Source organism: Vigna angularis, chromosome 2, assembly GCF_016808095.1.
Source record: "Vigna angularis cultivar LongXiaoDou No.4 chromosome 2, ASM1680809v1, whole genome shotgun sequence".
Taxonomy (NCBI): domain Eukaryota; kingdom Viridiplantae; phylum Streptophyta; class Magnoliopsida; order Fabales; family Fabaceae; genus Vigna; species Vigna angularis.
In genome coordinates this window covers 6099243-6171117 of record NC_068971.1, presented here as the reverse complement: position 1 = coordinate 6171117, position 71875 = coordinate 6099243, and the positions used below count along the sequence as shown (strand labels likewise).

Genomic DNA, 71875 nt, shown 5'->3' with positions numbered 1-71875 from the left:
CAACTAAATTATTTTTTCTGTTTTTGTTGCATTTCATTACTCCACAAAAATTACCATATTTTTCTAGAAGAAGAACAATATCTTTCGAATCTCTCAAATTTAGAAGATTCAATGAAAGTATATTTTTTTTACAATAGAATGATACGGTAATTTATGGAAAACACTGAAAAGCAACAAAATAGAAGAACAAATTTATTTTAGGTCAAGAATAATAATGAAACATTATTATTATAAAATTAAAAGATTAAGAAAAGGAGAGATTGAAAAAGAAGATAAGAACAAGAATACAATATTAAGTTGATTTGTGACATCATTTCTTTTAATTATGAGAAGACAACAACTTTAATACTTTCAATAACATGGTTTTGCAAGATGAAAATATTTAGAACTTTATGAAGATCACATTAGTCGACTTTAAGCTTAACTTAAGCATACATAATTAACATTACAAACTAGTGTAAGTTAAACTTAACACTTTTTCAAAGATACATTGTGTGATGTTTAAAATGTTTTTCCATTATGTAACACCATGTCATTCAAATTATTAAACATGTTAGTCTTCTAATTGTATGAACAATTGATGTCTCACATTAACCTCATTTTTGTTCAATATTCTTATTCTTATTCTCTTCTTCAATTTGTTTCATTATTGATACTTTAGTTTTATAATAACAATGTTCTATTATGATTCCTAACATAAACTAAATTATCTTTTTTGTTTTGTTGCATTTATCTGTGTTCCAAAAACCACCATATTTCTTTGGAAGAAGAACCATGTCTCTTCAATATCTTAAAGTTGGAAGATTCAAGGAACATAATTCTTTTTACAAGAGAATAAAATGGTGATTTTTGGAAAATAGTGAAATACAAAAAAAATAAAGGTACCAATTTACTTTAGGTTAGGAATAATAATAAAACATTGTTATTATAAAATTGAAGTATAAAGAAAGAGAGAAATCGAAAAAAGGATAAAAGTAATAATACAAGATCATGTTAATTTATGGCAGCACTTGTTCCTATCGTGAGAAGAAAATAACTTTAATACTTTTAATCATATGGTGTTGCATGATGAAATTATTTAGAACTTTATGAAAATCACATAATGTGTTTATGAAAAAATATTTTAATATTATATTAAGAAGTTGACTTTCAATCTAACTCAACTGTATGAAATCAACCTTAATAATTAGTTTATATGAGTTAAACTTAACACTTTTTCAAAGACACATTGGATGATGTTTATAATGTTTTTCATCATGTAACATTATGTCGCTAACAGTATTAAACATGTTGTCTTCTAATTTTAGGAATAAGTGATGCCTCACATCAACCTCATCTTGTTCAATATTCTTATTCTTATTTGTCTCATTCTTGATATTTTAGTCTTATAATAACAACATTATACTATTGCTCCTATCCTAAACTAAATTACCTTTTTTCAAAAAAAGGTATAAAATTGAAGTATAAAGAAAGAGAGAAATTGAAAAAGAGGATAAAAGTAAGAATACAAGATCATGTTAATTTGTGGCATCACTTGTTCCTACCGTGAGAAGAAAATAACTTTAATATTTTCAATAAAATGGTAATGCACGATGAAATTATTTAGAACTTTATGAAAATCACACAATATGTCTATGAAAAACTATTTTAATATCATATTAAGAAGTTGACTTTCAACTTAACTCAATGGTATGAAATCAACCTTAAAAACTAGTTTTATATGAGTTAAACTTAACACTTTTTCAGACACATTGTGTGATGTTTATAACATTTTTCATCATGTAACACTATGCTATTGAAAGTATTAAACATGTCTTCTAATTTTAAGAACAAGGGATGCCTTACATCAACCTTATCTTGTTCAATATTCTTATTCATATTCTCTTCTTCAATTTGTCCCATTCTTAATACTTTAGTCTTAATAACAATGTTCTACTATTGCTCTTATCCTATACTAACTTACCATTTTTTTGTTCCATTTTAATGGTCTCCAAAACCATTATATTTCCTTGGAAGAAGAATCATGTCTCTCGAATCTCTCAAATTTGGAAGATTAGAATGACATAATTCTTTTTATAAGAGAATGACATGGTGATTTTTGAAAAACAGTGAAATGCAACAAAATAGAAAAGCTAATTTACTTTAGGTTAGGAATAATAATGGAACATTTTTATTATAAAATTGAAGTATAAAGAAAGAGACATTGAAAGAAAGGATAAGAATAAGAATACAAGATCAATTCATTTGTGGCATCACTTGTACCTACAATGAGAAGACAACAACTTTAATACTTTCAATGATATGGTGTTACACGATGAAAATATTTAGAAGTTTATGGAGATCACACAATGTGTCTATAAAAAAAATGTTTTGATATTATATTAAGAAGTTGACTTTCAACCTAACTCAATTATATGAAATCAACCTTAAAAATTAGTTTTATGAGTTGAACTTAACATTTTTTCAGAGGCACATTTCGTGATGTTTATAACGTTTTTTATCATGTAACACTATGCCATTGAAAATATTAAACATGTTGTCTTCTAAATTAGGAATAAGTGATGCCTTACATCAACCTTATATTGTTCAATATTCTTATTCTTATCTCTTCTTCAATTTGTCTCATTCTTGATACTTTAGTCTTATAATCACAACGTTCCACTACTGTTTCTAACCTAAACTAAATTACTTTATTTTTTGTTTTGTTGCATTTTAATGCTCTCCAAAAACCATTATATTTTCATGGAAGAAGAACCACATCTCTCGAATCTCTCAAATTTGGAAGATTAGAGAGACAATTCTTTTTATAAGGGAACGATGATTTTTGAGAAACAGTGAAATGCAACAAAATAGAGAAACCAATTTCCTTTAGGTTAGGATTAATAATGAAACTTTTTTATTATAAAATTGAAATATAGAGAAAAAGAGACATTGAAAAAAAGGATAAAAATAAGAATACAAGATCAAGTTATTAGTGGCATCACTTGTACCTATAATGAGAAGACAACAACTTTAATATTTTCAATTATATGATATTACACGATGAAAATATTTAGAAGTTTATGGAGATCACACAATGTGTCTATGAAAAAATATTTTGATATCATATTAAGAAGTTGACTTTCAACCTAACTCAATTGTATGAAATCAACCTTAAAAACTAATTTTATGAGTTAAACTTAACACTTTTTCAGAGACACATTGCGTAATGATTATAACGTTTTTCATCATGTAACACTATGTCTTTGAAAGTATTAAACATGTTGTCTTCCAATTTTAGGAATAAGTAATGTCTCACATCAACCTCATATTGTTTAATATTCTTATTTTTATTCTCTTCTTCAATTTGTCCCATTCTTGATACTTTAGTCTTAATAACAATGTTATACTATTGCTCTTATCTTATACTAACTTACCATTTTTTTGTTCCATTTTAATGGTCTCCAAAAATCATTATATTTCCCTGGAAGAAGAACCATGTCTCTCGAATCTCTCAAATTTGGAAGATCAGAGTGACATAATTCTTTTTATAAGAGAATGACATGGTGATTTTTGAAAAACAGTGAAATGCAACAAAATAAAAAAGTTAATTTACTTTAGGTTAGGAATAATAATGGAACATTTTTATTATAAAATTGAAGTATAAAGAAAAAGAAACATTGAAAAAAAGGATAAGAATAAGAATACAAGATCAAGTCATTTGTGGCATCACTTGTACCTATAATGAGAAGACAACAACTTTAATACTTTCAATGATATGATATTACATAATGAAAATATTTAGAACTTTATGGATATCACACAATGTGTTTATAAAAAAATGTTTTGATATCATATTAAGAAGATGACTTTCAACCTAACTCAATTATATGAAATCAACCTTAAAAACTAGTTTTATGAGTTGAACTTAACATTTTTTTCAGAGACACATTGCGTGATGTTTATAACGTTTTTCATCATGTAACACTATGCTATTGAAAGTATTAAACATGTTGTCTTCTAAATTTAGGAACAAGTGATGCCTCACATCAACCTCATATTGTTCAATATTCTTATTCTTATCTCTTCTTCAATTTGTCTCATTCTTGATACTTTACTCTTATAATCACAACATTCCACTACTGTTGCTAACCTAAACTAAATTATCTTTGTTTGTTTTGTTTCATTTTAATGCTCTCCAAAAACCATTATATTTTTCCTGGAAAAAGAACCACATCTCTCGAATCTCTCAAATTTGGAAGATTAAAGTGACACAATTCTTTTTATAAGGGAATGGTGATTTTTGAAAAACATTGAAATGCAACAAAATAGAAAAACCAATTTCCTTTATGTTAGGAATAATAATGGAACATTTTTATTATAAAATTGAAGTATAGAGAAAAAGAGACATTGAAAGAAAGGATAAGAATAAGAATACAAGATCAAGTTATTAGTGGCATTTCTTATACCTATAATGAGAAGACAACAAATTTAATACTTTCAATTATATGGTGTTACACAATGAAAATATTTAAAAGTTTATGGAGATCACACAATGTGTCTATGAAAAAATGTTTTGATATCATATTAAAAAGTTGACTTTCAACCTAACTCAATTGTATGAAATCAACCTTAAAAATTAGTTTTATGAGTTAAACTTAACACTTTTTTAGAGATACATCGTGTGATGTTTATAACGTTTTTCATCATGTAACACTGCTATTGAAAGGATTAAACATGTTATCTTCTATATTTCGAAATAAATGATGCCTCACATCAACCTCATATTGTTCAATATTCTTATTCTTATCTCTTCTTCAATTTGTCTCATTCTTGATACTTTACTCTTATAATCACAACATTCCACTACTGTTGCTAACCTAAACTAAATTATCTTTGTTTGTTTTGTTTCATTTTAATGCTCTCCAAAAACCATTATATTTTTCCTGGAAAAAGAACCACATCTCTCGAATCTCTCAAATTTGGAAGATTAAAGTGACACAATTCTTTTTATAAGGGAATGGTGATTTTTGAAAAACATTGAAATGCAACAAAATAGAAAAACCAATTTCCTTTATGTTAGGAATAATAATGGAACATTTTTATTATAAAATTGAAGTATAGAGAAAAAGAGACATTGAAAGAAAGGATAAGAATAAGAATACAAGATCAAGTTATTAGTGGCATTTCTTATACCTATAATGAGAAGACAACAAATTTAATACTTTCAATTATATGGTGTTACACAATGAAAATATTTAAAAGTTTATGGAGATCACACAATGTGTCTATGAAAAAATGTTTTGATATCATATTAAAAAGTTGACTTTCAACCTAACTCAATTGTATGAAATCAACCTTAAAAATTAGTTTTATGAGTTAAACTTAACACTTTTTTAGAGATACATCGTGTGATGTTTATAACGTTTTTCATCATGTAACACTGCTATTGAAAGGATTAAACATGTTATCTTCTATATTTAGAAATAAATGATGCCTCACATCAACCTCATATTGTTCAATATTCTTATTCTTATCTCTTCTTCAATTTGTCTCATTCCTGATACTTTAGTCTTATAATCACAACGTTCCGCTATTCCTAACCTAAAATAAATTACCTTTTTTTTGTTGCATTTTAATGCTCTCCAAAAACCATTATATTTTCCTAGAAGAAGAACCAAATCTCTCGAATCTCTCAAATTTGGAAGATCAGAGTGATAGTTCTTTTTATAGGGGAATGACATGGTGATTTTTGGAAAACAATGAAATGCAACAAAATAAAAAAGGCAATTTACTTTAGATTAGGAATAATAATTGAATGTTTTTATTATAAAATTGAAGTATAAAGAAAAAGAAACATTGAAAAAGGGGATAAGAATAAGAATACAAGATCAAGTTATTTGTGGCATCACTTGTACCTACAATGAGAAGACAACAACTTTAATACTTTCAATATATGGTGTTGCACGATGAAAATATTTAGAACTTTATGGAGATCGCACAATGTGTCAATGAAAAAATGTTTTGATATCATATTAAGAAGTTGACTTTAAGTCTAACTCAATGTACAAAATCAACCTTACGAACTAGTTTTACGCAAATTAAACTTAACACTTTTTTAGAGACACATTGCGTGATGTTTATAATGTTTTTCAATTTTCGTCATATAGCACTATGTCATTGAAAGTATGAAACATGTTGTCTTCTAATTGTAGGAATAAGTGATGCCTCGCATCAACCTAATCGTGTTCAATATTTTTATTCTTGTTCTCTTCTTAAATTTGTCTCATTCTTGATCTTTTAGTCTTATAATAACAATGTTCTATTATTGTTTGTAACATAAATTGAATTATTTTTTATTTTGTTGTGTTTCACTTCTCTCCAAAAAACCAACATATTTCTCTAGAAGAAGAACCATTTCCAAGTTTGAAGATTTGAGGGACAATTCCTTTTACAAGGGATTGCATGGTGATTTTTGGAAAATAGTGAATGGAACAAAATAGAAGAGCCAATTTACTTTAGGTTATGAATAATAATGAAACATTATTATTATAAAATTGAAGTATAAAGAAGTAGAGAAATAGAAAAAGATGATAAGAACCAGAATACAAGATCAAGTTGATTTGTGGCATCACTTGTTCCTATAGTGAGAAGAAAACAAATTTAATACTTTCATTGATATGGTGTTGCTGTTACCAATGACGAACATTGAAATCTTGAAGCACTTAGAAGTTTTCCATTTTAGAGAAACCTTATGCAGATAATCGATTATTTGGTGTAATAATTGATTATCACGAGCCAAAGTAGAAAAGATTGCTCGTGCAAATAATTGATTATTTCACTGAATAATCAATTATCAAGTCTTGTGAATAGGAGAAGTTTGCCCTTACGTCGAAATAGTTTTCTTCAAGTTGATTGAGTAGGTTCTTTCGTCGTTTCTCAAAGGAAGGTGTTCTCTGTCTTTAATCTTTATTTGATTTGATTGTAATATGTGAACTATATTTTAGTGGAAAAGGTTAATCATGGTTTATAGTGATTAATGACTGGACGTAGAATCTTTTGATTCGAACCAGGATAAAATACTTTGTGTGATTTTTTTTAGTTTACCAATTGTTTTATACAAGTTTTAAAAGAAAATCACAATTTTTAAAAGAACCAATTCACCCCTCCCCTCTTGGTTATTGACCGTAATACGCTCTTTTAAAGCCATTCCGCTCGCGATACCAGTTTTTAACAGTCGTACGATGAAAATATTTAGAACTTTATGGAGATCACAAAATGTGTCTATGAAAAAATGTTTTGATATCATATTAAAAAGTTAACTTTAAACCTAACTCAATCATACAAAATTAACCTTACAAACAAGTTTTAAACGAGTTAAACTTAACACTTTTTCAAAGATACATTGTGTGATGTTTATAATGTTTTTCACCTTTCATCATGTAACACCATTGAAAGAATTAAACATGTTGTCCTGTAATTTTAGGAACAAGTGATGCCTTACATTAACCACATCTTATTCAATATTCTCTTCTTTTCTTGATACTTTAGTCTTATAATAAAAATGTTTAATTATTGTTCCTAACCTAAACTAAATTATTTATTTTGTTTGTATTTAACTGTTTTCAAAAAATCACCATATTTTCAAAATAGAAGAACCATTTCTCTCGAATTTCTCAAATTTGGAAGATTAGGGAGACATATTTCTTTTACCGAGGAATGACATGGTGAATTTTCAAAAACAATGAAATGCAACAAAATAGGAGAGACAATTACTTTAGATTAGTTATAATAATGGAACATTGTTATTATAAAATTGAAGTATTAAAAAGGGGGAGAAATTGAAAAAGAGGATAAGAATAAAAATAGAGGATCAGGTTGATTTGTGGCATCACTTATTCCCACGCTCAAAAGACAACAACTTCAATACTATATGGTGTGCACGATGAAAATATTTAGAACTTAATTCAGATCAAACATTGTGTCTATTAAATTTTTTTTTATATTATATTAAGAAATTAAATTAATCCTAACTCAATCTTATAAAATCAACTTTACAAAATAGTTTTATAAGAATTAAACTTAACACACTGCGTTATGTTTATAATTTTTTCATCTTTCACCGGGTAATACAAAACCTCATTAGGGACCACTCTCAACTCTGGTTTATTGCCAAGAGTTCACTACAAGGCATCTCAGGGTTCTAACTCCACTCATAATGACCCATTCAATGACGCACTCAAACCTTACTCACAAACCCTTAGTCCTATCAAAAATCAAGCATAAATTATCCAAACAAAACTACTAACAACACAACCAGCCAATAATAGTGTATTGAAGCGTTAAATTGAGATATCATCGATCCATACATACAAGACAACAACATAAGTTATTTCATCCAAGGATAATGCCAAAACAACAACGGTAGATGCTCAACTCAAATGATCATGAATACAAAACAACAGTTTAAGTAGGAATCAAACTCAAATATGGTAGTGCAACAACACTCGGTAACCACCCAGTAATACAACAATTCAGATGCAAACCAATCCAAAATCACCCCAATACAACATCATAAATTAACTAATATTTCTTGGCAGATTTAGTGCAGCAACGAAGAGTTTTAACGTAGATATAACAGTCCATGTATTGCATAACATCAAGAGTTTCAAGCATGCAGAGCGGAGTAATAATTTAATACAGTCAGGCAACAATATAACTATTAAACAGGCAGCAAACCACTCGCATGCAAGCTCAATATTTTCTTTTGACTCAAACATCAATTTCAGCCTACATTGATGCATGTAAACATCATGGCAGTAGAGTCAATCATCTCCAAATATTACAGTTCATTCAATTACAGGATATATCATCAATACAATGAAGCATTAGAATCATACAATAATAACCAACCAACATTCAAATGCATTAACTTACCTCTACATCAAGTTTAACATAGATGAAATTATAAAATGTAGATTAAGATATCATTTTTTGGTCAATTTAGAATATATTCATGCCTAAACATGATAACGAAAAAGACAATACCTAAAATCCAATACCACCGAGACAGGGCCTGATTCCAATTCATAACAGAATACCAAATAATAGAAAACTTGTTCATCAGCTGCACATAATAGTATCATAACAGTAATCAAATAAACAATATTTTTACCCATGTCAACGACAGGAATCAAATCATGCATCAAAGCAAAATTAAACATACGAAATTAGCTCCCCCAAACCTTGATTGGTTCTAGCTCCTCCCACGGCCAAACCCTCAACACCTAAGGCTCTCCATCTTCTATCGCTCTTGCAGTGAAACGCTTGCCCACTACGCTTTCTCTTTTCTCACAACCCTCTTCACGGTAACTCTTCTTTCTTCTCCTCTCTTTCATTCTACCTCACTCTCAAGGAATCGTGCCCCCCACGCCTACCACCAAAACCTCTATCTCTCTTTCCTATTACGGCTCTCAATCACTGTTGTTTCCCCCTCCCAAATCGCGCACGAGGGAATTGGCGTTGAAGGCTCTCTTCTTCTCTCTCTTGTGCCATGCTCACTCCCTATCGTCCCCAAACTCTAATCCCGCGAAAGAGAAAAATAAAAAAGAAAAGAGATGTGCGCAGTCCAAAAAGAGAAAATAGAATTAGGGATGACAACGGGTCGGGTCGGGTACGGGTAGTACCCGCAACCCGACCCGCCGAATAAAATCGTATCCGCTACTTGTCGGGTATCCGTTTAAAAAATACCCGCAGGTATTTTAAAACCTGCGCGTATCCGCGGATACCCGAAAAAAAAAATATTTAATACATTTTAAAAATAAAATTTAAATAAAAATACAAATATATATAATATAAATTAAATTAAATGTAAATTAAAATTTAATTTTAATAAAATTTAAACTAATAAAATATAATTTTATTTTATTTTTAATTAAATTTAATTAAAAATATATATAAATTATTTATTTTTTAATTTTTTGCGGGTAACGGGTATCCGCGGGGCGGATAGTATACTACCCGTACCTGACCCGTTTAGAAGCGGGTATTAAAATAACCGCTACCGTTACCCACGGGTAGTAAATATCCGCGGATAGTTACTACCCGCCACGGATTTTACCCGTGGGTACCCATGCTCGCGGGTAAAATTGCCATCCCTAAATAGAATAAGGCTTCTCTCGATCCAGCAAAAGATAATAAAAAAAATAAAATAAATCCCATTTAAACCACATGGTACTTGTGAAAACTAAGGACTATGTTAATCAAACTCACAGTACATATCATCGCTATTAACAACTTAATCCATTTTTTAAGAAATCATAAGAGAGTTTTTTTATACTTTATATATCTTTCTCCTTTATCTATCAATAATAGCATCCATCTCATTATCGTTATTTTCATTGCACCATTTGAAATAACTGCATCTTTTAAACTATTTATTTCTATTCTATTAAAAAAATCCAACCAAAAAAAAAATATTAACAAGAAACATTCATTATCAGAAAAATAATATACCTCAAATGAAAATTAAAACTATAGATCAAACATTGTAATTAAGGCTTTTCACCATTCTTCACTGTTTTAGTCATTCTCAATTCAAGCACCCTCTCTCGTAATAACAAGTTAGTATTCTATCCAAATCCCTAAACCAACCACTCTGAAATGAAACAATGTAGTTTTATGTCTCCCACAAACAAAATGAATAATCGTGATGGTGAAACATTACACACTTCATCAACCATCCGTTGTTCAAAAGCACACTTCATCACCTAATTACAAAAGAGAAAAAGACACTAGAGATTCCAAATCACTCATTAGAGCAAACTTCAATATTTGCCATTAAAAGGAAAAACTTCACGCATAAACAATCATATTTTCCATGTACTATTAAAATGGTTTAAACTCTCATTTGGTCCTCGTATTTATGTGCCAATCTTAAGTGGGTCATCGTTTTTTTTTTCGGTCTCAATCGGGTCCATAAACTTGTTAAAATGAGTCAATTAAGCCATCTCCGTTAATTTATCAGTAACGTTGTTTGTTTGTGATTACGTGGTGCACAAGTAATGAGCTCAATTTAAATGATTTAAATACGTGGAAATTAGTTTAATCAAAAAAGCTATATACGTGGCATGGAATCACAGAAGTAGTGATTTTGATTGGGTTTTTTTAAGTTAAACAAAAAAACTTAAAAGGGAATTAGGGATTTCATGAGTTAGGTATTTTGCTGTGGTGAGTGAGTGTGAGAATTAGGGCTGGGAAGAATTTGCGAAGACGAAGACAATCACGTGGTGGTGGAGGAACGAAATTGAAAGTGGAGGCCAATTAAGGTTAGTTTCGTTTGTTTTTCGCTTTTCGCCTTTCCGAATATGTAGTTATTATGCTTTGTTTATGTGTTGTTGTGGTCCCGATTTTGTTGCGCTGTGGTCCCGATAGTCCTATCTTTTTGCATTTATGTTATAGTTTATTTGGTAGTGTTATTCTGTGATGGGTCCCGAGAGTGGTATGTTACTGTATGTTGAAATGTTTACACTGTTGTGGTCCCAAAAGTGCCTTTATCAATTGTTTAGAAGTTATGTTGACCTTTTCTGTCTGAGTGTTGCCTTAGTGGGGATGTTAGTTTGTTCCCATGTCTGGGTGATGTCTGACGGTTTGCTTAGTTAGTAAAGAGTGAGAAATCATAATATCCCCCCTCAATGTATAGGTGTTAAAAGCTTGTGGTTCAATTATAATATTGCATGGCTGAACATATTAAAGTTCTGGTCCATCATTGTGGGCATTTTGTTAGTGATGAGAATGGAAAATTAAAATTTGATGGCGAGATAGCAGAATGGTCTTGTGATCTAGACTTGTGAAGCTATTTTGGAATATTAGCTTCAGTGAAAGACTTAGGTTATATAGACATAAAAGAACTTTGGTACAATTTAGGAGGTCAGTCAGTGGTGCCAGATAGGTTAGAATTATTGACTGATGATAGGGGTGCTATGCATATGCTGAATATAGCAAGGTTAAATGATGAAGTTCATTTGTACGTGGTTCATAATACCATGGAACCACAGATAATAGAAATGATTGATTGAGTTGATGGTGATGGGGTTGATGGTGATGTTAATGTTGCAAGAGAAGTGAAGGGTGAGGTTGAAGTTGGAACAGAAATGGAGGAGGGTCACTGTGAGGGTGAGGTTGAGGGTGAGGGTGAGGCTGAAGTTGGAACAGAAATGGAGGGTAAGGGTGAGGGTGAGGCTGAGGCTGAGGTTCAGGCTCAAGTTGGAACAAAAATGGAGGAGGGTGAGAGTGATGTTGGTAAACAGATTGAACATGTTAAGGATGGTGAAGTACATGATGTAGAGGAGGTTGAGGTACATGATGTAAATGATTTTTAGCTAGAAGATGTGGAAGAGAATGAGATTGAGGATGATCATGAGGTTGAGGATGAGGCTGGAGAGGATGGTCAGCATGAAGAGGTTGGAGATGATGGTGAGGATGAAGATGTAGATGAGTCTGTGAGTGAAGAAAGTCTAGTTGATGTCACCATTGAGTGTGACATTGGTAGTTAGAAAGGAAATGTGAGGGAAGAACAACCTTGCAGTCCAGTAGGTGAGTCATCAAGGAAAATTGATAATGATTCCATGCATGATGTTCGTGGCTTGTTTGACATTGAGTGGGTGTCAGATGAGTTGGATAGTGGTTCAGATAGTGAGGAGGAGGATGATTCCATTAAGAGAACTTTGTTTCCCACATTTAGCATGCCTAAAAGTTTGACGGATTATAAATGGGAAGTAGGAACGTATTTCACTGAAAAAAAAGGAATTTACAGAGGCCATTAGGACTTATGCACTAAGTAATGGAAGAAATTTGAAATTCATGAAGAATGACAAGAAGAGGATTGTTATAAAATGTTTGGGGGGCCAGGGGAAATGCAAATGGTATGCTTATTGTGCCTATAGGGCTGGTGCCAAGTCATGGCAGCTAAGAAAAGTGATTGATGATCACAGCTATAGTACATTTTGTAATGTGAAGTTGATGACTTCTAAGTGGTTAAGTCAAAGGATGAAAAAATCTGTCAGAAAGAACCCTAATATGAAGGTCATGGACATTAGGGACAAATTAAGTAGGAAATGGAATGTAGGAATCTCTAGAAATATGGCTTTTAGGGCAAGAGCCATGGCAAAAGATAATATTGAGGGGTCATTCAAGGAACAATATAGAAGAATCTATGATTATGGTCATGAACTTCTTAGAGCAAATCCAGGTTCAACAGTCAAAATAAAGGTTGAAAATAGTAATGAGGAGTGTATATTCAATAGAATTTATGTATGCTTGAAAGCATGCAAAGATAGCTTCATTAGTTGTAGACCCATCATTGGATTGGATGGATGCTTTTTGAAAGGCAAGTATGGAGGGGAGTTACTAACAGCAGTTGGAAGAGATGGAAATGAACAAATTCTGCCCATTGCATATGCTGTTGTTGAGGTAGAAAACAAAGACTCATGGACTTGGTTCTTGGAGCTTTTCATTGCAAACCTTGGTGGGGAAGCTGTTTGTGGAGCATGTACATTTATTTCAGACCAACAAAAGGTCAGTCACTGATAACAAATGTTAATTACAACCTACATCAGAAATAACTCAGCTAACTTGAGTATTTGAAATTGTAGGGACTTTTGCCAGCAATTCAAGATCTTTTACCTGGGGTAGACCAAAGATTTTGTGTTAGACATTTGTATTCCAACTTCAGAAAGAAATTCCCTGGAAAAGACCTTAAACGTCTGATGTGGAGGGCAACAACAACCACATATCCACAACTATGAGAGGCTGAAATGAGGAAAATTAAAGAGATAAATGTAGAGACATTTAAATACTTGATTGCAATTCCACCTAGGTATGTATTCACTTTTCTCCAAACCTTATTATGCTTTTACTGTTATATTTGCTTTGACAGTTATATTTACTGACATTTAAATCTCCCAGGTTTGGTCAAGATCTAGATTCACTCCTAGATCACAATCTGACATTCTTGTGAACAACATGTGTGAGGGCTTCAACAGTGTGCTAGTCAGTAGTAGGTGTAAGCCACTTATTAGTATGTTAAAAGACATTAGGGTTTACATCATGAAGAGATGGGCTACGAACAGGACAAAAATGACATTATATCAAGGTTTTGTGTGCCCTAAGGTTCTCAACAGATTTCAAAAGCAGTCATGGTTAACCAGATATTGGTTACCAAGGTAACTTCACACCTACAATTAATTTTTGTTCATCATTAAGAAGATGTTGTTGCTAACTGTGTTGTCCTCTTTGTTCTCATCACAGATGGTCATCACATCAATTATTTGAAGTCTTATATATTTCACAATTTGGGGAGCAATTTGTTGTGAATCTTGAAAACAAGGACTGCAGCTGTTGAAAGTGGTTAATTACTGGCATTCCTTGCACTCATGCCATAACCGCAATGAAATTCTTGAATTTAAATGCAGAAGACTACATTGGCCATTGGTTTAGGAAGTCTACTTATGAAGAGACCTACAACACCATCATTTATCTTATTAATGGTCAACTTGTGTGGGACATAACTTCATATCCAGATGTATTACCCCCAAAGAAGAGGACAATGTCAGGAAGACCCAAGAAGAAACGAAGACTAGATCCTTGGGAGTTGAAGAAGAATGACACTGAATTAAGAAAGGGTGGGAGCAAAAAAGCCTGTGCTGTCTACAAACAACTTGGACACAACAAAAAATCATGTCCACAACGACCTACAACACCAGATGTGCCTCCACCAGATGTGCCTGCTGACCAACCTACTCAACAAACACTAGACACAATACCTTCACCAACAGATGTGCCTATTTCTCAGGAGTCTGCTGAATGTCCTTGTCATGAATGAAGCCTATTTCATTCCATTCTGAACACAGTCTTTTAATTTGTACTGATGAAGGAACAATGTAATATGACCTTTTTTTTGGTGTAATGTGTATTGCTCAAGACATATTTAGTGATGAAGACAATGTAGTATAACTTTTTTTTGGTCTAAGTGTACTTGATAAAGGCATATTTGGTGTATTTTGTACTGATCAAGTAATACCAGGTTTCTTTTCTTATGTTATTGATTGAGTAAGATTGATGAAGTAATATCAGGTTTCTTTTATTGATGTCGTTGTCATATGTTTATGATGTTTATTGACCATTGCTTTATGATGTTACCTTTGCACTTCCTTTAACAACAACAACCCATATGAAATTTCATTAGAAGTCAACTTTATAATTAAAACAAAAAACATTCCAAAAAGCAAATTACATTCATATCAACCTACTTTCATCAACCTAGTTTCATCAACATTGATATCACAATTACATTACAAACACATGTAACACACACCATCCCCATTAAAACATTTATCCTTTTCTCCAAAATAACTACACTTTTCTCCAAACAAGCCAATTTTCAGCTTTTCAACATCTCTTTCTTCCATCTTCATCAAACTTCTACCAATTTCTTCATTTCTTACACTAGCACTATTGTCTTCTACATTCACCACATTTCGAGAATCAATTACTTCTTCAGTGCACCACTCAAAGAAGTTGCATCCAATGAAATCTTCACTCCCAACCTGTGGAAGAACAAAACACACTCCCTCGTCAACGAAATCAAAACTCCCACCCTGTGCAAAATCAAAACCACACAATAACTCACATTTGTGCTTCCATTAAACTCACCTTGAAGTTAGGGCAACCCTAAAATCTTTTGCCCTTGTTTTTAGGGATTATGGCAACGCGGAACACTGTAGGCCGACCACAAAAGCAACTAGGTTTTACACCCAACCTGCTCCCACTACCAGAACTATGTTCAAAGCCCCAACCTGGCATTTGCAAGAAGAAGAAAACCAGACATTTCCTCACTTCAACGGTGCTTCCACAACTCTTCGTAACGAAAACGGAAATGTTCAACACTTTCTGTTACCAATAAGGAGTATTGGTAAATCTTGAAGAAAATTGTTTTGATGATGCTGCAAGAAGTTTTAGTTGAAGAAGATATTAGAATTATTTAAAAGCAATTTGTAGAAATTAAATATAGTAGGAAAGTCTTGTAAACTTTGTAAAACTTGCATTTTTAACTGCAATAATCGATTATGGAATGGCAATAATCGATTATCACAAAGTCATTCAGGAATAATCGATTATCACCTCATATAATCAATTATCACATTTTTGAAAAACCTATAACGGACTTGAATAATCGATTATCACTTACAATAATCAATTATTCGTGGCAGTTGGGACTTAACCTTAGATATTCAGAACAGCTGGCTATATATTGGGTTTCTGTGAAGTTCAAAAAGAGATAGTCGTTGAACAGAAGCTCTTGCAGAATACTGTTTGTCAGAGGAAGTTCTCAGAAGCTATAGTTCAAGTTCCCTTGCTTGGTCTCGTGAACAGGAGAGGCTCGCGTTTCGTGTGTCGATAGTCGGAGCAAGTTCTCTTCGAGTTAGCAAGGTGCTCTGCTTGGTCTCGTGAATAGGAGAAGCTCGCGTTTCGTTTGTCGATAGTCGGAGCGGTTCTCTTCGAGTTGGTAGAGTGTTCTTCTTCCGGTTCGTTCGTCGAAGGAAGGTTTATTTATCTGTTTTATTCACTATTTGTTGTAATCTGTGAAACATCTTTTTAGTGGAACTGTTAATCACTTTTTATAGTGATTAACGACTAGACGTAGATTCTGTTGAATCGAACCAGTATAAAAATTACTCGTGTGATTTTCTATTACCTACATTTTTTATCTTTTACGCATATCAACTGTTCGATAAATTTTCTGAAAGAAAATTGATTTTCTAAAAATAGACCAATTTATTTTAAAAAAGTGACCGAACACGCTTTCTGCTACTCTAAGCTTTATTCCGCTGCGTTACACTCTGTCTGGTACCAATCAACAATTGGTATCAGAGCTTGCTTTGATAGTTTTTCAAAATTTGCGAAAATGGCCGGTCACAACCAACACCTTGTATATGCCGAGGGTGCTTCTATTAACAGACCACCACTTTTTACTGGTGATAACTATGCGTTCTGGAAAGTCAGAATGGAAATTTTTATGGGGTCTGTTGACAGAGGCATCTGGGAAGCTGTACAAAATGGTCCTTATATTCCTAAAAACAGAGTTGAAGGTGTAGAAGTAGAAAAACCATTTTTTGAGTGGACTAATGAAGAAAATAGACGAGCCCAATTTGATATTAAAGCTCGTAATATTATTTCATCTGCTGTTGTGCTTGATGAATTTTATAGAATTTCAGTGTGTAAGACAGCACAGGAAATGTGGGAAGTTGTCAGAGTCACACATGAAGGAACAGAGGACGTGAAACGTGCAAGGAAGAACACTCTCATTCAAGAGTATGAGATGTTCAGAATGCAACCTGGAGAAACAATTTCTGATGTCCAAAAGCGTTTCACTCACATAGTGAACCACTTGACAGGGTTGGGTAAGACTTTTGATACTGATGTATTGAATGTAAAAATTTTGAAATCATTGGACAGGTCGTGGCAACCAAAGGTGACTGCCATCTTTGAGTCTCAAAATCTCACTCAAATGTCGATGCCAATTTTGTTTGGGAAACTCCGTGAGCATGAGCTTGAGTTGAGAAGATTGACGGCTGAAGAAGATCAAGGCAAAAGAAAGACACTAGCCTTCAAGTCCGAGATCTCCAAAGGAAAGAACTCTAAAAGGATTGAAGATGATGATTATGATGATGAGGAGAACATGAGCCTCATGATAAAGAAATTTGCCAAGTTTATGAAGGCAAAAGGAAAGGACAAATTTCGTAAAGAAAGGAGAGAAAATCAAGAATCTCCTTCAAGTGTTAAATGCTATGGATGTGGAGAAAGAGGGCACATGAAAACTAACTGAATGTCCAAAGAACAAGAAAAGTGAAGAAAAGAAAGAAAGGAAATTCCCAAAGAAGAAGAAAGCTTACATAGCTTGGGAAGACAATGCATCTAGCTCAACAAGCTCAAGTGATTCAGATGAAGAAGCCAATATTTGTCTAATGGCTGACTCAGAAGATACTGGAAGCCAAGTAAGTGATTCCAGCTTTGAATCTAGTGAATTAGACTTGCAAAAGGCCTTCTTTGAATTGTTGATTGAATCTAAAAAACTTGATGTTGCACATAAAAAACTTAAGAAAGAGCACAATGAATTAAAATTGAATTATGAAAAGTTGCTTGATGATGAAGTTGTCTTAAGAAATAAAGTTAGTACTTTAGAAACAAAATTATCTGATGCAAATGCTACTGTTGAACCTGTTGAATGCTTGTCTTGTAAGAGTCATATGTTTGATATTGACATACTTGAAAACTTACTTGCAAAGGCAACCAAGACAAATTCACATGCTAAGACAAACCTTAATAGAAGCAATGTTGAAAATAGAAATATGCATCAAATAAATAAGTCCAAAGTAAGAAAAACTCGTAGAGTTTGGGTTGAAAAAGGGACTTTTGTTAAAAACAAAGTAAGTAATGCTTGTTGTTTTTACTGTATGAAGCATGGACACACATCAAACAAATGCAACATTAAACATTTTGGTGTTCCAAATGGTAAATATGCATGGGTTAAAGTTGTGAAATGATTTATACTTGCATGAACTAACCCCAAGGACCCATAATTAGATTGGGGACCTAAAACTCTTGCTAATTTGTTTTTTAGGAATCTACTAAGTCAAAGAAGTCATTGTGGTATCTTGACAGTGGATGTTCAAGACACATGACCGGTGACAAGAAAAGATTAATCTCTTTTGAGAAGAAAAAGCAAGGATTTGTGACTTATGGGGATAACAACAAAGGTAGAATCATGGGTACCGGAGACATTGGAGGAGGAAATACATTGACTATAAGAGATGTGCTATATGTTGAAGGCCTCAAGCATAACCTCTTAAGCATAAGTCAATTATGCGACAAAGGTCTCAAGGTAACTTTTGAAAGTGATAAATGCACTGTTTACTTTAAAGATTCTGCTGATATTGCTTTGCAAGGTGTTAGGCATAACAATATTTATTTGATTGATATTGAAAGTGCATCTAATCATAGTATAACATGCTTAGTTGCTAAAGAAGAAAATCCTTGGCTATGGCATAAAAGAGCTGCACATATTCATATGCAACATTTGAATAAATTGATTTCAAAAGATCTTGTGATTGGTTTGCCTAAACTGAAATGTGAGAAAGACAAATTATGCACTGCATGTCAAAAAGGTAAACAAACCAAATCTTCATTTTCATCCAAAAGCATGATTTCAACAAAACCTTTAGAACTTTTGCATATGGACTTATTTGGTCCATCTAGAATTAAAAGTTTTGGTGGAAATTACTATGCTCTTGTAATTGTTGATGATTACACAAGATTCACTTGGACCTTCTTTTTAAATTTGAAAAGTGAAGCTTTCAAAGCCTTTAAATCTTTTGCAAAACGTATTCAAAATGAAAAAGACTTGAAAATCAAAACATTGAGAAGTGATCATGGTGGAGAATTTGAAAATGAATCTTTTGAAAAATTTTGTGAAGAATATGGCATAGCATATAACTTTTTTGCACCTAAAACTCCCCAACAAAATGGTGTTGTTGAAAGGAAAAATAGATCATTAGAAGAATTAGCTAGAACCCTTATGAATGAATCTAATGTGCCAAAATATTTTTGGGCTGATGCAGTTAGTACTGCTTGTTATGTGTTAAACAGGATGCTTATTAGGCCAATTCTGAAATTAACTCCATATGAACTGTTGAATGGTAGAAAACCAAATGTATCTCACTTGAAAATATTTGGGTGCAAATGCTTTGTCTTGAATAATGGAAAAGATAATCTAGGTAAATTTGATGCAAAATCTGATGAAGCAATTTTCCTAGGATATTCTTTGACCAGTAAAGCATATAGAGTATTTAATAGAAGAACTTTGAAAATTGAAGAATCAATGCATGTTGTCTTTGATGAGATTGTGGACCTTGAGGAAAACCTCTTGAGTCAAAAAAACCTATTGCAGGTGATGAGGATTATTTGAGGGAAGCTCTTGAAGAGATCTATCTAAATGAGAACTATCCTCCAAAACTTCAAGAAACACCTCAAGCTGTTGATTCTAAAAGCTATCAACAACCAAGAGGACTCTCCTTGGACAACATCATTGGAGACATTTCAAAAGGAGTAACTACTAGACATAATCTTAATAATTTTTGTCTAACTGTAGCTTTTTTGTCTCAGATAGAACCCAAGAATATAAAGGAAGCTCTTCAAGATGATAAGTGGTGCGTTGCTATGAAAGAAGAGCTAAACCAATTTGAAAGGAATGAAGTCTGGGAACTTATTCCAAAGCAAGATAATTATCAAGTCATAGGAACCAAATGGGTATTTAGGAACAAGCTTGATGAGGATGGAAACATCACAAAGAACAAAGCAAGGCTAGTTGCAAAGGGCTACTGTCAAGAGGAAGGTATAGACTATGATGAAACATATGCACCAGTGGCCAGGTTAGAAGCAATTAGATTGTTGCTTACATATGCATCTTTGATGAAATTTAAATTGTATCAAATGGATGTGAAAAGTGCGTTTTTAAATGGTTTCATAAAAGAAGAGGTATATGTTAGTCAACCTCCTGGTTTTGAGGATTTCAAATTTCCTGATCATGTTTATAAGTTGAAAAAGGCCTTGTATGGTCTTAAACAGGCACCTAGGTCTTGGTATGAAAGACTTAGTACCTTCTTACTTGATAATGATTTTTCTAGAGGTAAGGTTGATTCAACCTTATTTATAAAGAAAGTAGGAAAACACATCTTGATTGTACAAGTTTATGTAGATGATATTATCTTTGGGTCAACTGATGACTCCTTATGTGAAGAATTTGCAAAAATAATGCAAGGTGAGTTTGAGATGTCTATGATGGGTGAGCTGAATTTCTTTTTAGGACTACAGATAAAACAGATGAATGGAGGTACTCTTATTTCCCAAACAAAATATTGTAGAGAAATTCTTAAGAAATTTGGTATGGATACGTGCAAAGAAGCTAGTACACCTATGGGTACTTCATGCTATTTAGATAAGGATGAATCTGGAAAAGGAGTAAATGAAACTATGTTTAGAGGCATGATAGGATCTTTACTGTACTTAACTGCTAGTAGACCAGATATTATGCAAAGTGTATGTGTGTGTGCTAGGTACCAAGCAAATCCTAAAGAATCTCATTTGACTGCTGTCAAGAGAATCTTAAAATACCTTAAGGGAACCACTTCTTTTGGACTTTGGTATCCATCTGATGCTTCACTTAGTTTAATAGGTTATTCTGATGCAGACTATGGTGGTTGTAAAATTGATAGGAAAAGTACTAGTGGTACTTGTCACTTTCTGGGCTGTTCATTGGTATCTCGGAATTCAAAGAAACAAACGTGTGTAGCCTTGTCTACCACTGAAGCTGAATATATTGTTGCTGGAAATTGTTGTGCCCAAATTTTGTGGATGAAACAGCAACTGGAAGACTTTGATATCTTCCTTGATAATATTCCTTTAAAATGTGATAATACTAGTGCTATAAATTTAACTAAGAATCCCATAATGCACTCAAGGACTAAGCACATTGAGATTAGACATCATTTCTTGAGAGACCATATTCAAAAGGGGGATTGTCAAATTGAATATGTTGATACCTTACATCAATTAGCTGATATTTTCACCAAGGCGCTACCTAAGGATAGATTTTTTGAGCTTAGAAGAGAGTTAGGAGTATTAGACATGCTTAGGATCAACGCTTATGAAAATTTTCACATTTTCGTAAAATTAACGCTTCATAATCGATTATCACAAGGCAATAATCGATTATTCAAACTTAAAACTCAAATCTGGGAAATTTTGAACGAATAATCGATTATCATCAGGCATAATCGATTATCATCAGGCATAATCGATTATCACGCTGACAGTTTCAAAAATAAAGTCGTTGGAACATCCCATAACGGCTATAAACGGCCATAAACGGCTAGTTTTTCCATTTTTCTTATAAATAGCCTTCTATAATCGATTATTAGACACTTCTTTGCACCCAGAAACTGCTGAAATCAAATCTTGAGCTCAAAACCTCTCCATTTTTATTCACTTTCTCAAAATCTCAGTACCTCAAACTTTCTCCATGGCGGATTCAAGAAGACATCGCCACAGAGCTGCTGGAGCATCCTCTTCCTCTCAACCACGTCCTGCAACCATTGATGGGTAGATTTTAGATCAAGGAAAACATGCGGACTATGTTAATTCTTGGCAAGAAAGAAGAATCATGGCGGTAAAGTATATTCGCCTTGATTTTTTCCGTTTCTATGGATTTCAATTTCTAGATCTTTTTGCTGTTCAAGGACTCACGAATCTGGTGGAGCAAAAAGGTTGCATTTATCCCGATCTCATAAGAGTTTTCTACTTCAACTTGAGATATCGAGATGGGATTATATCCACTAAAGTAAAAGGTGTCCGCATAATTTTAGATGATGATGTGTGGACCAACGTTGCCCAACTTACCATCTAGGATGATGCTGTAAAAGTTCATCTAGGACTTCAAGATTTCAATAGGTTGATGACTTTCCAATCCTTCTTGCGTCACCCTGAACAGCAGACTAATCGAAGGCAATTACTTGTTGGAGGTTTCAAAGTTGAAGAACGGATGATTCACTACTTGATTGTCTGGATACTATGTCCTAGAGCAACCAATCATGCTCAATGTTCTGAGCAGGATCTACTTCTTCTGTATGGGATCCTAAATCACATACACATCGATTGGCCTGCTCTCATTGCTGACACAATGATAAAAGCTAAGAAATCCCATTCTTATCAATTTCCCTATGCTCTTCTTATTTCTAGGATTTTGGAGGACAAAGGTGTAAATGTTGAAGGAGAACTTGTCCAAGCCATTCCAACTGTTGGCTCGGAAATTGGAGATACTATCTTTCGTCAGATGGGATTCATTACTAGAGGAAGAGTTCTCATTCACAAAGATGATGACCATCCTGATGAAGATGAAGATGATGACATTGATACTCATATGGCAGAACCAGTTAGTGTTGTTGCTCCTTCTGATGCTGGTCCATCTATCATGCCCTCATCCTCCTCACTCTCCATGGAAGAACATTTTGCTAGATTATCTAAGCAATTAGAGGATATGAGTCTAGCACAAAGAACACACTTTGAGGAGATTTATGAGTGGCAACAATCTATTGATGAGTACATGGTTGATCAATTTCTTGATCTTGATGTTCGCCTATCTAACATCGAGAATCATCTCAACCTTCAACCTCCAGAAAGATCTCCTAGTCCTGAGTTTTAGATATAGGTTCTATGTTAGCATGTTTTGTTGTTTGCTTGCTATTTCATCTATGTTATAATTCTGTCTTTTATGTTTCTTCTTATAATGTAATCCTTCTTTTCATAAATAAAATGATCTCTTGATTATATGCATACTTTGTTTAATTGAGGGGGAGATCATATTTAGGGGGAGCTTTTTACATCAAATCTTTTTGCTTATGATCAAAAAGGGGGAGAAGAATAATATAAGGGGAGAAGTACAAATTAATACAGGTATTGCTAACTCTGTTGTTGTCTGTTAGCTTGTATGTTTTGCAGGTAAGCCAAAATTGCTTTTAAAATTGAATTTTTTGATCATCATAAAAAAGGGGGAGATTATTACCAATAAGGAGTATTGGTAAATCTTGAAGAAAATTGTTTTGATGATGCTGCAAGAAGTTTTAGTTGAAGAAGATATTAGAATTATTTAAAAGCAATTTGTAGAAATTAAATATAGTAGGAAAGTCTTGTAAACTTTGTAAAACTTGCATTTTTAACTGCAATAATCGATTATGGAATGGCAATAATCGATTATCACAAAGTCATTCAGGAATAATCGATTATCACCTCATATAATCGATTATCACATTTTTGAAAAACCTGTAACGGACTTGAATAATCGATTATCACTTATAATAATCGATTATTCGTGGCAGTTGGGACTTAACCTTAGATATTCAGAACAACTGGCTATATATTGGGTTTCTGTGAAGTTCAAAACGAGATAGTCGTTGAACAGAAGCTCTTGCAGAATACTGTTTGTCAGAGGAAGTTCTCAGAAGCTATAGTTCAAGTTCCCTTGCTTGGTCTCGTGAACAGGAGAGGCTCACGTTTCGTGTGTCGATAGTCAGAGCAAGCTTTCTTCGAGTTAGCAAGGTGCTCTGCTTGGTCTCGTGAATAGGAGAAGCTCGCATTTCGTTTGTCGATAATCGGAGCGGTTATCTTCGAATTGGCAGAGTGTTCTTCTTCCAGTTCGTTCGTCGAAGGAAGGTTTATTTATCTGTTTTATTCACTATTTGTTGTAATCTATGAAACATCTTTTTAGTGGAACTGTTAATCACTTTTTATAGTGATTAACGACTGGACGTAGATTCTGTTGAATCGAACCAGTATAAAAATTACTCGTGTGATTTTCTATTCCCTACATTTTTTATCTTTTACGCATATCAACTGTTCGATAAATTTTCTGAAAGAAAATTGATTTTCTAAAAACAGACCAATTTATTTTAAAAAAGTGACCGAACACGCTTTCTGCTACTCTAAGCTTTATTCCGCTGCGTTACACTCTGTCTGGTACCAATCAACACTTTCAAAATCAAGGTTGCTCTAAATAATAAGTTTTAAGACTAACAACATCACACGTGACAATCTATTCACACAACACCAATCACATTTAATAAACAATGCTTCGTCAACTAAAACAAATTACAACTCAACACAAGCAAATGACGTTACTGATAAATTAATGGAAAGGGCTTAATTGGCTCATTTTAACAAGTTTATGGACCCGATTGAGACTGAAAAAAACACAATGACTACTTGAGATTGACACACAAATACAAAAACCAAACGGGAGTTTAAACCTATTAAAAAATTTGCACACGTTAAAGTTTTTGAAGATAAAATTGACATAAAATTAAAAACAGATAAAGTTGATACGCTCCACAAAAGTGGAGACATAGAACGTAGATAAGTATGTCGTACATCTCATGGGTGGAAAGTTCAATTTCTAATATTTTTTTTTTCGTTTTTCGTGTTTTACGTTCCGTTTATCCGTGAAGAGGAAAACAACAGAACCAATGGGTAAAAGAAGATCTTCCTTAGAACGGGAACAACTCTTCGCACATGAAGCATCCAGCCATGTATAACATCGATCTTGGTGCGTGGATACTAAACAAGAGTATGACTATTACAAATGAAGTAAAAAAAACAAAGCAGAAGAGAATAATAGCACAAAGCATCTGTTGCTGAGGAGAACTAAAGAATAATCAGAAATTCAACACAATTCTTATTGACATGAATAACGGAGGAACACAAAATGTGAAGTTCGGTGACGTCAATACCACCAAAGGAAGCTGGCACATTCCCAGCAAACACTCTTCTAAGGGATGAGAAAACAATATCACTTTGGTAGCAAAAATGTCTGATGCACCTAAACTAGATAATGGGAAACAAAACAAATAGTATACACTCTACTTTGCCTGAGGATGGGATGCAATGAAGTCCACAGCATGTTTAATAGAGTTGATCTTGTCAGCCTCATTATCAGGAATCTCAAACCCAAACTCTTCCTCAAGAGCCATCACAATCTCCACAGCATCCAAACTATCCAGTCCGAGGTCATTATGGAAGTGAGCATTCGGGGTAACCTGACAAATACAAATCCAAAAGTTAGCTAAATAAATAAGAAAAAATGGTTTCATTCATACATAGCATAACAGAGTCCGTTGATTAAACAGTGAAAACAAAAATCCATCATCAAATAAAACCATCCATTTATCCTTAAAATATCATTCTCTCTCTCCTATATAATCCTTATAAGTAATTTCTTAAGTATTAGAACTCATGCTAAACCGGCCCATAAACTAACTTAAATACGTATACTAAGGGACTAAATGTGTTTTTGAATTCCTATTTCTGTGGAACCAATCGTCTATTTGCATTTTCCAATTCACAAAACGGAGAAGCAACAGCACTTACGAGTTGGTAAAATTATGGGGGTTACATACTCACATTCACACTTAAGGTATTACTTTTACAATTTTAGATTTATTTAGATAATCTTCTGCATAAACAGTTCTGAAAAAAAAGAGGTAAAAAATAAAATGAAATAAAAAAATTTGTTCCCTCACCTAAATTTAACATTATGCACAATGAAAACCACCTTGTAGAGATGTCGATCATGCCTTTTATAACTTCAGAAATGGCGAAAAAATTAGTGGTTTAATTATTCTAATATTCTAAATTAGCATCTCTTCATACTGCTCTAACTACGCGAGAGATGCAATCAGTAACCGTTACGGTCAGGAAACAGTTGAACATCATTGACGTTGCAAGTGAAACGACTATGCGGAAAAGAAAGATTGAAACTAACGTGAAGAAGAAAGTGACGTGGCATTTGTCTAGGGTTGGCAACAATTGAAAATATAACAGGATCAATAAATTAGGCGTGAATTGAAGCGGTAACAGACGGAAATGGAGAGTAGAACCTTGGCCGGGTCGACTTTCTGGAAGTTTTTGACGCAGGAGATGACGCGATCTGCGACCTCGGACTTGTCGAGAAAACTGCCACGAACCTCTTCACAAAAACGGCGAAGGAAGACGGTGGGAGCGAGGGTTAACGGAGAGTTGCGGGGAAGAGCGTCGACGCGCACTCTCAGGTATTTGATCAATGGTAAAGTGCTCCTACTCGCCGCCATGGATCTGCTGCAACTGTGAAACCAACCTAGAACTCACTCTCTACCCTCTTCTCGTCTTTTCGATTCTCTCTTCTTTCTTATGTTTTGTTGATGATGGATCACAATAACCAAAACACACTCTTCTCTTCCATCTGCACAGCCTGGGCTCTACAATTACGACCTCAGGCCCAACAGTGCGTGTGGCCCAATCTATCTCCAGGAAATACGTTTGCACCTCCATTTTTCTTTCTATACCCAACATTTTATAATCCCCATTTTGCCCTTCGTGATTTATTTCTCTTGCCATTTTTGTGCTTCAATAGGAATTATGTGCAATTATGTGAAGTGTTGGAGAATTTAGTTATGTTATGGTAGACACAACAAATGTATAGTCTAGGATATATTTTCAAATTTATAATCTAAAAATGAAAAAGAATAATAATTTCTTGAATTGTACGATAAAATATTTGAAAATACGTAATACAAAATTGTATTTTCGGATTCTACAATTTAAAAAAAAATAAAATTGTAGTTTGGATTAACACACTGAAAATTCTTAACTTTCAAATGTACAATTTTGTTGAATCATTCAATTTTTGTTAGAAGAATTCAGTACTTTTACATTAGAAATTGCAAGCTTACTAAAACTATAAAAAAAGAAAAATGATAATTATAAAAGTTAATGACATTTTGGAAAGTTTAATAACCCTTTGTTAAATTATATTGGCCAAGGTTAAATAACAATAATTTCTCCTCCTATTTTTAAATATTTATCCCTTCTATGTTTAAAATTATATTCATTATTCTCTTTATTTCACTTAAAAACTGCAGATGTATTGTTTGATATAATCGCCATTAAAGTATCAAAAAACAAAATCGGGGTCAGTGACGATAGCTTTTGCGTTAGAAAATCGCGTTGGAATTTCAGTCACCAGCAACCAAAACCAGAAATAACTGCACAGCTTAAGCTTCTGTATTGTATTGTATTGTTTTGCATCGCCCAGCCCCATGTTGGTGTTCTTCATTTGCGTATTGGTTTTCTTCATCTTTCTGTACAAATTCCTCACCGCTTATGGTATTTCATTTTTTTCACTACATTGCTTTCTCTTTTCATTTATCCTTTTTTTTTGTTCTAATTCTCGTTTTTGATTTAATAGGCGATTTCACTTTGATGTCTAAGAAGCAACCTAAACGCGAAGAAATTGAAGATAAGGTTGCGAGAATCACACATACACATCCTTGAGTGTTTTCTTCTTCGTGTCTTACATAAATGACTTTGTCTTTTCATGTTTCATTTCCACCCAGGTTGTTTGGATTACTGGCGCTAGCCGTGGAATTGGTATGACAAGAACTCTTCTTTTTTATTTTAATTTGATTTTTCCATTTCAGTATTATATTTCTGTTGGGTTGATTCATTCACTCACGTTGACCTTGGACTTCGATCAAATAAATATTGAATTCTAATTCGCCCAGAAATCACATTGATAAGTGAAGGAATCAAAATAATTGAACTTTGAAGAATGTAATCGAGGATGATTAATGATTGCAACCCACTTTCTAACTCATTTGTTTGAATGCGCACTCATTAGTATCTAATCTGCAATGCCTTATAGTGCCCATTTTTACTTATTTTATTTTATTATTTCAGATTTCCTTTTTGCTTACTTTGTTCTGTATAATCCTAGAAGGATTCCTTCAAAAAGCCAGAACTTTTCCCATAACTAATTTTGCTGGCAGAGCTGATTTCTTCTTCTTTTTGGTTCCTTCAATGATGTATGTAAAGGGGAGATTTTGGCTAAACAGCTTGCAAGTTTAGGGGCCAAGCTTATAATCTCTGCGAGGAATGAAGTTGAGCTAAGCCGAGTAAGGACACAACTGAAAGGTATTTTTGTGTTTTGTTACTGGAAGTTTCATGTGCTAAATTAGTTTGTAAATTATGTACAAATAATGACATATTCACATACCATGATCTATTAATGTGTGGTTTGCATACCACCAGGTAAGCATGCACCTGATGAAGTCAAGATTTTACCATTGGATTTATCCTCTGGAGAGGATTCTCTAAGGATAGCTATTGAGAAAGCAGAATCCTTTTTTCCGGATTCCGGTGTTGATTACATGATCCATAATGCAGCTTTTGAGCGTCCTGTAAGACTTACTGCTTTATCCAATGGTTTATTTAGCACTTCAATATGCTTGTAAGTTAAAATAAGAGGAAATAGAGGTTGACTGTCATCCTTTAATTTAGAAGAACAATTTGTCAAGGCAGCATTATTAGTCACTATTTCATTCTATTGGGTGTTTGTGCATGCGTGTCTTTAGCCCTATGAGTTTGGAAACATTTCATCAGCAGAAATTCCTACTTCAAAGGTGATACTTTTTATTGGTCAGCATGCATTTCAGGATATGTGTAGCAACTATCTACATTAAACGAACACCAGCCCTGAAAAAATTTCATTGGATGATGCTAGCTTATCATTTCATGCCAGTATAATATAGTTATGATGCTTTTTTGAAAGCTGATAAAATTTCTCTTCACTTATCTGATAAAATTTGCTGATCATATGCTCATTGGATTAACTGTATTGTTAATTGATTATTTTGTTGTGCAGAAAACATCAATTTTAGATGTAACTGAGGAAGGTCTTAAGGTATTTCATAAAGGAGACTCTCACTCCTGTTGTTTAATTACCAATCCTTTACTTTAAAATTTGTTTTTATCCCTTTGTTAGTTTTCTTCCAAAACTTTAAAAGTAGAAATCTGAAGTTTTATATTACACTTTTCTCCTGATTAGGCTACATTTGATGTCAATGTTTTTGGGACAATAGCTCTTACAAAGCTCTTGACACCTTTCATGTTAAAGAGGGGGCATGGTCATTTTGTGGTGGTAAGCAGCAATTCATAATAATATCTTATTTTGGTTATGAAATCTGAATGGCAATAGTATATTAAATGTGTGTTTGTTTTCACGTTTATTTCCATTGAATGGCAATCCATGGATTTCTTCCATTCATGTTTGGATGCTTTGAAAAATGCACTAACCGCAAACCAAGCACACTCGTCTTAGCAGTAATCAGAAACTACAGCAGCTGGAGCTTTCAGGAAGATGTTTGTGACTGCATTGATTTATTAACCAAAACAAGTGCAACTAAAAAGAAGAGAGTAGTCACGAACTAGTCAGCTTTGCTGCTACATATTATCTGTCAACGATTAATAATAAATTTAACTTTTTTGGTAAAATTATATTGACGTGTTATATGTTTTTGCATTAATTGCTGAATATGCTAAGAACTAATGCACATATTTTTGGAGAACTTATTCAATATTTCTTGTAACCCCTTTCCCATTAATAAACTGATAATCTTTTGTTCCCTTCATTTGCAATAAGATGAGTAGTGCAGCAGGAAAGACACCTGCCCCAGGTCAGGCTGTATACTCTGCTTCCAAATATGCGCTCAATGGTTACTTCCATACCTTGCGTTCAGAGGTATGTAGACTGTGTACAGGAAGGGATGCAATTTACCATGATAAACCATACTATAGTGCACAACTGGAAGATAAACGTAGGTTTTGTCTAATGTGAAAAAAAAAATGGGTATAATGGATGTTGTTTTATTGTAATTATCATACTGTACATAGTCATGCACTACTAAACATTTAATGGTGACAGCTCTGTCAGAAAGGGATCCGAGTTACTGTGGTCTGTCCTGGTCCAATAGAAACGTCAAATAATGCTGGATCAAAGGTTCCATCTGAGGTTTGTGTATTTGTTAATTCATGCATTACTACTGCAAAGAAAGACAAAACTTGAGTGAATTTTTCTTTACTTTCTTCCAACCATAGTACGTAGTACATGTATCTTTGGAGACTTCTAATACTCTAGAGTGATAAATGAAGATACACTACATTTTTTTCTGAGCTTATACATGCATGCTTTTCAAGAATGAAGAAAAAAATTTCCTTGCTCATTTTTAGCAAAAGTTGATGAATGTAATTTTTACTAAAGAAAATGGCATGTATTCAAAGAAGCAGCATAGGGGAAGATGTTGGAGTTTACAGTATTCTTTCCCTTTTGCCTTTTTATTGTTGCTATTGTTCACTTTAACTCATGTCATGTGTTCTCTGGATGTATCAATTGAGTCATTGACAGATTGTTTCATTCATGTGAAATTCTGACTCCACAGAAGCGTGTGTCATCTGAAAGGTGTGCGGAGCTGACTATCATTGCTGCAACCCATGGCTTAAAGGAAGCTTGGATATCATATCAGGTAAAAGCATTGATTAGAAATGTACTTCTGTTTCAATATGTCGCCATTTTTAAACATTTATTCTCTGCATTTTGTGCAATGAATCTGCTTCATACTTGTTCTGCCGTTTTTCGTACACGCCACTTTGTTTGCCTCTTACACAAGTGAATCTCAGGTGTCTGTTTAGATAAAGCAACTTCCTTACAATTTGTCATTAAATGTGTCAGTGTGACAGTGTCTTGAGGTACATTTCATGCAACTGTTCGAATAATTATGTAATTGACGTGAAGATGTAATAATGCTCCCTTGTCAATTTGTTACATCATGGAATTTAAGTATGATGCTGGGAATATTTGTTCATGCTTTACTTTATGGAATCTAGCAGAGTTTTTGTTCACTCCTCCCGAAATATTGAATGCTTTCATCAATTTAAAATTTGGTTGCATCTAAGCATTTGGCTTCTCACGATAAATAGTCTAATTGATGTTTTCAATTAGCATGAATTAAAATTTCCAGTTTGCAACTTTAATCCTTAATTTTTTTTTGCGTGCAGCCTGTGCTTGCTGTCATGTATCTTGTTCAGTACATGCCATCTGTTGGTTATTGGCTCATGGACAAGGTATTTTCTATTAATTATATAGTATGCATTTTTGTAACTTTATTACGTATTTTTTTTCTTTCTTTCTTTTTTTGCTTATGTGCTACTGGACATCGATCAAAATGAATACAAATATTGATACCTTGTACAAATGACTGTAGGTTGGCAAAAATCGAGTAGAAGCTGCCGAAAAGAAGGGAAACACATATTCTTTGAGCTTACTGTTTGGAAAAAAGAAGGCCACTTGATGCCCATCTGTGCATGGTTTTCAAAGATTTGTATCAAATATATTTTAGTTAAAGGTTCTCTATCAAAATGAATAACACCCTTTCTGGCAATTGACAGAATAGTGTTATATATTATTCCAAAACGAACAATGAAGGTTTATAAACTTTCAGTGGGCGAGCCATTCTGCAATACTCCACATTACTTCTCAAATACAGAACATTTTTTTTATGTGCGCGAGCCTACGGTATATTTTTGTTGTTGACGATGGAGCTGCAGAAAACTTGGATGATGTAAGGAGTCTAGTTCAGTAAAAACAAATGGCAGGTGATACTCAATTTCCAAATATCACTGGAAGAAGCCATTGAAAAGTGTACTGAACTCGATACTTCGAGCTCCAAAGTTGCATTATTTGTCCATTATATACAACACCCAGTTAAGATAATATTAATAATTAATGCAGTCATAACCAACAATTAAAATTATCAATGGAGAATACTTGCAAAGCAGCATACTATCTAAACATAATTTTGCATTGGAATTGACTACAGAGAGCACCTAATATAACAACCAATCCGTAATCCATGAATACAAGAGGTTATATTAGTTAACCCCGCTTGTAGACAGTGACATATTGAGCTTGTATTTGAGGTAAGATTTGATGAAAGGGTCCAACTCGCCATCCATTACAGAGATGACATCTGTGGTTTCATGCCCTGTTCTTACATCTTTGACTAGTTTGTATGGATGGAATACATAGTTCCGTATTTGTTGTCCCCATTCAGCCTTGACTGCGTCCCCTCGAATCTGCTTAATCTCTGATGCGCGCTGCTCTTCAGCTATAACCAACAACTTGGCTTTCAAACGGCTTAAAGCTTTGATCTTATTCGCCAGTTGCGATCTCTCCTCTGCACCATGCTTGTTTAATTTTAAAACTTGCAATTAAAAACACATGTTTGAATTGGATGCAGACTAGAAAAGGCTCAAGTGACCCTCAAAATTTAACAAAAGCATTGGTGGACATACACAGTCCATACCAAATATTAGTGAACCTAGACATACACAGTCCATACCAAATATCAACCGGAGTCCATCTTTAACAAAAGTCCAAATACACTACATAGTACCATTCACGCAGTATTTTGATCTGTTAGATGTATGCAAATGTGCAATGCACAAAATAAATTATTGATAAAACGTTTTAACACAAACCAAGTAATCATAACTGAAAATTCAGAAAGTCACCACAAACAGTTTCAAGTTCGATTATCATATACGTGTTCCAAACAAAGAGGGCTGTAGTGATTAGCTTACTGGACATTACTGGGATCACTTTGTGCTTATAGATTAGTTTCCTAAATGACTACTTCTAGATTCTGGTCATACTGAAGGGGTTAGAGTGGGGATCAGAATTCCCAAAGAGGAACAATTAGCGGCATATGTTTGAAACTTTGGTTCATTGAAGTAGATTGACACTAAATTATTTTTAAAGTATAGTGTCTCCAAATATATGAGTTATCATTATCTTAGAATTTATGATGTATTTGAAACTACGAGCAGCAACCTGCATATTGCCAAATGCAACATGGAAGAGTACTTTAGAAAGGTGTGTAATATATCCAGAAAAATATACTATTGGGATTAAATAATTCCCAAATGAGCTGAACAAAATAAATAAATAAATAAATCCCAAAGGAGAAAAACGAACCTGTGCAGCGAACAGTGACACCAGTTGGAATGTGTGTAATCCGAACTGCAGTTTCAACCTTGTTGACATTCTGACCTCCCTTTCCACCTGCTCTTGAAAAACTAATATCCAGGTCCTCCTCGGGAATTTCAACATCCATAGATTCCTCTGGAAGAAGAGGCATAACCTCAACACCAGAAAAGCTTGTCTGTTTATAGATATTAAAAAATTAGAGTTTAAAAGAAAATATTATGAATATGATAATTAAAGGGAAAATAATATTAACGATTCATCAAATATCTAATAGCAAATCTGTAGAAAATGAATAAGCACTTTTTTTTATTGTATTCGTGAGGCAAGGAGGGGAGGAGTGGACATTACACTAGCATCATTGTCATTCACAAACACGGTATTTCAGCTATCTGAAATTCAGCCACCAAAATGTTGGTTATTACCTGACGAAGCCCTTTGGCATTAAAAGGTGATTGACGAACAATGCGATGCGTTCCTTTCTCCCCAGACAAATACCCATATGCATAACGACCTTCAACTTCAACAGTGGCAGACTTAATTCCAGCTTCTTCTCCGGGGGATTTCTCAATCACTCTGGTCTTGTATCTTTGTTTCTCACTCCATCTCATGTACATTCTAAGAAGCATGTCTGCCCAATCCTGTTCTGGAGATGATAATTTTTGTACAGAAGTTAAAGCTGAATAGGCAGAATCGCCATTAAGTACTCAAATTTCAAAATATGATACAAATAAAAAAAGGAACTGGAAAGATGGATACGTTGGTTTCATCATCTCACACTAGACAGGGCAAATATCCTGTAATCTGGGATGGAAATAAAATCAGTAAAATAGGCCCCACATATAACTACTTTTTCTAAACGGTGGAATTTTACTTCCGTAACAAACCCACGCCCCATATATTGGGAGATCGACTGTCCGGATTTATTGCATGTGATATGACTGTTAATAATCAATACTTGGTAGTATAGAACAACAAATAATGCCAAAAGGCGGGAAAGGTTAAATGTGTTGAGACATATAGGTAGTATTCTAAAGTCATAACTCAACAGCAGGACAAGGAAAAAGACAAATTATAGCTTTTCTGGGCATTCAAGTTCTGACATTCTACCAGTACAATCTATCAGACTAAAATGTTTTCTTTTCACCTTGAACTAGGAATGTCAGAAACAAGTTCATTACTATATCTGAATAAAGATAGCTATTTACCTGGGCATCAGTACCACCAGCACCTGCTGTAATAGAGATAACAGCACCTTCTTTATCATAAGGACCAGAGAGAAGTTGAGTCAGCTCATATCGATCTAGTGATTTATTCAGTTCTTTAATAAGATTGGTGGCCTCATCAAAAAGTCCTCTATCAATGGATTCCATTTCCTCAGTCAGCATAACTATTGTTTCTGCATCCTCAACCTACATTCATTGTGACGAAGATCCATATTGGCACATAGCTTAATTTGCATTAGAGTAGAAGTGGGAACAATATGAGCCCGCAGAGAGAAACGAAAGATTTAGGCATACACCATACATATATCATGATCCAGCCCTCTTTAAAAGCCAAGTCTACAGATGGGATGATTTCCTTTTCCCCAGTCTGCTAGTCGATTAGTTCCTTTCGGTTTTGATGTTCTTTTACAACTAAGTTTTCTTTAATTTCCTTTATATAACTATTGAATAAAATATAATAATTTTATCAAATGTTATACCAATTTGAACACTAAATGTTTAAGTTTCTTGGCATGATGGAAGGACTTCGCATTGAATGGCTCTGAATAAACTTTCAGGTCAGGTCAAGCTTTTATATTTTCAAAAAAGCCCCAGTCAACCCCTCCTAAGATGTGTAACAAGTCAGGCTTAAACCAATGTCTTGAAGATAGGACCTGTTTAGGCAACTGCATAGTTTAGTCTAGTCTAGCTTTCTAGCTACTCCCATCCTATTACAGTAAATATAATAAACATATTTAGCACATATGGCCAACATACGGGACAAAAAACCTAACAACTTTTATAATAAGTTCATCACTGAAACCATCGGATCAATCTGAATGAAACCCGTGAACAAATCTATTTTTAAAATTTGCCATTTTCTTTTAAATGAAGGAATTAGAGAATAGATTATAAAAAATAAGGGCAAGAAAGAATAATTGGGAGATTTAAAGAAAGGGTCAGGGACAATTTTTGTGCATCACTTAGAAAAATAGATCAATCCTTTTCCTTTCAAAAGAAGAGGCACCCAAAATGCAGGTACACAAACAACATTTAAATATTCTAATTTATTTTTACAATTGTAAACGTAAATTCATTTTAATTAGTAATGTAAAAATAATTTTAGAGAAGAGCGTGGTCGTTTAATTGTCAGGAAAAAAGATCAAACTCAATAACACTGTATTCTTACTTGTACACATAAACCTGCAGTTTTGGTAGCTGAAACAACCCTGTGTGATGTATTTCAACTTTACATTCCACTCTTTATTGTTAGCATATCTGGTGCTCTTTCAGCCAGAACTTTATAATTGGACACTGAAACTTGGGGTTCCCCATTCAGCCAGGACTTTTAGGAAGGACATGCTGGTCCTTCCTAAAATAATTGTTGAGAATCAATATAAGTAAATCTAACCTGGGTTTTAAAATCATTGAGTAATTTTATCTTCTCTTTGACATCAGCCAAGGTCGAAAGAATGTTTTGAGCTTTGGCCCGATTGTCCCAGAAAGAGATATCTGCTGCTTGCTCCTCCAAATTGGCAAGTTCTTGCTCCAATAGTTGTAGACCAGAAGACTCTCTAATCTCTTCAACACGTTGCAACATAATTTCAACATCCCTCCTGAGGGAGTAAAAATCTGCAAAAATAACACCAAGTTATGTGCTACTTTATGGCAGCAACAAATCCATAATTGTTAGCAAGTTTCCTCTGATTAAACCATTCATGAACTATTATGAATTATATGATTATGATCATGAAACAGCAAGAGGGAAAGAAGAAAATTTCAAGCGCCTTATATCTAAAGAAGTTCACAGGATAATATGCAAATCTACTTATTTAGTTACAAACTATATCTTAGATTGCATCAATTTGGAAAATTGAAAATAATAAACATCCAAGGTTCAAAAGTGGTCTTTTTGTGTTGGCATTCCTTTAATTAAAAGGCTTCCGACTCCCAGTAATTGAATACTAAAAATCCAAGGAACCCCTTCCACTCAACTACAAGTTAATAGAACAAAACAATTGAACTTGTCACACAGGGGGCTTGGTTTATAATTGGAAAGAGATAAATGCCGAAGCCATGTTAGCCGTACTATAAACACTGAGTGTGTTTATCCAATATGCACATACAGAAATGAAACCACATCAAATTTTCATTTAGTTAAAGCAATAGTTTATAGCTTCTAGAGGAACGCTACATGGCCATTGACGTGAAAAAAGATACGCTATAGTAACATCATGTCACCTCAAATCCAATGCTCGGTTTGCAAAATTTATTTTGAATGAGATTGATTTTGGTCGTGAAGATTAATTCTCAATTGATGTGATTTACGTTTGAATGTTTTAATTTAAAGACAATATAGTAGTACAGCTCAAGACAAAAATTTTATCCAACACAACAGCTGACCGAACATTTTCCAACTCAAAATCAATTCTGGATGCATCAATTTGTTGACGTTAAACCAAACATAGACATTTTGATTGATTTTTCGAAGGGATCCATTAGGGAGATTCAACAACAATAAAGTCACGTCTACATACACTTTAAATCCAAAACCTTAACACATCCCCTTCAACCCAAAACTTTAGACCTGTTTTATCAAACAACAAGACACGCTTATGTGAAACCTCTGTCAAGACTTTTGATACAAGAAATCATAAGATTCTTCACCTATTTCATATTCATGTGAGCCGGTCATCATGTTCAATTGTTCATCTCTACCTCAATATGGGACTTAGCCTCATACTTGAATTCCCAATTCATTTGCCTATAACAATTGCCTATAACATTTATGTGAAATCACGATAACTAATAAAGTTAACAGCCAGATTAGCACTTCTAGAAAAATATATGGCAGATGTTATCTTAGAGAAATTATGCGAGAGTTTTTACAAATTAGTTTATACATAAGTTAATTTAAACTTTTGAATTCAAAACACTTACTAAAAGGTTAAACTAAAATAAGATAAAAAAAATAAAAAAAAAAAAACTTATATTTTTGACTGAAGACGCAGGTAAAGTACCTTGCAGAGCCCATTCACTGGCATCGGTGTTCTCTCCTTCACCGACACTCAACTGGTTCTCCGGCGCCGCGAACAGAACTGCCACAAAATCCACAAACACAAGAATGTATACTAATTCAGAGATCGGAATATTATAAAATGTGAAAATAAATTGAATAAACAAAGAAAGTAAATAGGAGGAGAAGAAAATGAATAGTGAAAAAATGGCGGAAAAGAAAATGAAATTACGAGACGGTGGAGAAACACGCGAAGAGGAGAGAATGGTGGCGCGAAAAGATAAGAAGGGGAAGTGCTTAGAAGGATTGGGGATTTGTTTTGGAATGAGAAGAGAGCGTTTGCGCGTGGCGAATAGAATGGTGCACAGAGGCTGAGAAACAACCTCCATGGCTATCGAGCTCGAAAGGTAAGGAAGGGAACAACCAGATAAGACACTGCTTCACACTCTTCACTGCTTATTTGGTTTGTCAAAAAATGGATATTTGTGTATTAGAGTTCAATAATAGTAGAAAATTTACTTTATGAGATATAATAGCACGACTTAAGTTTATAATGGTGAAAATTTGGATTTTTGGGTGTGTTGATATGGGTTATGAGAAACATAAAATGGTAGTCAAACCTTTGAGAAAAACACAAATGAAAGATAAAGATGTTGCAAGAAAAATAATTCAGTTGTAATTGAAAGAGGTGAATTGGGAAATATTTGAAGTTAGGAAAATAAGTATTTCAATGAAGTCTTTTTTGTTACAGCTAATTAGGTGCAAGTGACCAATTTTTGTAATAATTTATGATATTCGAAATTAGTTAAAAATGTGTAATGAATATTTGATGAATTGTTGTTAGTGGTTTATAATATAGACAAGTATGTGAGTTTTAATTAGAGGGACATAATTACTCCTAAAAATGTTGAAGATTTATTGATACTTATATTTGTATCAGAGTTTCATTCATATAAATGTAGTTGATTCCACAAATACAAAATATATAATATAAGTATTAGTATGTTAAACATTTTGTAACTATATGATTGATTTCATGTAGTTACAATATGAATGTGATTGGTATGAATGTGATTGGTTTCACGTAATAGTAAAATGTTTACTTGAACTAATCTTATATTTTTATCTTGAATATAATATATTTGAAGTGTTGAACTTTGAAGGATTATTTAAATATTGGACATACTTTCCATTTTTTTTATTTTGGAAAAACTACTTTTGTTATTTGTATTTGTTTAAATAAGGTTTAATATTTATTTTGATTTTTGTTTTTATAATTTCTATTTAATGTGGTTCTTATCTTTTTAAGTGTTCAAAGTGTTTTATTTTTTTTAACTTTTGTTTAATTTAGTCATTTTTTTTACAACATCTAAATCGTTAACATAGTGTTTATCTAAGCTCAGTGAATACGTGGCTGCCATTTTGTCTAATATACTTATCCATGGCACTGAAGTAATTAGGATTTTCTGGCTTTCCAAGGCTGGTAGTGAAGTAATTAGGGTGTTTTTGGTTTCCCATAGTGAAATTAAGGTTTTCTGGTTTGGGTTTTCATTTTGCAGGTTGTTGTTGTTTCGTAGTGGTCCGTGATGGTTATGTGTTGCAGGTGCGTGGAGGACACGCGATTCTGTGGTGGCCTTCTCTAGTGACGCGACAAAATGTTAAACTTGCAATTTGGGGTTTTTTTTGTTTGAAGAATATGACAAATGGCATTGTGCATGGTGAATGCAGTTAGGTTTGTTGTAGTTTGGAAAGGGAGATATGTGGTGGTGCGAATAGGCATTGCGATTTAAGTTTGCAGGTTTGGGATGTGATTCGTAATTTGGGTGCTTGTGATTTTGGGGTTTTGTTTTTTTTGTTTTTTATTTATTTAAGGCTTTCTATTTCAGGTTGTGATTTCGAACAATGGTAGCTTGCGGTAGCTCTTTGTTGTTATATGGTGGTTGACGAAGATGGAAAGTGCAAGGATGGTGAATCATTAACATAGTGGAAGGAAATCATGATGATATGGTGGTGAGAAGTTGAAGATGATGAGGTGGAAAAAGATCATGGACAGCCATGTCAGAAATAATGATCACGTCTTTCACCAAGACTCATGTTAATATTGTGTCATTATGATTATTTTAAACTTTAAAAACACATTAAACAAAAATTACGAAAATAAGGATCTAATCCATATTAAACCTTTAAATAAATTACTTATTGGAATAATATAATTTAAGTTAATTTTAATTTTAATTTTATTTAAAGAACTCCTAATTAGATTATAGACTTTTCATTTATATGATAACTTGTTCGTATGTGTCGGCACACAAAGAGAGATCAAAGGATATTAATTGTTGAAAAAGTTAGATTGTTAAGATTGGTACCATGTCGTGGTCATGAAAATTTAGCTTATAGGAGTGACTTAAATTCATTATAATTATAAAAAATATACGTCAGATTCAATAAAGGTTTAGTTTTTTTAGCACCTCGTTTGATTATTCGCAAAAGTTTGAAATTTTCTAAATAAAATAAATGGATTCCTAAGTCTTATATTTAAAAAAAATGTATACCTGTTGGAGAATTCCTAAAATATAATTTTTAGATAACAATGGAAACATCTCTTTAATTTTTTTTTTGCATGGTTAATTAACGAATGTTCACTTATCTTAATCGTAGATTTGTTTACATATGTTGAGAATTTAAATACGAGTAAAAGTAATAAATAAAAAAATAACATCATATAATCAAAGTGAAAGATTTATTAATTTATGTAATTAGACTCAAATTTTATTAATATTATGTATTTTTCATAAATCTTTTATAAATTTTTTATTTTTCAATAAATCTTTTTTAAGTGTAATCAAGGTTAACAACAAATTTTTTTACTTATCAAAGTAATTGTTTTAATAACATTTTGTGATTCAAGTAAGTATCAAATGCAATAATTATTTTATTAGAAACTATTGCCAAAGTAATATTTTTATGGATTTAAAATATGTTTTATTTTATTTAAATCATCCTTAAATTGTTACATTATTTTATTACAACATAGTTATTTTTTCATAATCAAGTAATAACATGATTATACCATAACTTTGTGATATTTATTGTGACAATACATATAAATATGAAGATGTTACAAATGGTACATTTAAATTTCTTTATATAGTATCTACTTATTAAACTGAATAAAAATTTTATCTTAACTTTTGGTTTGTTAATTTGTCATACATTTATGTTATACTGCCACTGTGACAATAATATAATGAACATCCACGATAAACACAAATATCAAAAGATTAAATTGTGCATGTTATGGTAAAGTATATGTAGGTTTACTTTTATTATTATTATTATTAAGTAGTATGGCATTTATGTAATATTAGATATTTGTCATCATCAAGACATTTCTATAATTAATTAACTATATTAAATTCAATATTATAAGTTGATTTTCACGGTTTGCCAAACAATAAACCCATCACAAAAAAATAGATGCCATTAAAACAATTATCATCCAAACAATAAACCCATCACAAAATAATATAAATTTTTTTACAACGTTAATGTTAATTAAATCTTTTTGTTATCGTAATAACTAATTTACATTATTATCTGTGTAGAATATTTAATTAAATTTTATTGCACAGTATAAATAATAAATTTATGTGAAATACTTTTTTTCCAATTATGTTTTTTCTATTAATAAGAAAACGGAAACATCTTTAAAGATACCACTCTCGGACCAATTATTTATTGGTGTGCGATAATTAATCTCTTAATTATTAATTAAGACTCGTGTTAAAAAATGTGATAACATTAAGGAAAGTGTTAAGGGATATACCATTTAGAATTTTATAGATGCTTTGAACAAGTAGGTATCGTACCAGAATTTTCTACAAGTGTGTCACAAAACACGTGGCTTGTGTTTCTTTTTAATTTTTTATGTTAGGGATGCACGTGTCTACCTATTTAATTGTTTCTTGGTGGAAAAGGAATATCATATCTTTTAATATTAATTTATTATTTTCCTCCTCTCATATTTTCTTACATTTAGTTTTTTTAAATAATTTATTATTTGCCCCCTCGATTTTATAATATTTTCCTTCTGACCCTGCCATCTTGTTTTTCTTACAAAGCTTCGCACATCTTTTCCCTCACTTACTGAATTATTAAATATATTAGCAATAACTTAATTCTTAACTATATAAATGAAAAACTTTATTTGAAAGAAATGAAACTTACTTCAATGATCTTCACTTTCAACAAAAAAATAAAAAAAATTGAGCCCCTTTTAAATATTTATAGTTGTAAAAGTTTTAAACTTTTCTAGACACTAAATTCGGATTTTAGTTTTAAAAAATATTTTTTTAGAAAATAGTTTACCAAATCAAAAAATTAGGCAAAAGAAAATCTATAAAATTATACGTGCTTTATTACCAAACAAATTAAATTTATTATAATGTAAATAATTTGATTTAAATTTACATTGAATTTGAATTTTAAAAAATCATGCCCTATTCTATCAAGAAATGTGGAAAGAAATTGTTTGGATGAACAAAGAAAAAGTGATTGCACATATTTTGGAGAAAAGTGTGTGCTTGGTTGTGTTCAAATTAAAGAATATTGATTATTTTGTACAAGTAATTCCTATAAAGGTGTATAGTTGAGGCATGTGATATATTTAATGGAAGTGTTGAAATTTGATAAAGTATATTGTGGGTGAAATGAATGTTATGCACGAGGCATGTTATAATACTTAAATTCTTAAAAAGTTAGTAGTAAATATTTGCAAATATTTCTTATGTCACGAATATCAATGTTATATATCTTATTTTTTCTCAAAATTTATAATATATATATATAATTAAAGAAAAATAAAATAATAAAAGCCGAAACTTATATAAAAATAGGTATAAGTAATATAATTTGTATTGAACATTAACGTTTATATTCATCATATATTTAATACTACAAATGTTATTAATAAAAATACTCAAATATACCCTCTATTTTAATAGTATAAAATTATTAAAATAAAACGTTACAAAGATAATAATAAAACAACTAGTTAAAACAAATTTACCACAAGAAAAATATTTACACCTGTAAAATCAGCTAACTATGCTTCTACTTCACTCTCACCTCTCGTTAGAGTAACTAAGAAGACATATTTATATGCTCCTATCAGTATGATGATCATCGCAGAAAATGACAAACAAACACAAAAGTAAGGGTAAACTAATATTGTAAAAGAAACAAACTTAACATATTAAAATTTCATTATACATTTTATTCCAAACAATTCACACCAATCATTGTAATCATGTAATTAACCTAGATAAAATCATCTGGATAAATGTATTAATATCAGATTATATCAAGTTTTGCACATGTAGTGGTGAAACAACTGCCCCCAAGCTACCACACAAGGTTAATTTGGCTATCACCTTTGGACAAAAAACACCAAACCATATACTAAGACATCCTACTACTCCTCACCACATAATCTCCTTCTTTATCTGAGTTGATGCGATTATCGAAACGTCATGATAACTTCCAAGGTTGAGTCCTTACATCAATACATTACTTACTTGAAACTACCACTGAGAATTTCACCATAAAAATTCTTTCCAAACCATACCTGAGTTCAATCACAGATTTCAGACCATCATTCATTGAAAATCGATGCATGCAATTGAAGTTGTAAGCTTACGAGTTTAAAATCTAACACAAAATAAAATGTTATATCTCTAATGAAAAATACTTAATATGAGTATTTAGAAGAGTGTGAGTTTCTTTTTATGAAAATTGTGTACGTTTTTACACAAAATACCAAAATGAACATTTTAAAAAAATACTTTTAGGCAAGTTATGCCTTATGAAAATGACTTTAACATTGAATTTGAAAGAAGTCATATGTTTTATAAACAACTTTTGATTTATATTTTTGTAATGAGAAGTCATGTATTTTTTACTATATTTTTGTGTACATCTATTTAACCAAAGCCTTGAAAGATAAAAATGAAATTTAATTTTCTTTTCAAATTAAAAATTTTGTGCAACATGTAGGACGTCCAAGTGTTATAAGTAAATTGGTGATAAGGAAAATAATTTTTTTATTTTTTTATAATTGTTAATTGAAAGTTGCGATAAGTGTACACTATTTTATTATTCCCTTTGTGTATGATTTATAAGGAGTAACTATAAAAGGTTACTATAATGATATTTTTCACTTTAATAAAGGTAGACATAAGAGTAAGAATATGTTATATGTGTGATATAGTGAAAATAATATGGCTTAATTATTTGGATGAACCCTATTTTAGGACAAAGGGTCAACTTGATCTTCGTTTTTAAAAAAAATTCAATTTTATCTCTAAATTTGTTAATGTGCATCAATCGAATCATTATCATTAGTTTTCCAAAAACAATGTTAAGAGTGTAGTATGTGGAAAAGGACAATGCATACATGTAAAATTTTGGTAACTATACAATGGAGAGGTTGAAAGATTCGCAAGATATCCATAGAGCTTAGTTAATAGTAGGAAGAACTCAAACAACTTGACAAGACATTCATAAAGTTTATGGAGAACTCAAATAGTTCGGTAAGACATTTGGATAGCTTGACTAAGTTCATGGAGAGCTTAAATAGCTAGGCAAGACATCTGGATAGCTCGGTAAAGTGCATGAAGAAGTCAGACAACTTAACCATCCGAAGAGCTCGACAAGTCAGACCGAGCTTATTGGACTTCTCACCGAGCTATTTGACTTCTTGATGCACCTTATCGAGTTCTAGGAATGTCTTGCCGAACTATTTGACTTTTCCATACATTTTATCGAACTCTCTGAATCTGAGCTATTTAAGTTCTTCATGCACTTAGCTTAGTTCTTCGAATGTTTTGTTGTTTGAATTCTCCATACTTTTAGCCGTACTCTCTGACTGTCTTGTTGACCTATCAACCTCTCCACAATATAATTAAAATTTTTTACAAATATATATTATCTTTTTCTACATCACAACACTTTTAACATCGTTTTTAAAAAAACTAAAAAAATAACTCGATTGATGTACATTAACAATTATAGGAATAAAATTAAAATTTATTTAAAAATAAAAACCAAAAGACAAAGCAAAAATCATATAAAAATTTAAGCTAAATAAAAAATAATATAAACCAGCTGAAAAAAAGATAGGAACTTCGATTCTTTAACGTTAGGGACTAGAGTTGTAAATTCGGACACTCAACAATAAGCCAAAGCAAATAAACCAAAGAAGGAGAATGCAGATGCAAAATGGATGTCCGGATGGAGTACATTGCACACATACGCAAGCAGTTGAGTATTTTCCCATGCACAAAGGATAATGCCTAAAAATCCAGAATCCAATGACATCTATTTCCAGCTTGGACACAAAAACAAACCTCTTCTATTTTTATTTTTTCCATTTTCTCTTCACCAATAACCAAAATTAATAATAATTCTATTATTTATTTATTTATTTATTTATTTATTTATTCGTACGTTAATAAATAATTGGCTCGTGTGTTCGCCCACTAGTTGAAACTCCTCACCAGCTTCAGTGAGAAGAAGAAGAAAACGACGAAGCCATGCGTTTTTGCCCGTGCTTTGGATCCGACGAGGCCAAGGCGATCGCCGATCGCGACCCGGTTCTGCTGGTTTCGGGCATGGGCGGCTCCATTGTGAATTCCAAGCCCAAGACATTCGGGTTCACAACCCGGGTTTGGGTCAGGCTTCTGCTCGCTGATATGGAGTTCCGGAAGAAGATTTGGTCCCTTTACAATCCCAAAACAGGTCCTACCTCTACTTCTTCTCTTTCCACCATTTCTGAGTTTTCGGTTAAGTCGTTGTTGGTCTCGCAAATTGACGCGAACTCTCAGGCTACTGTGAAACGTTGGACAAGAAGTCTAAGCTTGTGGTCCCTGACGATGATCATGGCCTCTATGCGATCGATATTTTGGATCCATCGTGGGTCAGTGACTGATTATACATTATTTTACTTGTAATTATTTCGTTCTTTGGTGTGTTCTTGTGGCTGAGTGTTTCTCTCGTGTTGTCTGGCAGTTTACGAAATGCGTGCATTTGACAGAGGTGTATCATTTTCACGACATGATTGAGATGCTTGTTGCATGCGGTTACGAGAAGGGAACCACGCTGTTTGGGTTCGGATATGATTTCCGCCAAAGCAATAGGTAACGCTATGAGCTATAAACTTCATTTCCTGAATTTGTTATGTACCGTGGGGAGTTTTTTTTTTTCTATAGACTCTAATAGGGGAAAAATTACAAAAAATGAACTGGGCGTCTTCCATGACTTCAAGTCAACTTATGAATTATTCGGATAAATTCTTCCTTAAACACTTACCTGATAAGAAAATAGGAAACAAACTTCTTCTTTAAGTTAAAATTAATCTTCGAATTTGGATTTAGGACTTAATTCAATCCTACGAAATTTACTTGTAAGATAAACAGTGTCTCCGCTTATCTACTTTAATTTGACCGTAACAGTGAGATCTAAACAATCATCTTTGAGGTTGTAATTAAGGTAACCCTCTACAATTAATGTGATTTTCCAATAATTAGGTTAGGTTTAAGTTAAAAATGGAGAAACTAATGAGAAAATTTTTACAAGTTAGTTTATGGATAAGTTAACTTTCATTCTGGAAAAAATCATTTCATTTTTTTCTTTTTATTAGACAAATTTGTCCAAACAGATCCTTATGCCCCAGTTTTACTATGTCTCATTTAAATTTTCAAAAAGTCCTGTTACATAAGTTGATTTCAATTTACAAGAGAAGTTCCTTTCATTTTACCGTCTGTTTCATTTTTCTGCTATACATGCTTATGGAGGAGTTTAGGGTCTAACTTCACACTATGTACTCATTGTTATTATTGTTGTTGTTGATGGTAGGATTGACAAGTCAATGGAAGGTCTTAAACATAAGTTGGAGACTGCTCACAAAGCTTCTGGTGGAAGAAAAGTCAATTTAATTTCTCATTCCATGGGAGGAATTATGATCTCGTGTTTCATGTCGCTTCACAGAGATGTGTGCATAATTTTTCTCTATGATCTTGTCCTATGTATATATAGGGAGGGAACTTATATTGTAACTAGTGATTGTTTTCATTGTTCCTTGGCAGGTGTTTACGAAATATGTGAATAAGTGGATTTGCTTGGCTTGCCCTTTCCAAGGTGATTCCTTTGCAGTTGCGTGTTTTCCTTTCTTTTGGCCCCTGTTCTTTTTGGTAAACTGCACTCATTTGAATTGGTCTATAATAGAAAATTTAAAAACATTAGGTTTGCTGAATATAAACTTATCATATGTTGAGTTTCAGAGAGAAGATTCTGTCAATGAAAATGAATTCACTCCCCAAGAATTTCTGAGTTGCATCAGGTTTATATAATCAGTGACATTAGCTTCTAACAGAAGGTACTAACAGAATCTAACTATCTCTTGGTTAGTTAGAGAATTCAACTGTCATAGAAGCTACTAAATTACTACTTAATAAGTAAAGTAAACTTGTGGAGTAAAACTATGCCCCCAATACCCCTGCAAGCTCATGAGGGGTGAGAAGCATGCAAATCAACCACCTTGAGCTTGGACTGAAGAGCACAAAACCAAAAGGGAGAGAGCTTTAGTGAAAATATTTGCACATTGATCAAGGTCTGGCACATGAATGGAACCATAAGAAGCTTGCTGACAAAATTCTCTTGAACGAAAAATAGGTCCAATACCATATGATATAGTCAATGTGAAAACTCGTAAGATGAATTTGAAATAAATTCTTAACAGCGTGTGATTTATGGACAACCTGCTATTCTTCAAATTTTGTTAACTACTTATACTAATTATTTACTCTTTGTATTCAAATGGATGTTTTCATCTCATTGATTTGATTAGCACGGGCCCTATTAAAGTACATAATTTTATGTCTCTGTTCTTTATAAGAAACTCGATTTTTTTCTGACATTTTTCCACGCACTGGATTGAAATAAACACTGAGCCATGATTGTCTTACAACATTAGTTACCAAGAGAAACCAGTCTCTTTTCTTGTCGACCTTTTTTATCTAGGGACCCTACTATAAATATACTGATGAGATGAAAGTTTTAGAAAAATCTGCGACTATGAATTTATCGGAATATTGCCAATGCTCTGCGTCACAACTTAAAGAGCTTAGGATACTTTTCATTTATATGCATCCATTTCCATTTTCCCAGATGTCTTAAACCATCCTTGCTTGATTATGAATTCCACATGAACAGGAGCCCCAGGGTGCATCAATGATTCTTTATTAACTGGATTAGAGTTTGTTGATGGCTTTCAAAGCTACTTTTTTGTGAAAAGGTGGACTATGCATCAATTGGTAAATTCTTGTTCCCAAGTAAATTTTTGTGAAAAGGTGGACTATCTTTGAATTGAACTTTGACTGTTGGAAAAAAATATTTTTCCAAGGACAGATTTTCTTTGTATTTTTAAAATTTTAAATCAGGGCCTTGGGGACGTGGTCCAGTTCAAATGAACTGCCTTTTCAAAGGAATGGATTGGATGGTGACTTATCTTTGAATCCTTTGGAACTAGTGGATATGAGCTACATACGGGGCAGAATGACTGAGGGGTTCTGGAGTTGTTTTCTGCTATGAAGCTTCTAATGGCTAAGACCATTCCCCATGTATACACTTTCACACTTTCTCGGAGTGCTTCTCACTACAATTAACTATTCTGAATTAGCTATTGAAGGCCCCACACTGTTGAACCTGGCACCCATTACAGTGATTCACTGATGTCTGCAGCTCATATCTATTAGTTCTTCAGATCCAAAGCCTGGTCACAGTCTTATTCATTCATTTGAGAATAGTCACAATTTTCTTACTTCGTGTAACATGTGGTAAAACCACTAAGTTTTTTGGAATGATCTTTCTTACACATTAGCTAGTGGAGTGTCCATCAGTCTATGAAATGTTGGCAAATCCATCTTATGAGTGGAAAAAGCAGCCAGAAATTCTAGTCTGGCGAAAGCATACAAAGGACGGGGACAATAACACCAATTTGGAATCTTATGGACCAACCCAGAGTATATCTTTATTTGAAGAAGCACTGCGGAATAATGAGGTAATCTATTTCAACTTTTCTTTAGGTTGATGAGTCTAAGATATGTGGGCATATATGCTTTAAAATGTTCAAAGATTTATATGGTAAAGCTTTGATTTTTCTTGTATGATTACTAAGTAATTTGTTGGCATATATTAATATTCTGTTTGTCGTTTGACTTGTTTGTTGTATTCTTGAGGCTTTTTCTTTCATGTTTCTTCTCGTATCCTTTTTCTGGTTTTGGAGGATAACTTGTTCTCCCTTAGTTTTAGTTATCCCTTTCTTTGTATACTTTTTTTTTCTGTAAAAGAATCAGCATTTCAGACTATATGTGTTAGAGATCCAGGTAAGAATTCTAACACACTCGCACTCTTGCCCTCACGGAAACCAACACCACAGAATATGGAATGAGAGATGGTATGTATTCACAACAAAAGAAACTAGTATACAGAGCATTCCAGGAGCTTAACCTCCTCCACCAGTGGCTATGACCGGTCAACAATTCACAAATGTCTAAAAAGCTCCCTACTGATACAACAAAGAGGTCCTTATAAAGGCCTCTTTCCCCAAATCCCATTACAGTTAAACCCCAACTGACTTAACTGTCTCACAGTTAAGTCCAACTCACTTAACGGTCTCACCGTTACGTCCTTTGTTTCTCCTTTCTTCTCTCATAAACCCTCCATTCTCTAACATTACTCCCCTCCTGAAAATCGACCTTGTCCCCAAGGTCAAACTCGGGGAACTGTTCCTGCATCAAACTCCGATCCTCCCACGTTGCACTGTCTGCCCCTCCATCTTGCCATTCGACCAAAACCTGTTCACGTTGTTCCCCCTCACGCTGCTGGACCCTTCTATTCAACACCTTAGTTGGCCAGCATGTATATCCCCCTACTTGCAAGTCTGCTGGCAGCTCAGCTTCCACCTGCTTTGTCCCAATCGCCAACTTCAACTGAGACACGTGGAAAACCGGGTGAATCCTGGCGGTCGCTGGTAATTCTAATCTGAACGCCACCTCCCCTATCTTCTGGATGACTTTGAATGGCCCATAGTATCTAGCCGTTAACTTCGGATGCAATTTTACCGCCATAGATGTTTGTCGGTGGGGCCTTATCTTTAAAAATACCCAATCTTCTACCTTAATGGTTATCGGCCTCCTCTTACGATTTGCTTGCTTTACCATCGCGTCTTGCGCCTTCGACAAATGATATTGCAGCTGCTGCAATGCTTCATCTCTTGTTTGTAGTTCTTGAGCCACTGCTTCCACCATTGTTTCCCCCGAAATGAACCTTGACAGCGACGGGGGTGCCCTCCCATATACCACTTCAAACGGCATGCATTTGGCAGCTCCTTGGTAACTGGTGTTGTACCAGTATTCTGCCCATGGAAGGACCACGGTCCATGTCTTAGGCTGCTCGGAACAGAAGCATCGTAAGTATCCCTCCAACACCCTATTTAGCACCTCTGTTTGGCCGTCCGTCTCCGGATGGTATGCTGTGCTCATCCGGAGATGGGTTCCCTGCATCTTAAACATCTCTCTCCAAAAGGCACTGAGAAATAAGGGGTCACGATCACTCACTATGGTCTTGGGAATCCCATGAAGCTTCACTACCTCTCTTACAAAAACTTCCGCGACCGTTCGGGCAGTATAGGGATGTCTGAGCGGTATGAAGTGCCCGTATTTACTCAGTCGGTCGACAACTACCAATATAGCGTCCTGGCCCTTGGATTTTGGGAGTCGCACAATAAAGTCCATGCTGATGTCCTCCCATATAGCTTGTGGAATAGGCAGTGGTTGCAATAATCCCTGTGGGGACGCCGTCATGTATTTGTGCTGTTGGCACACCAAACAGCGACTGACATTCTCCGTCACGGATTTCTTCATCCCTTCCCAGTGCAGCGACTGTGCCAATCTCCGGTAAGTTCTATAGACCCCCGAATGGCCCCCCGTCGGGGTGGTATGAAACTCGGCCAACAATTTCTGTACCTACTCAGACTGTGCCGGAATAACCAGCCTCCCCTTGTAGTGCAATCGTCCGTTCTCAAGGGTGTATGCCGGGTATTTGTTGGGATCCTGGATGACTCCTTCTCGGATTTTATTCAAGTTATCATCTTCCTCCACTTCTCGCATCACGTCCGGGAAATCTTTCCAATACGGTCTCATTATCCCCATCAATTCACCACCCCCGTCGTCCCCTTCAATCTCAGCCTTGTTCTCCAACTCCTCGCTACCTTTCCGTGATAGCGCGTCCGCCACCCGGTTACTGGCGCCCGGTTTATACACTATGTCGAAATCGTAGCCGAGCAGTTTGGCTATCCAGTGTTGCTGCGCTTGGGTCGTCACCCTCTGTTCCAACAAAAACTTTAGACTTCTCTGATCCGTATACACCACGAATTTGTGGCCCAACAAATACGGACGCCAATGTTGCACCGCTAGGGCCACCGCCATCAACTTTTTCTCGTAGATCGACTTGCCCAACGTCACTTCTGATAATGCTTTGCTAAAATAAGCGATCGGTCTCCTTTTCTGGGTGAGCACCGCCCCAAGTCCCGTGCCCGACGCGTCGCATTCTACCTGGAAGGGTTGCGAGAAATCCAGCAACGCCAACACTGGTGTTGTGGTCACCGCTGTTTTCAATCTTCCCATCGCTTCCCGGGCAGTCTCCGTCCACACAAAATTCCCCTTTTTCAACATCTCGGTCAGGGGCTTGGCTATCTTCCCATAGTCTCGGATGAATCGCCGGTAATATCCGGTGAGACCCAAGAATCCCCTCAACGCCTTCAGAGTTTTTGGCTCCTCCCACGCAATTACCCCCTCTATCTTTTCCTGATCCATCTGGACCCCTTCTCCTGATATGACGTGCCCTAAATATCTGATCGTCTTCTTCCCGAACTCACTCTTCTTCTGATTGGCCACCCAGTGATTTTGCTGTAAGCAGCTCAACACTTGCTCCACGTGTCGTAAATGCTCCCTCCATGTCGCACTGTAGATGAGTATGTCGTCAAAAAAGACGAGCGCGAATCTCCGCAAGAATGGTCCAAGGAGATCGTTCATGGCGCTCTGGAAAGTGGATGGGGCATTTGTAAGGCCGAACGGCATCACAAGGAACTTGTAATGTCCCAAGTGAGTGCGGAACGCCGTTTTCTGCACGTCATCCTCATTCATCCTAATCTGGTGATACCCAGCCTTGAGGTCCACCTTTGAGAAATACTGAGCGCCATGGAGCTCGTCCAGCAGCTCTTCGATTACGGGGATCAGAAACTTGTTGGGAACAGTGGCGCGGTTGAGCGCTCGGTAGTCTATACAGAACTGCCAACTCCCATCCTTCTTCTTGACGAGGATGACCGGGCTTGAATATGGACTTATACTCGGTCGTATAATCCCTGCATGCAGCATGTCCGTCACCTGTTGCTCGATCTCTTCCTTCATGACGTGCGGGTAACGATATGGACGTACGTTCACGGGGTCGGTGCCTTCTTTTAACGTAATCCGATGCTTCTCTTTTTTATTAGGTGGCAAACCTGTGGGTTCCTGAAATACCCCTGCATGTCGTGTTAAAATGTTCTCCAAGTCCCCGTTCGGTTTTTCAACCCACTCTTCTCTCTCTACTTCCTTCTCGCTCCCCTTTGCACCCTCCAAACTCCAGACAATCGCCCAAACCTCTACCTCACTCAACTTCATCAACTTCTCTGGTCCGACCACCCTTTTATCCAACTTCGGATCACCCTTAACAACCACCCTTTTCCTTGCATGTTCGAACGCCATGGTCGATTCCCGCCAGTTGAGGGTAATCTCTCCCAGCTTGGCCAGCCACTCCACGCCTAGGATCATGTCGACACCCCCCAGGTCGAACAAGTAAAATTTTTCCCCGATCGCAACTCCCCCCATGTCGACCACTACCTTCGGGCAACATCCACGCGTCCGTTTCTTACGTCCGTCTCCCAAACTCACCTGGTAGGGAGGGGTATCCTCCTATGCCAACTGCAATTCCTCCACCAATCGTCTACTCACAAAGTTGTGGCTGGCACCACTGTCAACCAATATTAGCACGTCTTTTCCTCCCACTTTCCCCTGCAACTTCAATGTTTTAGGTTGCGTCAACCCACCTACCGAGAACGCCGATAACTCCATGCCGGGGGGTTCTAACTCTACATCTTCCCCTTCAATATCCTCTTCTTCATCTTCGGCCAGTATCACCACCCGTAAACTCTTCTCCGGGCACTGTTCCCTGGGCTAAATGGCCCCCCACATCGGAAACACCTTCCTTCTTCTCTGTGTTTCAGAAACTCCGGGTAGGGCAGGTTTCTTGAGCTTCTTCCACGACTATCACTTCCTCCTTGCATTCCGCCTCTCACCAGATCGCCTCCAGCAGCACGGTCACGTCTGACGGACCCGACACTCTCGGTCGGGGTCGCTCGCATCGATTGGCTCCTCGGCGGTTCGTTTCTTACCACCCCTGATCCTCCTCCTGTCGTTCGTCCCCATGATGACGGATTCTTGGATGACGTCCATCCCAGCAGACCTATCCTGCGTAGCACCTCTTCGACGTCCCTCGCCAGCTTCATCGCCGTCATCAAGTTTCGTGGGTCGTGGGGTCTCACCTGACATCGCAATTCCTCTCGTAAGCCCGCCAGGAAGTATCCCAACAACTGGTCGTCCGAGAACGCCTTCGTCTGTCTGGCCAGAGCTTCAAATTCTCTCACATATTCCTCCACAGTGGCTGTTTGCTTGATCGCCGCCATCCTCTCAAAAATGCCGCCCCGGTATCGACTCTCGAATCTGATCAACAACGCTTCTTTGAGCCCCTCCCATGATCGGTCGCTCGCCTTTTCCTTCCAAAATTTAAACCAATAACCAGCGCTTCCCTCCATACTGATGTGAGCCAGTTCGATCTTCTCCGCCTCCGCCACCTTCTGTATCTCAAAGAATTTTTCGGCCCTATTAATCCAGTTCAACGGATCGGCTCCTTCAAACGTGGGTAACTCCACCCGTCGCCTCCAATGGGGTTGATTCTCTGATCGTTCCCCTTCTCTTTCTCCTTCGGCTTCCTCTCGCCGGCCACCCCCATTATCATTGACTGAACCATGGTTCCCGTCAGAACTCTCCCCGTTTGGCTTGCTTTGCACACCCATCAATCGTAACAGTTCTTGGATGTCTTTACGCATCGCTATCGAGTCTTGCCGGTTGGCCGTTGATTCCGCCTTCAACCCGTCTACTGCCATCTCCAGGTGTTCCATTCGTCCTTCAACGACGTTCATTTTTCCTTCAATTCTGTTCTCCAAAGCATGTAGCTTCCCCTCCATCGCGTTCTCTCTCCGATTTCGATCCGGCAGGTCGGACCACTTTGTTAGAGATCCAGGTAAGAATTCTAACACACTCGCACTCTTGCCCTCACGGAAACCAACACCACAGAATATGGAATGAGAGATGGTATGTATTCACAACAAAAGAAACTAGTATACAGAGCATTCCAGGAGCTTAACCTCCTCCACCAGTGGCTATGACCGGTCAACAATTCACAAATGTCTAAAAAGCTCCCTACTGATACAACAAAGAGGTCCTTATAAAGGCCTCTTTCCCCAAATCCCATTACAGTTAAACCCCAACTGACTTAACTGTCTCACAGTTAAGTCCAACTCACTTAACGGTCTCACCGTTACGTCCTCTGTTTCTCCTTTCTTCTCTTATAAACCCTCCATTCTCTAACAATATGATTACACTTTTCTTTTATAATGTAAAAGAATGTTATTAAGGCAATATTAGTGATCACTAAATCTGATTTATAGATATATTACTGCATCAATTATTAAGGTGTTTTTGGCCTAAGGGCTAATTCCTTAGCGTCACATGTGAAGTTCTTGAGTTAAGCTCCTAACCATTTTGTGTCACGGCACTTCATGAGCTGCTATGCCACACTGATGTATACTGGTTGACCCACCTAGGCACTGCAGTTTGTTTGACTGGTTCTGAAAAAACCAGCCTATTTGCATATTCTTTGACCAGTTATGACCAATTATGATTATTAGATAAGAACTGAGCCTTGGATGAGTTCCGAGGTCAATCAGGAAAACTGGTTGTTTTGATCTGGTCCTGTTCTCAGAACACTTGTTGTATCTCACTTGACGTCTCTTTAAAGGAAGATCTGAAGTCAGCATGATATCTATTGCTTAGTAAGCTAAACAAATGTCATTATGCAAGTTTTATCTCTAATGCCAAGTGAAAAATGATTGTGTTAGTCATGAAAACCATTCAATATGACAGATGTTATCTTTCCTTTTCTGATACAGAAAATTTATCCTCGTGCAATTTTCCTTTTGCTTGTACCAAGGACTTATGGGTGTTATTTTTGCAGCTAAGTTACAATGGGAAAACAATACGGCTTCCCTTTAACTTTGATATCCTTGACTGGGCTATTAAAACACGACAACTTATCGCAAATGCTAAATTGCCAGATGGAGTCAGCTTCTATAACATTTACGGGACATCGTTGGACACACCTTTTGATGTTTGGTATGTTACTAAATTGTTGTTGGAAAATAGTACATCTATAAACCCGAAGCATTAATTTAGGCTTTTGTTTTTTTACCGAAGCATTAATTTAGGTTGAGAGATAAGAAAATTGGTTGAAACTGGATGTTTATTCTCCCTACATCTTTGATCTGAATTTTACAAAGCCCCATATCAGTTTCTTATATTTTCACGTTATCTGGACTTCTTTTTATTAAGTTTAAACCCTTTTCCATATTTTGGTCTACATAAGAAGGAGAATCTTGTCATTAGAATTTGAGCTTGATACGAAGGATAATATTATCCTCTAGATAGTTTAGATGCAATGTCCACTTCTCGATATTCAAAGGTTTCTATATTATGTTTGCTTCTGAAATGTCCTGATTTTCGTGCTAAATGCAGTTATGGTTCGGAAGATTCTCCAATTGAGGACTTATCCGAAATTTGCCACACAATGGTGAGTCACCACTTAAATCTCTTACATGCCTAAAAGGAAGACCGCTAACGAGACTCTTCTATCTATATTCTTTAAAAATAGTCATTTATTCTTCATCGTTGTTTTATATCTTTACTGAGAGGCTAGTATTTGTCATAATCCTAAATGAGACCAGAAAATCCTGAATTTTAAAAATAAACTTAAATCAATTCTAGCTCTTGGGAGTTAGGGCTTCCTCTACAGATTGAATAGAAAACTATCAACAAGAACATGATTACTTTCTTGTAAACAAAATAAAATCTTCAAATGATTGCAAATCTAGTTTTATTGAACATTAATAACTCATTACTCACGAGTTATCTCTTTGGTGCCCCTATGATGGACCATTAGAGGTATGCAAGGGAAAAAGAGGAAATTTTCACTAATCACCGTATCTACTATAGAAGGTATAAAGATGTGAGGTTTGAGTTTTACAAAACAACCTTATATCCTATTCATATGATCACCTCATTAAATTATTCAAATTAATTTCTTATACAAAAGAACCTAAATTGATTGACTATAATCTCAATCCCGTGTAAATTATAAATGATCAATCAACATTATAGATCAAAAATGAAAAAAATCCCAAACTAAAATCATTTTGTTCCTAGCATTAATTCCAATTAAGTGCTCTTTACAATAATATAGTTTAAAAGCATTTCAAAATTTCAATCAAATCTTAATTGTTTAAGTAAACTGTGATCAAACTAATAAAGTATTGAATGTATATAATAACAGTATAATTGAAATAAATCTTTGATAAATTTTAAATATGGTGTTTACACGAGTTTAAGTCATGTTACATCCAACCCTAACAAAAAGGGAAATTAATCACCAATGTTATAATTAGAGAGTAATTTCTTATGATCAAAAGTTGGTCCGTGATGAATGCTTGGAGAGATGTTTTTCAGTCGTTGCTTTGAGAATTTAGGATCTTCTTTACCCATCAAAAGTTATCTAATCCCTCTCTCTAGGTCTTATTTATAAGAATCCTAATGGGCTGAGTTCACGAACTTCTTATCTTTGCAGCTAATATAATACTTAAGCGACCAACACGTCTTCGCTTAAGCAAGCAGAAACCATGCTTTAAGCGAAAGTCTCTCTTTATATCTTCTCGCCAAAATGATTGAGTTCGTTTAAGTGAGAAGATCCTTGCTTTAAGTGAATTTTCTAATGTTGTTAAATCAACAAACCATCAAAGTTGCTCCATTTACCAACATAGATAAAAAACTCTAAAAAAATATTTTTTAAACAATAAAAGTCCAAAAGCTTAAAATATATGTTCAATGATTATTGTTAAAAATATGATTGTCAATGGAAGGCTGAATGATCTATGATCTATTTTCTTCGTTTCTGTTTGTTAGAAATGGTATGAAAAACAAGACAATATGTTTTTAGTTGACTGAACAATTGGGAAAAGCTCCCTAGAAAGCAATATACTGGCTCTAGATGTTTTGAGAAGTCTGGAGCCACAACTTATTCTACTCGATCATTCACCTGAAGTTCGTAACTTGCAGATCTTAAAGGGTCTGCACACCTCCCAGTACCCTAAGTCTTTAGTTCTCTAAATTTTGACCAGAGATCTCTCTTCTCCACTATTATTTATAGGTAACATTCCTTATTTCTTCAAGCAGATATCCTAACTAATTAACTAACTAAAGGGTATCCCTCATCACTCCACCCCTTAGCCAAGCAATTTGTTGTTGCTGAAATAGAGTCCCATTTGTTGTGGCAAGGTAGTGATTATGCAGAGAAGAGAGTAGAGCAGAATGCAGAGAAGAGAGAATGTGAGAAAGTGAGTGGTTTTTTCATTAAACAACAAAAGAGTACATGCAACGTATATAACAGAGAATGAATATGTCAAACTGTAACAATGAAACAGTTATGACAGTTATAGTTTTTGTTTTAAACTCTTCAACACACCCCTCTTAAAACAAAACTTCTACAAGATTTAACTCCAAGATAATCTCTAAGCTTCACAAATCTGCTTTGCCGTAGAGCCTTGGTGAAAATATCGGCTATTTGATCATCTGTGGAGCAATGCACCAGTTCCAGTCTTCCTTTGCCAACTTGCTCTCTTAGATAATGAAACTTGGTTTCTATATGCTTGCTTCTACCATGTGAGATGGGGTTTTTAGATAGATTGATAGCCGATCTGTTATCTATCAATAGTTGGATTGGTTTGCAGCATTCAATCATCAATTCATCCAACATCGTTTCTATCCAGGCACACTGACATGCGGTTTCGGATGAGGCAATATACTTAGCTTCGCAAGATGAGAGTGCTACAACACTCTGCTTTTTCGAACACCAGCTAAACGACGCTCCCATGTATTTAAATACATAGTCGAACGTGCTCTTTCTATCCATTTGATCTCCACACCAATCCGAATCACTCCAAGCTTCTAACATTCCTTTCATTCCGTCAAACTTCTTAGGATAGAAAAGACCATAATCTGCCGTCCCCATTGGTAGCGCAATATATGTTTAGCACTGAAGAGGTGAGATTGTCTGGGATCACCCATGAATCTACTAACCAGCCCAACACCATAACTAATATCTGGTCTACTATTGCACACATACCTGAGTGATCCTACAATCTGTTTAAACAAGGTAGCATCAACCTTCTTGTCATCAGCTTGGAGAGACAGCTTGGTATTGGCCATCACTGGTACGCTCACGCTGTTGCAGTCTTCCATGCCAAACCGCTTCAGAATTTCACCAATATACCTACTCTGATGCACAAGCATTCCATCAGATGTACGTAAGAATTCCAGCCCAAGGAAGTAACCCAGACTACCAAGGTCAGTCATCTCAAAGTCTCCTTTCATTCTTGTTTTAAAATCTTCGATAGCCTCTGCTGTGCTTCCTGTTATGAGTAGGTCGTCTACATATAAGCAGACCAATAAAACACCTTGCTATTCAACCTGTTTCACATAGATTCCAAACTCAACCGTGCATTTGTGAAATCCAAATTCAATGAGCCAAGAGTTGATGTGAGTGTTCCAAGCTCGGGGTGCCTGTCTCAACCCGTACAAAGCTTTATTCAATTTATACACTTTCCATTCTTCACCTTCTTTCTCAAGTCCAGGTGGCTGTGTTACGTAAACTTCTTCTTGTAGAGGGCCATTCAAGAAAGCAGATTTTACGTCCATTTGGCATATCTCCCATCCTTTTAGATTTGCAACAGCTGCAACAAGTCTCACTGTCTCCAGCCTTGCAACTGGTGCAAACACCTCAGTAAAATCAACTCCAGGCTTTTGCAGGAACCCCTTAGCAACCAATCTAGCTTTCAGCTTAGCTATGCTACCATCTGGCTTTTACTTTGTTTTGAATACCCACTTGACCTCAATTGCTTGTTTTTGTCGAGGCAATTCCATCATTTCCCACGCTTTGTTTTTCTCTATAGCTCTCAACTCTTCTATCATTGCTGCTCTCCAATCTTCCATATTGATAGCTTGTTCCCACGTCAGTATTTCAGCGTCAGCCAAGAGTGCGGAGTGAACCAGATCACCAGTTTCAGCTATCTCATTATCCATGAACACCTCGTGATCTGTAAGCCTCGTTGAAGGAAATCTAGTCCTTTGAGATCTTCTTTTATTTACCTCCAGACCAGCTGCTACTTCCTTGACTTCGTCAGGTTTCTTATCTTCAAGCCAACTTGACACGACCCACCACTGATTGAACTTGTCTCTACATCCAGCCAATTAAACGTGGCTGACTCGTCTATCAAAACATCTCTCCTGATCACTATCTCATTCTTCTTTGGACTATATAGTCTGTATGCCCCAGTTGGATGAAAGCCTACCAGTATATAGGCTTTGCTTTTATCTGCAAGCTTCTTTCTCTTCTCGTCTGGTATGTGCTTGAAACTCACTGATCCAAAGATTTTAAAATTATCTGCTGATGGCTTAATCCCTGTCCACGCCTCTTCTGGAGTGCAATCTGCTAGAGCCTTCGTTGGACATCTGTTCAACAAGTAGGCTGCTGTGGAGACAGCCTCTCCCCACAAGATGTGTGGTAGATTCTTTCCTTTGAGCAAACACCTTGTCATTTCAACCAAAGTTATGTTCCTCCTCTCGGCCAAGCCGTTATGTTGAGGCGTGTAAGGAGCTATAACTTCGTGTGTGATCCCCTTTTCATCACAGAACTTGCTCATCTCTCCAGAGTTGAATTCTCCGCCTCCGTCAGTTCTAAGAATCTTTACTTGCAGAGCCGATTGCCGCTCAACCATTGCACAGAATTTTACAAAACATGAGAAGACTTCTTTCTTTTCTTTTAACAAATAAATCCATAACTTCCTAGTCCATTCATCAACAAAGAGTAGGAAATATCTATTACCTCCAAACGTCGTTACTTCAAAAGGACCACAGACGTTTGAATGAACAACCTCGAGTGGCTGTTTGGCAAGTTCGGGTGCTACCTTCTTGAACTTTGATCTGGTCTGCTTTCCCATAGCGCATCCTTCGCAAATTTTCTTAGGTATATTTATTAGGGGCACACCTTTGACCAGTTCTTTGCTGCTTAATAGACTCGGACTTTTGAAGTTTAAGTGTCCGAATCTGTAGTGCCAGATCCAGCTCTCTTCCTCAACATTTACCGAAGATAAGCATTGTATTGCGGCTGCATTCAGGTTCACCTTGAATGTTCTATTCTTGGCCAGCGAAGCCTTGATCGCCAAACGTTTCCTCCTATCAAATACTTCTATAAGATTCTCGTGCATGGACATGGTATATCCTTTCTCCAGGAGTTGCCCAAGGCTTAACAAGTTACTCTTCATTGTGGGAACGAATAACACATTGTCCATGTAAGCTACTCCTCCATTCTTGCATTTGATCAACACTCTACCAATCCCTTCTGTCGTCACAGTGCTGTCATCCGCAAACCTCACGTTGCTTTTCTTTCTCGGATCAAGATCAACAAGCCACTCTCTTCTTCCGGTCATGTGATTGGAACACCTTGTATCCAAGTACCAGCTCGTTTCATCCTCTACATGACTCGAATCTTTTGACAACAACGACTGCTCGGTTTCTTCATTATTTCCCGTTCGGTTTTTGTCAATGACCGTTCAGTCTGGAAATGATACATGTCTGTCAATTCTCGTTTGGCTTGATGATTCCTGTCTATCAACTCCCGTTCGGTTTTTAAACAACAACCGATCGTCTTCATCCGTTCGGTTTCTTAACAGCAACCGATCGTCTTCATTCGTATGGTTTCTTAACAGCAACCGATCGTCTTCATCCGTTCGGTTTCTTAACAACAACTGATCATCTTCATCCGTTCGGTTTCTTAACAGCAACCGATCGTCTTCACCGAGACCCGATCGGTTAGAAGAAAACAACCGTTCAGTTGTGCTCATCAGAAGTACATGATCAGATTCAGAATCATCTATTTCTTGTACAAGATTTGCAGCTTCATCGTTCTTGTTCTTCTTGGAAGACTCGTTGTGCCAACACTCTAAAGAATAGTGCCCATGCTTGTTACAAGTGTAGCACTGAACATTTCGTTTGTCTGAGCCCTTTCTTCCTCTTCCTCTCAAGTATCTACCTCCTCTGTTGCTTCCTTCTTTCTGCTCATTTCCATTTTCTTCACCATTCAGATCGGAGGATTTCATGTTTCTTCCTCCGCTGCGTCCACCACGTGATCTCCCTCTACCTCTGCCACGATTCTTGAAGTTTTGTTTACTCCTTGCCTGTAACGCCTGACTCATTCCTTGTGTCACGGTGTTTTCTGTGTTCTTCCTCTCTATCAGTCTTTGTTCGTGTGCTTCGAGTGAATTCTGCAACTCCTCTATTTTCATCACTTCCAGATCCTTGCATTCCTCTATCGCAACTACAATGTGATCATATTGCGGTGTTAGGGTTCGGAGTATTTTTTCAACTATCTTCTTATCCTTCACAATTTTGTCGCATGCTCTCATGGCATTGACCAAAACCTGGATTCTTCCAATATACTCCATCACCGACTCTTGCTCGCCCATGCAGAGAAGCTCGTACTGTCGTTGAAGAGATTGCAAACGGATCTTTTTCACCTTGCCGGAGTTTCCATACCCTTCTTGCAGGATATTCCAGACTTCTTTGGCTGTGGTGGCTTTTGATACTTTCTGAAAAATCGCAGGAGAAATGCACTGGTGCAGCAGCATTCTTGCCTTGCAATCAAGGCGTATATTTTCTTTGTACAGCTTCTTCACCTCTTTTGTGTCCTCTTTCAGGGGTTCTTGGAGTCCCTTCTTTATCACCTCATCGACTTCTTGAAACCCAAGAATAGCCTCCATCTTCACGCACCGGTCATCATAATCTTTGCCATCAAAGATCGGGAGATTACTATGGATTAATCCAGCCATCACGCCACTCCTTGAACGTCACCTAAATTCCACCAGTTTTCGAAACCTTCAGCTCTGAATACCACTGTTGTGGCAAGGTAGTGATTATGCAGAGAAGAGAGTAGAGCAGAATGCAGAGAAGAGAGAATGTGAGAAAGTGAGTGGTTTTCTCATTAAACAACAAAAGAGTACATGCAACGTATATAACAGAGAATGAATATGTCAAACTGTAACAATGAAACAGTTATGACAGTTATAGTTTTTGTTTTAAACTCTTCAACACCATTGGTGTTCCAACTCATTGAAGCACGGTGACCGAGCTAACCAGATTTCCACAACCCAAAATAAATTTCAATTGTCCCGTGTCAGAAACAAATGCGATAGTGTCTCCATCCATTAATCTATATTTCTTTGTTTCCTGAGGTATTTTTGGCTATGAAGCACAGTGTTTCATGTTGCAGCTGAAGGTTGTCAAGGTTGTCCACGGTACTCTGCTGGGTCTTGCCTATGAGGAGACATGTGGACAATTAATCTGTTTTCTTCTCTCTCCCCCCTCCTCGTTGCCATTGTACATAGTATTGACATGTTGGACAATTAAACAGTCATGTTTTTACTTGATTTTATCCATTTTGTCCTCTGCTCACTCATTTAGGTATGGATGTTGGATTCATCTTGTGTATTTTCATGCATGTCATTTTTTCTGATTTTCCAATTCATCATTGTCACAATAATTAAAGGTTCCTTTTTGACAAAGATCTAATCTTGTTTTGGCAATAATATATAATAATAGGCTTAGTACAAGTGACATGTAGCTAATTTATAGACTTCGGGCAACCCTACCTACTTAAGTCCTTACGTGTAGATACTTAAAAAGAGAAGATCTGAGTATTATCGGATAAGATGATCCTATTCAAGCTCTAAGCCATATTTATAAAATTAAACTTGTTAAAAGGAAAGATGGAAAATTTGAACAAGATAAACTTATTAAGGGAAAGATGGAAGCTAGGAGTAGGCTAATCCTACTAAGGGAAAGATGGAATTATTAATAGGCTTAACCTACGAAGGGAAAGATGGAAAATGAAAATTTTCCTGTAATAATTACAAATATAATGTGAATATTATATAGAGATATTGTCTCGTAAATTAGTGCCAATTTACAACACGACTTTTGTTTCCTTTTTTTCGCTATTAAGGGTTTTGATAAAAATAAGGATACCATAAGTTAAGAGCCGGCTGCTGCTTTTGCAGTTCCTTCCATATATTTAGTTGGAGAGAAATGTGCATATTTTAGAAGGGTGTATCTTTTTCCCTCGCATTGTTTTAATTCATGTTAGTTTTAGGAAAATATCTATAACTGGTGTGAAAGATATTAGAAAGTTCACTTAATTTTTTCTATTTTGACTCTGTATTTTGTTTTTCTTTCTGTTCCTAGGATATATTTCATTTCTTGCTAATAATACGCTGCTGTGTCCGTGTTTACATGTATTAAGAAATTTCCTCGTCTATGTTTCTTTCAGCCACTATATTCTTACGTGGATGGGGATGGAACAGTTCCTGCTGAATCTGCGAAGGTACTTTCTCCGATCTTTCTGTATTTTGTAGAACGCTTACCTATAGCCATATTCAAATTTTTGTAAATTACTTTGAGCAGATCTGTAATGCCTTCAAGGGCATTTGGAAGTAGTAGTCCAAATAGAAGGGCATTTGTTTGAACTATGTGATGCTCTCTTAATGTAGTACTTCCAAATTTATCTTCTGATAGTAATTACTTATTCTATAAACGTGTGATGCAGTAAAATAAAATATAATGGATAGTTTATTAGTAGTAATTTGTGGAGTTCTTGTGTTTTCATATAACAGGCTGATGGACTGAAAGCCACTGAAAGGGTGGGAGTTGGTGCTTCTCATCGTGGAATATTACGAGATGAGACAGTATTTCAACATATTCAAAAATGGTTGGGTGTTGAGCCAATGGTTAGCAAGCAATCTAAAATATCTAAAGTTGCAGATGCTCATCGAATCTTGCCTATTGTTCTATAACTGTTACTTTCGTTCCTCATTTACCAAAAGAAAATGCCATTCCTTGCTTTACTTTTTCTTTCTTTTTTAAGAAAAAGGAAAAAAGGCTTATAAAGACTTAAAGTGCTGGTCTTGGTGCGATAAATAATTTGGCGAATGTTCAGGTAATCAAAATTGCCTAGCTGTAGTGTAATTTCATTGTAAACTTTAGGGTAAAATGACCCATTTGATTCTTAAATCTGACATGCTATCTATTTAATTATTGAAAGAACAAAATATTTACTTTACTCTGGACCTGTATATGTAAAAAATAATGTAATTAATCTTTATTGTTTAGTTTTTTTATGATTATTTTGTCATTAAAATATAATGTCAAGAACTATTTTGTAATAGAACTGACACTATGGAGCAATTTGAATTTGAATTTTTTATACATTTAAGGATTAAATTAAAATTTTGATTTTTTTTTTCAAGATTTAAATTGTCAGTTTCATATATTCAAAAGGCGAAATTGATAATTTACTTTAGGCTTTATTATTGAGTTGTGTACTATATTTAGTGGTTGGAAAGCTAATTGAATATAATCACGTCCCTTGCCTCAACATGCTAAAATTCTGATTTTACTTTTTTTTTAAAAAAAAGACCTAACATGTTAAAGATTCTATTTTCGCCAAATAAAAATAAAAAGTAAAACTAAAGCTCTAAAATATTGCAGTCTATTTTTTGTCCCGATTTTGACACAAGGTTGTTTTGATATATATTACATTCTTGTGTTTTCTTAGTTTCATTGAAGGAAGAGAAAAAATTGAATCGAGTTAGTTTTATAGTTCAAGGTTTACTCGCAATTTACTTTACCTTGGTGAGCTAAACTAAAATCTTGCATACAACGTTTTTATTTTCATTGTGTATGTAGCTCGGGAGTTAATGATGTCCATGATTGATTTTATGGTGTCTTTGGAAGATAGGCCATTTTCTTTCTGCACCACCATACTTTTTCAAATGCGTTTTCATGGTGTGGTGAAAAGATCAAACTATTATCTTGCTGTCCCCTCTTTCATTGTCATGATGAATTCAAGAAGAAAAGTGTTCTATATTATTTAATTCAAAAAACAAAACCAAAAAATCTTTTGAATTGTACATTTTAAAAGGCATTTCAAGAAATTGTGCTATCCAAAAGTGTTTTTCATGCAAAGAATGAATTGTGGATTACATAATTTGGAAGTAAAAAAAATATTCGGATTACATAATTCAGAAGTTAAAAATAATATAATTCAGAATTACTTTTTCATATAAAAAATGAATTCTAGGTTCCAGAAGTAAAAATAACTTCTGAATCATGCAATCTAAAAAATATATATTCTAAATTATACCATCTCAAAATTATATTTTAAAATAAAAGTTTCCAAATTATATAATCTGAAAATTTTTATATTTATAAGAATGCAAAAGAAAAATTGTGAAGTGTAAAAAATATATTCTAAAAGACAAAGATAGTTAACCCGTTGCATTTTTTTCATTTGATTATTTCAAATTGACTCAATATAAAAGATTATGACACTGGATAAGAACAATATGTTCCCTCAGACACCTTTTACATTATTTGAAGGCAAAAGTTTATACTACTAATCACTTTGGTGCTATAAAACTAATTATTGTTCCAGATGATCTAATATGAAATATTGTTCCAAATTATCTATTCTAAAATATATATTTTTATTATTTAATTTCCATTTCATTTTCATCAATTATAAATATAAATTGAAGAGGGACAATGGAATTACTCTAATTCTTATAAAAAAACAGAAAAAGAAAGTCCATTCTTCCAAATTTCACATAACAAAATAAGCCACCAAAACATGCACTGGATTTGTAGTATTAGGGAGCAACATTAATTTTTTATAAAACTTGATGACAATGTATTATTGTGTTTCAAATTGAGTAACCTTATAATTATATTGTGAATTACGTAATTCTAATATTTTATTTCAAAATACGTAATATCAACATTCTTGATTATATAATGTAAAAAGTATTCTGATTATAATCTGCTTAAAGCATATTAGTAAATTTTATTTATATTAGGAAGGTGGAAGGGATAAAGGAAGAAATAGCTTTGAAAATGTTTCTTTGTGTTTCCTCAAGTTCTTCTATTGGACCCCAATTACATCCTTTATGTAAAATGCAATTGGGTCGTAATTATATGGTCCAAGTTTAGTTTTGGGTAATTTCTTTCAAAACCTTCACACTTTCTTTCTGTTCTTCGATAAAGTTCAAATTGTTCATGGATTGAAAATATTTTGCATTGGAAAATTTGATTTTCTATTTTAGAAGAATGTACAATTTAAAATCTAAAAATATATTTCAAATTACAAAATCCAAAAACGCAGATTATATCATCTATAATATATTTTAAATTAGAAAATATATTTTGAATTATTTAATTTATAATATGTTTTTAAATTGTATAATTTAAAATACATTTTAAATTATATAATCCAAAATATGTTTCATGTGATTTAGTAACTTAGAATACATTTCTAACCCATTAATAATTTTCAAATAAATAATGCAATCCAAAAAGTATATTTATAGATTTCGCAATTAAAAAATCTTTAGACTTTTTCAATATCCTTTTGTTGTGCATAAAAAAACTGAGTGGGTTCATAAAGAAACTAGAAGAGTAGGGTTAGAAACTTGAGATGTCTTTTTTTTGGGGCTTTCTTTCTGCACCCCATATTTTTCTTCAATCCTCTCAAATTTCATCGTGATGTCCATTATAATCCTTTTGGATTTTGAAATTCCATTCTGGACTGTTTTCAGATTTCAAAATCTGATCATGATTTTTTTAAAATTTTAAAATTTGATTTTGGATTTATAAAAATTGGATTTGGAGATTTTGAAATCAGATTTTAAATTGTTTAAGATTTTGAAACTGGGTTTTGAATTTTCAAATTTAAAAATCTGATTTTGGATTTTTTTTTTTCAAATTTTGAAATTTGATTATAGATTTCACGAATTTTGAAATACAGTTTTTCGAATTTCAAAATCCGATTTTGGATGTTCATAAATTAGATTTTAAAATTTAGTTCTAGATTTTTTTTATTGGATTTTGAAACTTGGTTATTTTGGATTTTTATTATTTATTAAATTTTGAAATCTAATTATGTATTGAGTTTTTTTTGTGTTTTGAATTTTGAAATTTAATTTTTGTAAGGACAAATGAGACGAAAGAGATGCAGAGACGGAGGAGGATGAGGCACAAATGGGGTGTTGTTAGAGAACTGAGAGAGTCTCAAATAGGGTTTTAACTCCTCTTAGAACATCACAAAAATAGTTTTTATTCAGTATCTTAAATAGATACAACATTACATTTTCTAATTATATTTATATTTATATTTAAATGGGTGGTATCCTAGCCCAGCTGAAAAGATAGCATTATACATACTTGGACTCCCACTTCAAGTTTTAGAGCAAATAAAGTAGAAAAGCAATTTCAGCCCTTACACCACCAAATCATTAGTAGAGATATTCCACATTCTAAGAAATATTCCACTAGAAAAGCTATTAAACTAAAAATGTTGTAAAGTTGAAGCTATAACTTATGTGCAGCATAATTAATAGATGTATATTTGAAGTGTTTGACAAGGCAAAGAGAGTAACAACGTTATTCATTGTTTTGGGACAGAAGCGATGTATGCAAAGTTGAAGCAGAGTAAAAAGTTGCATGTGGGTGTTGGTCAATGTGTCTTGATGGATCTTGTGCTATAGCTTCTGCATCTTCATCTTATTTGGTGGCCAAGGCATCATGTTTCATACCAAACAAGTGAAACTAAATTGGTGAATCTATTATTTTTTTAGCTTAAATATTGCTTATAGCGAGGTTGATTGTGGTATTATTGAGAGGACAAGGATTAGACAATGTAGAGCTTCATTAGTGATTGGGACACATTGTTGGAACTAGGAATATTCAAGCTCAACAAATTATACATTTATTTAACCATTTGCTTCATGTGATTGTGAGTCATTGCCATAAAAAAGTTTTCAATTCTAATTCTCTATTTTTTTCTCGTTACTTAACTAATAAATCAATATTTTACATTCATTTGACACATCTAACAATGATCAAATAGTCATAGAAGAGTGAACTTTTGTAGTTTTTCGGAAAAGAAGAAAAATAATAATACTTTGACATGATTATTTACTTTGACACTCAAATGACACGCTGTGGATCCCAATAATAATTTTATTCAGCCAATTACATTGCATCATTTTACAAATTAATTTCATGGCACTGTGTGAAATGAATATATTCGATACATTGACATGTCAAGGTACTAAGACTCAAAGAATAAAGTGAAAATTAAAAAATAATAATATCAAATGAATGTAAAAAAATGTGTCAAAAGATATATTTCTTATCACAGCTTACTTATTTTGATCACTATTTTTTTATACAAATTAGTAAAATCGAATGAATGACTTAATTAAATTATAAAAAAATTTAATAAGAAGAAAAAGGGAAAAAGGTGTGTCTAAGAAGTAAATCTGAATATAGTAATGAAGAATTGCTTAGTTATTAGGGTTGGGATAGCTTGGGGAATATTTTATTATTATATAAAGAATGTTGATAAATAGTGGAAGGAAGGGTAGGTAGTCAAAGTCAAAAAAGTTGAAATCCCAAACAGAGTTTCCACAAGCACAAAGCTAGGGCATTGGATTTGATAAATTAATAAAAGCCCCAACAAAAAGACATGAATGAGCATTCCTAGAGCTTGTTAGCTTACGATAGGATTCTATTTGAGAACTTAGACACAGACGCACATGCATGAAGCATGCATTTTTTTAATATTCGACTATTCCAACCCAAATCCCATCATCTCTTCAAACTTCCAACATCAACATCAAAACCCTTTTAACTTCAATAAACTAAACTTCTTCTTTTAACACTCAAAATTATTTTCTTTAATTATTGTCTTTATTGTAAATTTTAATAGGATGTCATAATATTTTAAGAATTTAAATTTTTAACAAAATTAACTTGTAAATTGATGTGAACTCATTTATATATTATAAATTTTGTGTTATTTTTTGGTCTGTGTGGAATCTCGAATAAATTTATGAATTCAACAAATAATAAATATCGATATGATAAGTTTTTAATGGTTATAATATTATATTAAAAAATAAATTTTAAGTTTTACTCAGTTTTACGAAACTAACTTATACAGTAACGTTTACATCCATATATTTGTTTGTTTCTAATCGACGTGAATATTCAATTAAGTTAACAAAATAACCTTCAAATTTCAATCATTATAAACTCTTGTTGAAGAAAAATGTAGTAGTAACGCACCTTTTTCTTATTCACTCTTTGAAACAATGAACATTGGATATATTTTGTTGAAGTTCTCATTAAATAACCCAAAATTATACACTTTATTCAAAAAGACTCGTTTATAAGTTATTAAATAAAAGAAGTATATATCGATGGAAGCGTTAAAAAAAGGTCTTGCCAACACTATTTTACTTGCTTTTTTAGTAAAAGACAAAAGTTCACGCTAAAGATGTCACTAGCTATATATTGCTCAAGTCCAACAAATTATATCCCATACCCCAAAAGCATGAAAATAGCTTAAAAAATGGAGGCTTTAAGTCCTCCAGAGGTTAAATAGGAACCTCTGGGCCCCTAATTTGCTGGTTCCATCACTCACCCACTAAAGCCATGCAGTGGGGTCAAAACCTAAGGATTGAGTTAGCAAGTGATGAGACATGTTAGGGTGAGCTAATCAATATTAATCATACATGCAAAACTTTAGAATAATTGCCTTTTAATTAATACTTACGATGGCTAATGTTTGCATGGACATCATAATCTATATAATTCCATATACAGTATAATAGAATCTATAAGCTTATATTTATACATTTGTATCTCAATTGATTGCAAGCAACTACACTAGCACACTAATTTTTTTTTTAAAAAAAAACAACTAAAAGTTTACATTTTTTTTTCAAAAAAAATATTTTGAAGAATTAATGTGAATTGTGTATAAATGAAAATGGCGGGTAATTGAAATTTGTTTCAGGGTTAAAGTTAATTATGAATAAATTTGCTTTATCTCTTAATTTTTTTTTTCAAGTTTACATCTTTTTTCTCAAAAAAAATAATTTTTGAAGAATAAATGCAAAAGGGTGTATAAATGAAAATGGGGGTAATTGGTAATTGATATGGTTTAGGGTTAAAGTTAATTAAGAATAAGTAGGTTAATTATATTGATGAAAAGTTAGTAGTGTAATAAATAGAGAGATAAAGCATGGGAACAAAAAGTAAGGAAAAGGATTGCGACCCACTACACTAGTACATGCTACAACACTTTAACAAAGTTCACTTTTCTTGGAAATCTCTTTGATGAAGAAGGGGGCAGTGTTTGTGCATGGATAAAGGTGAAAACAATCTGCAAGAAGCAGATGCTCAGACACAGAAATCATTCATAAAATAATATTAGGTTTTCTTTCCGAGGAGGCACGGGTACTCCGCTGATTTCTCCGATGAATTTCGATTTCCTTCCCTCGTTGTTTTCTTCACTTGTTTTCATGCCATCTTATCACTTATTCAACCCTTCTTATTATATTCATTCATCATTTTTATCACCCTCACTACTCCAACAATCACAAACAAACAAGGAGTGAAAAAGGCCAGATAAAAAAGAAAGATTCACTTTGTTCTTTTCTCATTGAATCAAAACACCCCTACCAGCTATGTAAAACCAAACAACATTGTTTTTCGACTCTCACATTTCTTTCTCTGTCTTCACAATCGCCCATCTCCTCTCCTAAATCATTTTTCCGTAATTAGTATTCATGTGTTTCCGAATAATCAAGTTTAGTTTTTATATTATGCATGTGCTTACAACTTTAGTTTTTATACCTTTATGCTCATTGTCTCACTTTATTCTCATTGCATCATATTGACATTCCTCTGTTTCCGAATAATCAAACAAGAACATATACATATCAACGCACGTTTGTTAGATATATAAATTTTAAATCTAAGTAATATTTTCGTGAGTTAACATTAGTAGTAATATAAGGTGCAAAATAATTTTCATATTGGTCATTCCATATGAAAAAGGAAGAATTTCTTGTTAAGAAAAAGCTAGTGCCAAGCATATACATTGATGAAAACTCCACCCTTTGTATGATCCTTGTTATTCCAGAATTACAAAACCCGGTGAAAATAAAAAAAGAAGCATCCCAATGATCTATCTGTCCACATGTTAATCACCAAAATTCACAGCAAATGGTTCTGCCATGACTAAACTTGAGGCTAGCTAGATTACTTAGACCAGACCCTAGTGAAATAAGGATCTGCAAGTTAGAGATGATGAAAGAAACACTATATTCTCGTCTTCAAAAGGTGCACACTGTCAAATTAGCAACTTCATATAAGGAGGAAGAAGGAAAGTCAGAAATATATGCATCATTGTCATCATCCCCAGTTTTCCACCTATTCATGCAATAACGAGAAGGGTGGAACACCATGGCAGAGAGTCATGCTGGTAGACCTAGGTGCAAGAGTTGGAATTGCAGTTGGAACCCAAGTGTTGCATGCAGAGCCTTGATCGTATGCACTACCCTTCACTACATCTACAGAAGCTGATTGCTGTTGGGAAAGATAATACAAGTTCCTTGCATGTGCATGATAAGCATCATTCGATCCATAAAGACCTTCATAA

The 71875-nt window shown here is 34.4% G+C and overlaps 6 protein-coding genes and 1 long non-coding RNA gene across 8 annotated transcripts in view; 3 read left to right on the top strand and 4 right to left on the bottom strand.

Annotated features, from left to right (window-relative positions):
* Nucleotides 1-8884: 8884 nt before the first annotated feature.
* Nucleotides 8885-9579, bottom strand: LOC108328610 (uncharacterized). The gene is made up of 2 exons (XR_001832127.2): nucleotides 9225-9579; nucleotides 8885-9106 (listed from the first exon to the last, which is right to left on the bottom strand). It is a non-coding gene; the product is annotated as an uncharacterized LOC108328610 (long non-coding RNA).
* Nucleotides 9580-12131: 2552 nt separating this feature from the next.
* Nucleotides 12132-13784, top strand: LOC108327195 (uncharacterized). The gene is made up of 5 exons (XM_017560926.1): nucleotides 12132-12311; nucleotides 12360-12479; nucleotides 12534-12763; nucleotides 12924-13554; nucleotides 13632-13784. Exons 1-5 carry the CDS (start codon nucleotides 12132-12134, stop codon nucleotides 13782-13784), a joined length of 1314 nt encoding a protein of 437 aa, XP_017416415.1.
* Nucleotides 13785-25295: 11511 nt separating this feature from the next.
* Nucleotides 25296-26818, bottom strand: LOC108327194 (acyl carrier protein 2, mitochondrial). The gene is made up of 2 exons (XM_017560925.2): nucleotides 26520-26818; nucleotides 25296-25679 (listed from the first exon to the last, which is right to left on the bottom strand). The coding sequence occupies exons 1-2, from the start codon at nucleotides 26727-26729 to the stop codon at nucleotides 25503-25505; spliced, it is 387 nt and encodes a 128-aa protein (XP_017416414.2). The 5' UTR covers nucleotides 26730-26818; the 3' UTR covers nucleotides 25296-25502.
* Nucleotides 26819-27545: 727 nt separating this feature from the next.
* LOC108329146 (uncharacterized) lies at nucleotides 27546-32010 on the top strand. The gene is made up of 12 exons (XM_017563206.2): nucleotides 27546-27783; nucleotides 27866-27921; nucleotides 28014-28047; nucleotides 28492-28590; nucleotides 28708-28856; nucleotides 29321-29359; nucleotides 29504-29596; nucleotides 30098-30196; nucleotides 30380-30466; nucleotides 30894-30977; nucleotides 31510-31575; nucleotides 31716-32010. The coding sequence occupies exons 1-12, from the start codon at nucleotides 27717-27719 to the stop codon at nucleotides 31800-31802; spliced, it is 960 nt and encodes a 319-aa protein (XP_017418695.1). The 5' UTR covers nucleotides 27546-27716; the 3' UTR covers nucleotides 31803-32010.
* Nucleotides 32011-32215: 205 nt separating this feature from the next.
* LOC108329145 (peptide chain release factor PrfB1, chloroplastic) lies at nucleotides 32216-38208 on the bottom strand. The gene is made up of 7 exons (XM_017563205.2): nucleotides 37950-38208; nucleotides 37722-37799; nucleotides 36113-36333; nucleotides 34705-34908; nucleotides 33922-34137; nucleotides 33488-33674; nucleotides 32216-32687 (listed from the first exon to the last, which is right to left on the bottom strand). Exons 1-7 carry the CDS (start codon nucleotides 38104-38106, stop codon nucleotides 32383-32385), a joined length of 1368 nt encoding a protein of 455 aa, XP_017418694.1. The 5' UTR covers nucleotides 38107-38208; the 3' UTR covers nucleotides 32216-32382.
* Nucleotides 38209-45242: 7034 nt separating this feature from the next.
* Nucleotides 45243-64304, top strand: LOC108329061 (phospholipase A(1) LCAT3). Its single transcript, XM_017563050.2, has 11 exons — nucleotides 45243-45514; nucleotides 45601-45692; nucleotides 45785-45912; nucleotides 46631-46766; nucleotides 46861-46912; nucleotides 47987-48087; nucleotides 48654-48833; nucleotides 55166-55323; nucleotides 55723-55777; nucleotides 63638-63691; nucleotides 63981-64304. Exons 1-11 carry the CDS (start codon nucleotides 45310-45312, stop codon nucleotides 64158-64160), a joined length of 1341 nt encoding a protein of 446 aa, XP_017418539.1. The 5' UTR covers nucleotides 45243-45309; the 3' UTR covers nucleotides 64161-64304.
* A 7010-nt stretch (nucleotides 64305-71314) lies between these two features.
* LOC108327904 (AP2-like ethylene-responsive transcription factor BBM1) overlaps nucleotides 71315-71875 on the bottom strand; it is a 4432-nt gene continuing 3871 nt past the window's right edge. For both annotated transcript variants that reach the window (XM_017561637.2, XM_052873988.1), the window contains one exon: nucleotides 71315-71875. This exon is cut by the window's right edge and continues 679 nt beyond it. In XM_017561637.2, coding sequence (XP_017417126.1) covers nucleotides 71647-71875 — 229 coding nt within the window. In that variant the 3' untranslated portion in view covers nucleotides 71315-71646.

Bases quoted from the DNA above. Each gene is read 5' to 3' on its own strand.
- LOC108327195 (XM_017560926.1), top strand. From the start codon at position 12,132: ATGGAGGAGGGTCACTGTGAGGGTGAGGTTGAGGGTGAGGGTGAGGCT. The intron at 12,312-12,359 runs GTACATGATGTA...AATGATTTTTAG, and splicing joins AACATGTTAAGGATGGTGAA to CTAGAAGATGTGGAAGAGAA. The intron at 13,555-13,631 runs GTCAGTCACTGA...TTGAAATTGTAG, and splicing joins TTATTTCAGACCAACAAAAG to GGACTTTTGCCAGCAATTCA.
- LOC108327194 (XM_017560925.2), bottom strand. From the start codon at position 26,729: ATGGCGGCGAGTAGGAGCACTTTACCATTGATCAAATACCTGAGAGTG. The intron at 25,680-26,519 runs GTTCTACTCTCC...TGTATTTGTCAG, and splicing joins AGAAAGTCGACCCGGCCAAG to GTTACCCCGAATGCTCACTT.
- LOC108329146 (XM_017563206.2), top strand. From the start codon at position 27,717: ATGTTGGTGTTCTTCATTTGCGTATTGGTTTTCTTCATCTTTCTGTAC. The intron at 27,784-27,865 runs GTATTTCATTTT...TTGATTTAATAG, and splicing joins CAAATTCCTCACCGCTTATG to GCGATTTCACTTTGATGTCT. The intron at 30,467-30,893 runs GTTTGTGTATTT...CTGACTCCACAG, and splicing joins GATCAAAGGTTCCATCTGAG to AAGCGTGTGTCATCTGAAAG.
- LOC108329145 (XM_017563205.2), bottom strand. From the start codon at position 38,106: ATGGAGGTTGTTTCTCAGCCTCTGTGCACCATTCTATTCGCCACGCGC. The intron at 37,800-37,949 runs GTAATTTCATTT...ATTTTGTGGCAG, and splicing joins GCGTGTTTCTCCACCGTCTC to TTCTGTTCGCGGCGCCGGAG. The intron at 34,909-36,112 runs GTTAGATTTACT...CAATGAATGTAG, and splicing joins TCAATGATTTTAAAACCCAG to GTTGAGGATGCAGAAACAAT.
- LOC108329061 (XM_017563050.2), top strand. From the start codon at position 45,310: ATGCGTTTTTGCCCGTGCTTTGGATCCGACGAGGCCAAGGCGATCGCC. The intron at 45,515-45,600 runs GTCCTACCTCTA...GCGAACTCTCAG, and splicing joins CCTTTACAATCCCAAAACAG to GCTACTGTGAAACGTTGGAC. The intron at 48,834-55,165 runs GTAATCTATTTC...TTATTTTTGCAG, and splicing joins AAGCACTGCGGAATAATGAG to CTAAGTTACAATGGGAAAAC.